The sequence below is a fragment of the Mandrillus leucophaeus genome, unplaced genomic scaffold (genome assembly GCF_000951045.1).
Source record: "Mandrillus leucophaeus isolate KB7577 unplaced genomic scaffold, Mleu.le_1.0 Scaffold1097, whole genome shotgun sequence".
Classification (NCBI taxonomy): Eukaryota; Metazoa; Chordata; class Mammalia; order Primates; family Cercopithecidae; genus Mandrillus; species Mandrillus leucophaeus.
The window spans coordinates 407230-462610 of NW_012099176.1; the positions used below are offsets into that span (position 1 = coordinate 407230).

A 55381-nucleotide genomic window follows, 5' to 3' on the forward strand; every position below is an offset into this window, starting at 1 on the left:
GAGGTCAGGAGATCGAGACCATCCTGGCTGACACGGTGAAACCCCGTCTCTACTAAAAAATACAAAAAACTAGCCGGGCGAGGTGGCGGGCACCTGTAGTCCCCACTACTCGGGAGGCTGAGGCAGGAGAATGGCGTAAACCTGGGAGGCGGAGCTTGCAGTGAGCCGAGATCTGGCCACTGCACTCCCGCCTGGGCGGCAGAGCGAGACTCCGTCTCAAAAAAAAAAAAAGAAAAAAAAAGAAAGAATCACAGGAATATATAAAAAACAATCTCTTTAAAAAAGGAAGCTCTTTATATATGAATATAGAAATATCTCTGGTATATATGTTAAGTAAAAATAAACAACAAGAAAGTGCAGAAAAGAAAGCCAGGTGCCGTGGCTCATGCCTGTAACCCCAGCGCTTTGGGAGGCTGAGGTGGGTGGATCACTTACCCAGGCGTTTGAGATCAGCCTGGGTAACATGGCAAAACCCCACCTCTACAAAAGATACAAAAATTAGCCAGGCGTGGTGGTGCATGTATAGTCCCACTACTTGGCGGGCTGAGGCAGGAGGACTGCTTGAGCCGGAGAGGTTGAGGTTGTAGTCAAACCTGGTTGTGCCACTGCACTCCAGCCTGGATGACGGAGTTAGACCTTGTCTCAAAATAATAATAATAAAAAAAGACAGAAATGAGAGTTTATAAAGCCAAAATTTATGTTACAAAAAGGACAAGATAATTTTATCCATGAATTTCTGTGAATCTCCAAAAAATATAAACTGACTACATTGGTTGCTTCTGATGAAGAGACTGGCTGGCTGAAGAACAGAGGGGCAGGGAGACTTTTTCATGTATATTGATAGTAACTTTTGAGTTCTGAATCATATGAATACGTGTACAACCATATTTAAAAACAGAATTGTATTTATAGAAAAGGTAAGCCAACAGACAATAGAATTGTATTTACAGAAAAGGTAAGCCAACAGACAATCTCTTACCAGATCGTGGGTATCTTAGAGGGGGTCGACATAAGCTGATTGCAAGATCTTCACTCACCGCTAATACAGGAAGAGAAAACATTTAAAAATATATAAAATGTGAAACACACTAGCTTTATTATATGATAATCTCTTATTTATTCAACAAAGGTTTACAGAGCTTTTATTTATGCTAGAGGAGCAGAGACAAGTTTTCTAAGTGACAACTATTGTGAACTAGTGATGACAATGAACGAGAGACAAGTTTCCTGCCATATAAAATTTATAGTCTTGACGGAGAAATTTGCAATTTTTCTCAGCAAACTGTAGCTGTAGAAAGGAAAGAAATACTAAATAAAAATATTCTAAATTGCTCAGTTAAGAATCAAAATCTGTATTATGGCACCAACTCAATTACCTATTCCATTTGTGATGGACCCTCATTGTGGATTATTTATGGAATATTTTAATTTTAGGCTTAACATCTTGAGACTTAATACACTCATTCTAACTATTTAACCTTGTATTGAAGAAATGCAAGTTAATTTTAAATAAAAACGTTAATGTGGGCCAGGGTTCATTTCAGACCCTCTCTAGTTCCATAGCATTGGGTTAGTGGAAAAGCCGATCCTATTAAAATGTTAATTTTAGTCTAGAAAACCACCTATAAAGGTATATTTTCTCCAAGTACCTCAATAACATATTCTAAAACCAAATATTTACCAAAATTTGGATTATATTTTGTTTCATTCATCTGCATAAAAAAGCTTTATGTCTTATCTCTGAGTTGCAAAAACCACATTCTGGAACTTTGACGTTCCCCTTAAATATTCCAGCTCTAAGATTCTATGAAATATCTATCTCAGTATTTCACATATCAAGTATTTAGAACTTATATCAATATTTTAAAAATAAATCTTTCCAGCCTAGGCAACATACTGAGACCCTGTCTCCACATAAAATAAAAAAATTAACCAGACATAGCGGTGTGTGCCTGTAATTCCAGCTATTTGGGAGGTGAAGGCAGGAGGATGATAGCTTGAGTCCAGGAGTTTGTGGCTGCAGTATAACTGCACTGCACTCCAGCCTGGGTGACAGTGAGACCTTGTCTCTTTAAAACAAAAACGAAAACAAAAACCCTGCACACGTGATAATAAAGGCAAATTTTAGTTCCTGTTACTCCACATATTACAACTACCTTTCTCTTTTTCTTCTCTGTACTTCTAGCCTTTTCAGGTTGAACTAAAAACTAAATCTCAAAATCTGTTTTTGGTTTGTTTGCTTTTACTAAGCTACATTTAATCAAACTTACTCTACAGACATTAATCACTACTTCAGTTCCCATCTTTTCATTTAAGAAGCATTTCCTGTATATGCTACTATATACATAGCCCACGTAAAGTACTTGAATAGGGTACCAGACAGAGGTATGAGAGAATAAAATATTAAGTACCCTTCTGTGATAGGAGGCTCCCTCACTTGTCTGCTTTTGTTCACCACTGCACCCTCAAATCAAAGCATGGAGACTGGCACAAAGTAGGTGCTCAATAAGTATCTGGAGAATGAATGCTCTAACTATAGTAGCTAGAGAAGCAAATGTTCATGATAAAATAGTAAGCATTTAAGAACAACTATTTATGATTACTCAGCTAGAAACCACACTAGTAGAACAAAAATACCCAGTTAACTTTTGGAAAAATAAATAAAATTTGTCCTAATATATTTTTGGATTACAAAATTAGTGTCATAATTTCCAGAAAGGAATGAATCTGGCCATAGGAGAATAACTGTTATGTAGGTATATATGACCTGAATTGATAAACAACCTAACGGCTATTTTAAGTGAAAACAACTCAATTATGGAATTTCAAACAATGAGAAGATTTCAAACTATATTCCTGTTCTGAATTAATCAACATTTTTCAAGTTTTTCAATAACAAGATGACCAAATGATGTATTTTTACTACGTTTTTTTATAAGGTGGTCCTTTGGTTTAGGTCTTTATTCTTTTTTTTTTTTTACACAGACTCAGGCTCCACCACCCAGGCTGGAGTGCAGTGGCAGGATCTTGGTTCACTGTAACCTCCGCCTCCCAGGTTCAAGCGATTCTCTTGCCTCAGCCTCCTGGGTAGCTGTGGTTACAGGCGCCCACCACCACACCTGGCTAGTTTTTGTATTTTTAGTAGAGACGGGGTTTTCACCATATTGGCCAGGCTGGTCTCGAACTCCTGACCTCATGATCCGCCCATCTTGGCCTCCCAAAGTGCTGGGCTTATAGGTGTGAGCCACTGCACCCGGCCTAGGTCTTTATTCTTAAGGGCATCTTTGCATAATTTTCTCTCAGACCACACCGGTAGCCTTACATACAATTATAGCACTGTTTTGAATATCAAAGCTAAACTGAATGTCTATCATTCTATGAGGAAGAAGGGCTTATCTTTACCTTAAACTTAAAGCAGTCCTCCATCAAAGAGTGACTCCATCTAAATAATTTCTCTTAGACTTTATAAGCATTTAATAATTCCCTAAACTCTCCTTTCATTAAGAGGCATGGGATGGGAATATGCTAAGTATTAGATGTAGTATAAAAGCACCTTTTAGAGGAAGAAAACCCTGAGTATCTCAAACCTCTCAAAGACAGACATATTCTTATTTCTAGTAATAGTGAATGCACAGTATGCTATTGATACAGTCCAAGTAATCTACGTACAGATTCCATTTAATCTGTCACTTACATTGGTAAACATTTTCAATTTCCATTTATAGCATAAGCTTCTTGAGAAGAAGGATACACTTAAGCAAAATGTATGTTTATTGTGGCACTTTTCACAATAGCAAAAACTTGGAACCAACCCAAATGCCCATCAATGATAGACCGGATTAAGAAAATGTGGCACATACACTATGGAATACTATGCAGCCATAAAAATGGATGAATTCATGTCCTTTGTAGGGCCATGGATGAAGCTGGAAACCATCATTCTTAGCAAACTATCGCAAACTATCGCAAGGACAGAAAACGAAACACCGCATGTTCTCATTCATAGGTGGGAATTGAACAATGAGAACCCTTGGACACAGGATGGGGAACATCACACACGGGGGCCTGTCATGGGGTGGGGGCACGGGGGAGGGTAGCATTAGGAGATATACCTAATGTAAATGATGAGTTAACGGGTGCAGCACACCAACATGGCAGATGTATACATATGTAACAAATCTGCACATTGTGCACATGTACGCTAGAACTTAAAAGTATAATAATAAAAACTTAATCCATTTTAAACAGAGGACAGTATGACATATTCATTCAGTTGACATTTAACAAACTTTACTGAGTAGCTAGTTATGACATGAGAGAATGATAGTGAGGCACTTGGAAGATGAAAGGGCTCTGGAGAAGACAAACCTGGGTCTGAATTTTGGTTCAGTCACATACGTGACCTTACAGAACTGTCTTAGCTTCTCTGTGCTTCAGTTTTCTCTTCTTTGAAATTGGTATAGTATCTATCTTACAAGGTTATATGGGTGGCTGGTACTCTTGAGTACTCACATGTCTGCCCTTGTCTTTTCTTTACACATACTTACATTGCTTACTTCAATGAACATTTAAAAAGTTGGTAGGTAAGGAGATAAACAAAAAGTCAACTCTTCTTACCTGGAGCCTCTTGTATGCTCCTGACAGTTTTCTTTGAAATCGTTTGGCTTAAATCAGTTTCGGAAGATGGTTCATCCTCTAAAAAACAGACGTAACTAGAGTTAAAATTCAGAATATATGACCTGGGAGATAATGGCACAGATTATGCATTTTTGTAACAATACATATGCAAAAATGCAAGAAATTCATTTCTTTAGAAACAGGTGGTTAGGTTTACCAAAACTTAGGAATTAAACTAGTCAGAACTCCTCTTGGGACAGAATACAACTAATTCGTTAGAATGTAATAATATTTGCCACTGTTGTTTTACAAAAATATATTACTTCAGAAAATCAGAAAGATGGGGTAGAGAGTCACAAACGATGTGGAACAATGCAGAAGAGTGAAAATGTTTAGATCCTTAAAGATTTAATAAAATAGGGGTAAATTCTTTACTTGTTAAAAAAATGTTAGCCTATATAACTGCACTAGGCTCTGTGGGACTCAATACAATGTAACATATTTATTGCCTGCCTTGTGCAAAGCATTCTTCCAGGTTCTGAAAGATACTGAATTAAACCAAGTACTTAAATTACTATCAAATATATATGATAGGCTCCTTGTCTGCAAAAACTTTGTAATCTTAAAAGAGATAAAACACACATATATATGGGCTAAACTGTCTTGAGTTGCTACACCCAAAAGTAACTGACACAACTTTAACATAAAGTTGCCAAAATCAAGTCTTCGAATCTGTCAGTACCTTCACGAGTCAGCAGGTAAACTTGCAGCCTATCATCGTGCTGTAAGCTGAAAACCCACTCCTCCGCATATCAATAGTCTACCACAAACTATGTCATCCCATTGTGACTCAGGTCCGCTGATTTTTACCTCACAGGTGCCTTACGTGGGACTAACATGAAACTTCATCTGTGACTCAGTGTTGGGTCCCAAAATGGGGGGGCAGGGTGGGAGAGGATAGGTTAAGGAAACTGATTCACCTATGACTTACCTAACACTATACATTCACTCTGTCAGCATCCCTTTTGTCCATTTAGACGAAAACTAATTAATAGTCTTGTTTTTCAGGTTGCTTTGTCAGCCTGATTTGCCAGACTACTTGAGGTTACAGTGACGGCCACCAAAGTGGCAGATTTTTGGCAGGGACCACCACACTGGAGAAAGAGCAATCAGCTCAAGTTTATCAGACACTGGGGAACATGAGTTCAGGAAAAATGAGTTACCCCATTAGGGTGTAAGTATTGGGTGAGGTCTCAAATCAATTAACTAAACTCAGCAATCCCTCGAAATGCCCACTCACAAAATTTCTCCTTTCTCTCTCCCCACCTGGGTGGGGAGGGAAAACGACTGAAAGGTTAGATCCTCAGCTGGAGACTCTGGCCTGCCAGCGTTAAAAAAGGAAATGGAAGTGGTTTCCGTAGAAACATCCGCAGGGTAGACGAAACCAAAATGAAACCGAACCTGGAGTAATTCGCTGTCCCCTCGTGAAGGCCTGCAGAAAAAGGCAGCCCTGACTCCCCTAAATTGATGCCCGATGTTGGGCAGAGCGCCCCACCCCTGCCCGGGTCGCTCCATACGACCATCTTTCCACTCCTTGGGTCGGCGCTTCCTTCCCCGCTGCGGGTCAGGGTGGCCCTTGCACGGCGACACACGTCCAGAGGGGGCTGAGGAGTACCCAGTACCCAATCCCAGTACTTAGTGCCCAGGCGGGGATGAGCTCCACGGAGGCGCGCGCCCGCCCCCGCGCGTTCCCTGGCTCGCGGCTGGGACTGTTACCTCCCCGGTCCTCACCTTCAGAGGAATGACAGTCCCGCAGCCCTCTCCTGGTCGTAACGGGAGACGGCTGTAGCGGAGGCTGCTGTGAATAGTGCTGCTGAAGGCGGGTAGCCCTTCGCGTCTGCATCTCTTCGGCTTCCTGGAGTCGCGGCAGCCTCCGCCGCTGCCTAGACCGAAGGTAGTACGCGCTTTCTCTCACTTCCTCTTTCGCAGAATCGGGCCGGAACTCTTCTAGCCGGCTTCGTTTTCCCACCGGGGACCTTTCTTTGGCCACCAGGGGCTCGAAGTCTCCGTACACTTCTGGCGGCTCCTCCGAGAACCTCACTTCCCGCCGGCCCTGGCGCGACAGAGGAGTTCCGTACGCAGGCGCGTCGCTGCTGCCGCCATTTTGAGGGGCGAGCCGGCCCCTTCCTTCTCGGATGGGGGCCCTGGGAGTGACGTACACACCCCATCCTTCCCGCACCGCCTCCGCCCGCGGTCCCTCGCCCGCCATAGTTGTTGACGTAGCTTTAGTTGATCGCGAGGATGGCTTTCTGGACCCTAGGTTCTCCTGCCGGTGGCGGCGATGGCTTCTCGGGTGTGTTAGGCGGTGGTCGCTGTGGTCAGGGAGGCAGTTGCGAGTCGCCGGGGCCGCCGCCTGCGTCGTCGCTGCTGTGTAGCAAACCTGCCTCTGGGCCCATGGTGTGTCTTGAGGGCTGTGGAAGAGGCAGTGCCTGAGCTGGGTCAGCTGCTGTGGGTCGCTCCCGCCTCCTGGCTGGAGACACCAAAGAGGAGGAGAAGGGGGAGGAGGACGTCTCTGCCTTCGGCCTTCAGTAAAGGAGGGGTGGGGGCGACGGAAGGGTGGCAGGGCAAATTGCCTGTCCCAAGTCGAGCCGCTCGTGGCAAGTTTTGCCTGCATATAGGAGACGCCCGTCCTATCTCCCACTACCAAGTCTGCGGGAAAAGGAGTGAGACGAGGGTGAAGAAGACCAGGTTTCGCTTCTCGGCCCCAGGCTGTTGCGCAGTTTCCCTGGAATCTTGATCCACTGCTACGTTGAGCATGTCCTTCCCAGTGTCCTTAGGAGCGATGGCCAGAGAGATAACTTTTGCACATGTCATGTTTTCGTGGCAAAAATTTTAGTTTCAAGTTCCTAATGAAGGCGGTTACCTAGTTTTAAATTTTGTCACCTGTTGAGATTGTGCAAAATCCTGTCTACAGTCATATTCTTTGAATGTATTTTCTTTTCCGAAATGTACCCATAGGAAACATGACCTTATTCCTGGTCTTTAATATTTCTTGGTTTTATACCAAGCAGCACTGTTCGGAAGACCATGTTAGTGCTACATTGTGCACAGTGAGGAACACGTTTTTTTATTAAAGACAGCACTGTAATTTTAAGTTGTGATCCATTATTTTTACTTTTATTCTGGATATGACGTGATACTCTACATTTGATTTAGAATGCTTTCTGGACTTTCTGGAATAAGCATGGTAAAAGCTATTTGTTTCACCTCCATATACCATGTTTACAGATGTGGCTAATCTGCAAATACCTAACCAAATTTAGACACACTCAGAGAAGGTCGATTAAGTTCGTGTAAAGTCTGAATAATTATTGAAAAAAAGCTCAAATCACCTTCAAATATACAACTTCTTGTGGGACTTGCTATGATTGGAGTGAACAGATTTTAAAAATTGTAATTTGGATACCAGTTACAATGAGTGATTCTGAAAAGTTTGAAGGTGTTTGTTTATTCTTCCAAGTAATCACCTTAAAATGCTTCTGAGCAACTCATTTGTTGCTCAGACTTGGCACAAATTTCAACTACTTAGGTCGTAATGTGTACTATGTTTTTAGTTTTTATTTTATTTTATTTTGAGACGGAGTTTGCTCTGTCAGCCAGGCTGGAGTGCAGTGGCACGATCTTGGCTCACTGCAAGCTCCGCCTCCAGGGTTCACGCCTTTCTCCTGCCTCAGCCTCCCCAGCAGCTGGGACTACAGGTGCCAGCCGCCACGTCCGGCTAGTTTTTTGTATTTTTAGTAGTGACGGGGTTTCACCGTGTTAGCCAGGATGGTCTGGATCTCTTGACCTCGTGATTCGCCCGCCTCGGCCTCCCAAAGTGCTGAGATTACAGGCATAAGCCACTGCGCCTGGCAGTGTACTATGTTTTTACTAATATTGTCCATAAATGTGGCCACAGGCACGAGGAATTAGAGTTTTAGAGTGAGATAGGGTTTGGCCTGGTAGGAGCTTAGTTTACTGTAGCTTTATATACAATATAGCTTTTAAAAACTGCAGGAAAGTAACAAAAGAGACTTCTTTATCCCTGTCTCTTTCTTTTTCTTTCTTCTTGTCTTTTAAGGAAAAATGAAAAGGTACTCTCCCTTGTCAGCCTGGATTAGATGGTATATTTCGGAAATTTGCTAGATTTTTCCAACAAAATACTGATAAGTATTGATATGGTAATATGTGGCTTTTATTTATGTTTTAAGTAGGGCTTTCCCTTTAAGGTGGCTATTACATGACTCATTAGTAACACAATAGTGTAAGTTCCTTGATTTAATTATTAAATATAAATTTTACGGTAATATATTGAGTTCATGTTATGAACATTAAAGTCTCCTTGAAACATTTTACCAAGACAGATGACTATATAGAAACTGGGATACTAGCTTATAAAACTTGGATACAGGCTTGTAAAACTTAGGGTTGAGGGACAAGTTAAAAAAGAGAAGAGATTCTACATACTGAACAATCAGAGAAGATGAGAGGTTCTACATATTATTGAATAATCAGAATATGCATATTTTGTAATTAAAACTGCTTGTAAAGGCTTAGGAATGGCCTTTCAACTAATTAATGAGACACTGTAAAATTAGAGGCATGGTAACTTTAATGGTAATATACATACATATATATATATGCATAGGATTTTCCCTCTCTTGTCTAGGTTGTAAGCATACAGAAACCTACCTCTACTGTGACTGCCTCCTTCACCTAGAAACCTTGCAGATACCACACTGACTCACTCTGAGGCAAAGCTAAACTGTTATAAAACTAGATACTCTGCTGTAGCTATTATCCAGACTATAAGAGTTGCTCAAAAGAGGTGACATTACAGTGACAGTAGACTCATAGCCAATATTATAAGGGATGCGCTGGGCCACTAAAAAAGGAGGCCTCAGCTCTGGATGTTAAAGTTACTTTGGGAATTTGAGAAATCTGGAGGAATTCAGCGACTCATAAAAGAAGACCAGTAAGAAAAGAAATGATTAGGCCGGGCGCGGTGGCTCAAGCCTGTAATCCCAGCGCTTTGGGAGGCCGAGACGGGCAGATCACGAGGTCAAGAGATCAAGACCATCCTGGCTAACACGGTGAAACCCCCGTCTCTGCTACAAAAATACGAAAAAACTAGCCGGGCGAGGTGGCGGGCGCCTGTAGTCCCAGCTACTCAGGAGGCTGAGGCAGGAGAATGGCATAAACCCGGGAAGCGGAGCTTGCAGTGAGCCGAGATCCGGCCACTGCACTCCAGCCTGGGGGACAGAGCGAGACTCTGTCTCAAAAAAAAAAAAAAAAGAAAGAAAGAAAAGAAATGATTAAAACAAAGAATACACTAAATAATTCATTTACTTACCAAACATGTATTTTGTGCCAGCAATGAGGAAGATTGCTTTACCTTTAGGGAATTTGCCATTTATTGGGAAAGAGAAACACGAAAAATTACAATTCAGATTAAATGACTAGCATTAATTCACACACTTAACTATTAGGGCTAGGTCTAGAAATCCTGTGCTCTTGAGACTGGGTTCCTAAATCAGTTATTTTGTTTCATTTTTAATTTATTTATTTAGAGACGGAGTCTCGCTCTTTCGCCTAGGCCGGAGTGCAGTGGCGCGATCTCAGCTCACTGCAGCTTCCCGCCACCCCGGGTTCAAGTGATCTCATGCCTCAGCCTCCCGAGTAGCTGGGATTACAGGTGTCTGCCACCGCGCCCAGCTAATTTTTGTATTTTTAGTAGAGACAGAGTTTTGCCATGTTGTCGAGGCTGGTCTTGAACTCCTGACCTCAGGTGATCCACCCGCCTTGGCCTCCCAAAGTGCTGGGATTACAGGCATGAGCCACCACGCCTGGTCAAAATAAATTATTTTAAATGAAACATTTGAGAACAAATTTTGTACAGGAACTTTTTGCTTAGGGTAAGCAGAAATTCATTTATTTAAAGAGAAATCATCTATCTGTTGTGACTTAGTAGTAGAAATGAAGTGGGCAACACTTAATTTTAATAAGGAAAATATGATTAAAATATTAAACAGGAGGAAGTTAATTAAAGATATAGTAGCTGGCTCCATTTATTCCCCAGTCTTACAAATGATAGAAAAAATATTTTAATGACTTAATACAAATGAAAATAGCTGGAAATGTTATACTGAAATTAAACACAATGAAGTGGATGGAATATAGTATTCTACTTTTTGTTGAATTAGGAATTGCAGTTAATTATTAAACACCATCCAAGAGTGTTACCATATCCTGTCACTTCTGCCAAAAGAGGATGGTTGAGAAGTGAAGGCACCAAAAAATCACATTAAATGAGGAATTATTAATTCAATAAATACCTGAGCTACTATGTAGTAGGCAGTCCCTGTTCTCTATGCTGGGGATACAGCATGAACAAAATTGATTTAAAAAAAAATGTTTCCTGCCTTCTTGGAGATTATATTCTATGGGAGGAGTCAGGCAAAAATCAAAATAAGTAAAATAGTGTGTTGGTCAGGACTGTTACGGATAAAACTGAGGAAAGGGGAAGGGAGTTTTACATGAGTAGATTTCTTCTTGAAATTGGTTTAGATTTGTCTTGAATTGGTATAGGTCAAGAACAGGAATTTTAGACTTACTCGATTTTGCCCCCAACAAATTGTATGTTCTTGGGTAAATTGCTCGCCATCTCTTAATTTTCACATTTATAAAATTAATAGATCAAAACAATAGCTATTTTTTTGTCACTACTGTCATTTAGCAGACATACTACATATGTCATCTAATTTACTCATAACCATCTTATGAGGTAAGTAACGTTGTCCCCATTTGACACACGAGCAAACTGAGGTTTAGATTAGGCAATTCGTTTGAGTACATGCTCCTCTTAATGGCACAGAGGGTGTGTTCCAGGACTTGGTGCTTGCCATTATCATTTGGTACTGCTCACTGTGTTGGTCCTATGAGTTTCTTCAGTCTATGAATGTCAGGTCATATGGGTCAGGGTGGTCGACGTCTTACAGAGATGCCTGTAATCCTGTCAGATAGCATGAGAACTCGGGGACCTCCGCGGTTTGGTCGCGCATTTACCGCCTGTCGCTGGGTCAGACGACCTGGCAGTAGAGGGTGAAGGATGGAGAAGGCAGAAGGCAGGGCGCGGAGACTACTAGTCCCAGCATTCCACAGGCGCCTTCCGGCGGAAAGTGTTTGTCATATGGGCGGGGACCCTGGACGACATTCGGGCCGCAGCGGCCGCTGGGTGCAGCCGAGCGGTGTGGAGCGGAAAGACCACTCGAAGGGCTCTCCTGATACTAACAGTTCTACGATTTGAAACCCCGCCAGAATTTGTAAGTAAACAAAATGACTATGCAACTTTTCCATGTTTTAGTATTGGAATTAATGTCTTGAATTTTTCAAAAGGACTTCCAGAAACGGCCCCTCCCCACCCCCACCTCCCTACCGCACAAATGGTATTTTAATTTTTATTGTTTTTGAGACAGGTACTTGTCCTGTCACTCAGGCTAGAGTACAGTGGCGTGATTGTAGCTCACAACAGCCTCATACTTCTGGGCTCAAGCGATCCTCCCGCCTCAGCCTCCCAAGTAGCTCGAAGTACAGGCCCGCACCACCATGCCCCACTAATAACTTTATTTTTTATTTTTGTAGAGACAGGGTCTCACTGTATTGCCCAGGCGGGTCTCGAACTCCTGGCTTCAAGCGATCCCCCCGCCTCAGCCTCCCAAAGTGCTGGGATTACAGGCGTGAGCCACCACGCCTGGCCTCACTCAAACAGTAAACGAGGTAGGTTGGGGATATATTTTTGTTTTAGGATAAAAAGAAACTGAATCTTATAAATATTAAATGGGGTAAGATGTGAGTAAATTTTGGGGTTTAGACTTTAATATGAGAAGCAGAATTATTTTAGGGTTCGAAATGTAAGTGGGAAATTTGCCTACTAGTGTAGGTGGCGATTACTCCATGCCCAGCATGCCTAGGATCTCGACATTCTTAATCTTAATCCTGAAAAGATAGTACTTAAAAAAAAAATGGTGCTAAAAAGGGCAAAGTTGAAGTTTCAGTAAGACCTCCTACCATTTTGCTTACATATTATATATGTACATTCTCCCAATTGTATTTAATACCTGATGAAAAAGTTTGTGCCTTTTCCTTCTTTTAACAAAGTTCATAGTACTCTCTACTTTATGAGTAATGCTTAATTATCAGACTTTATACTGTTACACAGATCCAGAAATGAGTTACATAGATTAAACATACTGGTTTTGTTTTACCTGTCTTTAGGTTGTAACACATTTTCTTTTGGATCTGTATGAGAGATCCTTTCTTTAAGCTGTGGCAGTTATCCATGTTTTTTGAGCTCTATTTTTTGAGCACAAGGTGAGTATATAAAGGGCCAGTGGAAACATTTAATAAAAAAAGGAACTTCATGGTAGAGTAACTACAGATGTTCTTGGAAGGCTTTGTGTGGATTAGAACAGTTTGAAAAACTAACATTTGCTATGAAAATTGAGTGCCTGTCTTCAATAATGTTTATTATGCTGAATGTGCAGTCCACAACTTGATTACCTGTTTTTCTGCAGGTTTGTTACGCAACCTTTCGTGACTCATTTAAGAACTATTTTATCTAGTTTCTTTCCTAATATAGAGGTAATGCTAGCTTGAGAGCTTCAATAATTCACGAGTAAATTAACTTCAGAATGTAGCTAATTATTTGAGGATTATTGGGTGTTTTAACAATGCATTGTATCTTGTATATAACTTATTTTTGCCTAAGAAGTCATTTCTGTGTTTCATTCATTTCCATGGAACACAGAAGTCAAAACTCTATTCCAGGAAAGTCCACACTTCTTTGAAATGCCACTTGAATTTCCTGAAGGAAAGTTTGCTTCAAGAAGCCTTGTCTGCTTTATCACTTTGAGGTTGTTCACTAAGTTAACTGCGAAGGCCCATAAACTTGGAGATCTGACAACCTCCCAAAAAATTTGAAGAATGAAGAATTGGCTGTTTTGTTTACCATTTAGAATTTTAATTGTGTTAAAATTTCATTAATATTTCTACATCATATGAACTACTGGATTAAACTGTGTCCCACAAGAAGGAATTCGTAGGGCGATCATACATTACCATAAATTTTGCACAGAAATCAAACATTTGGGAATAAGGAAGGGTGTCCCTAACATTGGTAATGAGCATAGACTTTGGAGTCATAGCTGGGTTTGAATTCCTATTTTGTCACTGTGTGGGCTGTTTCCCTTTTTACTAGTATTTAAAGGAGCTGACACATGAATTTTTTTTTTTTTTTTTTTTTGGTGCCATGACTCAGTTATGAACTGTGCACATAATTTTGGTAATCAAAATTTCTGGGAAGCAAATTCACCTATAATTCCACTACCTCAACAAATCAAATTGTTTGGTTTTTGGAGATTTTCCTTCAGCCCTTGACCATGAGTATATATCATGTAAATGTAATGACATTTTTGGAAAAAGTCAAATTTTAAAACATTGGTGTCTTCTGGGATTTTGTTTTAATTAAATGAAGCTGTTTGGTTTTGCCTGTAGTAGTTCAAATAATAACAATTTACAGTTTTTGAGGACTTCTTTTCTGCCCCTGTGGTTGTCAGTATTGCTCATTATCTCATTTAATCTTCACATTGCCTCTTTCATCTAAGTACTGTTATTCCATTTTATAATTAAGAAAACCAAGGAAAAAGTTAGCCAGGGGCTGGGCACAGTGGCTCATGCCTATAGTCCCAGACTTTGGGAGGCCAAGGTGGGTGGATCACTTGAGGTCAGGAGTTTGAGACCAGCCTGGCCAACATGGTGAGACCCCATCTCTACTAAAAATACAAAGAAATTAACTGGGCATGGTGGCGGGCACCTGTAATCCCAGCTTCTCGGGAGGCTCGAGGCAGGAGAATCGTTTGACCCTGGGAGGCGGAGGTTACTGTGAGCTGAGATCACGCCATTGCACTCCAGCCTGGGGGACAGAGTGAGACTCCGTCTCAAAAACAAAACAAAAAACAAAGAAAGCCAAGGGCAGAGAGAGAAAGAGAAACACCAAGTCAGAAGCTGGAGCAGTCATACAGGCCTAGACAGTCTGACCTTAGAGGATAGTGCTATATTGGGTTTTATGTTTGGTAGATTTGCTTTATGGATGTTAGGTCATATTTGTAGATAGGAGTTGATCCTGGAGGCTGACTTATAACATTCTTTGTATGAAAGTTTTTTGTTTCTTTCTTTTTTGAAACAAGATGTCTCTCTCTTATCCAGGCTGGAGTGCAGTGGCACAATCACGGCTCACTGCATCCTTGACCTCCCAGTCTCAAGTAATCCTCCCACCTCAGCCTTCCAAGTAGCTGAGACTACAGGCACAGACCACCATACCTGACTAATTTTTGTATTTTTGGTATAGACAAGATCTTGATATGTTGTCTAGGCTGGTCTCTGAACCCTTGAGCTCAAGCAGTCTTCTCCTGCTTGAACTTCCTAGGATTATAGGCATGAGCCACAATACCTGACTATGGTATTTTTTAAAGTACTGTATATAACTATTTTTTTCTTTTCTTTTCTTTTCTTTTTGAGACAAGGGCTTGCTCTGTTTCCCAGGCTGGAGTATAGTGGCACTATCATGGCTTACTGCAAACTTGAACTCCTGAGCTCAAGTGATCCTCCCACCTCAGTCTCCCAAGTAACTGAGATGATAGGCACACACTGCCATACCCAGCTATGTTTTGTATTTTTGTAGAGATAGGGTCTCACTGTGTTGACCAGGCTGGTCTCAAACTCCTGGCCTGACATGATTCTCTCACCTTGGCTCCCAGAAGGCTGGGATTAAAGGCATGAGCCACTGCGCCTCCCGCCCCTACCCCCCTTTATAACTACTTTGACCACTAGATTTTTAACAAATGTTGTAGGAAAATAAAGAAGATAAGGGAAATGTTTAGTTCCTTAACAGATGAGGCCATTCACCTATAGTTTTATTAGTTGTAGTAAAAATATAATTTATATACAAGGCAAATTATTAGGTCTAAGTTTTCCTTTTTTTTTTTTTTTTGAGATGGAGTCTCGCTCTGTCACCCAGGCTGGAGTGCAGTGGCATGATCTCGGCTCACTGCAAGCTCTGCCTCCCAAGTTCATGCCATTCTCCTGCCTCAGCCTCCTGAGTAGCTGGGACTACAGGCACCTGCCACCATGCCCGGCTAATTTTTTGGTATTTTTAGTAGAGATGGGGTTTCACCGTATTAGCCAGGATGGTCTCGATCTCCTGACCTCGTGATATGCCCGTCTCAGCCTCCCAAAGTGCTGGGATTACAGGCGTGAGTCACTGCGCCCGGCAAGCTTTCCTTTTTTAAAATTAAAAATATAAGATTTATAATGAAGGAAAACTAACTTTAAAGCAATGCTCCTTAAACTTTATAGTGAACACCAGAGTCATCTGGCAAATCTGTTAAAGCATAAACTCCTGCCAGAGGCTGTTAGAGATTCTGGTCTAGTGGGTCTAGGTTGGGGCCTGAATTTGTTCTTTTAGCAAGTTCCTAGGTAATGCTAATGATTCCTAGCTAATGAGTTGAATATAGTAAGGAAACAAACACACTTGTTGTCCATATTGTTGGCTTGATAGTTATACCCCAGTAGCACTGAGCATTCAGATCTTGGTTTGTAAAGGCACTAGGACTTTTTAGAGAAGTGGCTGATTTCAGTGCAGAGGCAGAGAAAATACAAGATGAGCCTGAAACATCCTGTGGTGCCTGAAAGTAAGGAAATGCTAGAAAAAGTTAGGGACCTTGTCAAAAGGAGCCAACTTGAAGGAGTTCCTGGTATCCAGGTTGGAGCGATTTGAGCAGTAAAATGAATAGTGATAGTATTGGACTTTAACCCATAAAATAAAATGAGTTCATAGTGATATTGCTGAATAAATAAGTAGGGGAGAAGGGACAACTCCTTCTAACAGAAGAATTCCAATTAGTAAACATTGAAGGAAAGAAGGAAATACAAAACCACCATTAGGGAAACAGTACCGTTAGTAGTTGCAGACAAAATCCAGTTAGACGACAATCAGAATATTTACATAGTTTCAAAGTATCTCTCCCAGGATAATTATTAACTACAAAGAAAAAATAGTAATCTGACAGTGGAGATACTATGTTAAAAAAGTGATTAAGGTTAACATCACCAGTAATAAGACAAGGACATCATGAACCCAAAGATATGCCGTGAGAAGGACACAGTGGCATTTCTGTGGTGTTTGTTATTGCCAAAAATGCGTAATCTTTTTATCTTTCCAATCATGATAAAATATAAAAATCTAAACTGAGGAACATTCTACAAAATAACTGGCCAGGCCAGGTGCTGAGGCTCGTGCCTGTAATCCCAGCACTTTGGGAAGCCAAGGCAAGAGGATCACTTGAGCCCAGGAGTTCGAGACCAGCCTAGGCAACGTAGCAAGACCACATCTCTATTTTTAAAAATTAAAAACAAAAAACACTAAACCCAAAATACTGACCAGTATTCTTCAAAAGTGTGAAGGTCACAAAGACAACAAAGGGCCGCAAATGACAGGTAAACACTGAGGAACTGTCACAGACTGAAGACTAAGGAAAAATAACAACTAAAAGAAATGGTGAAATTTGAACATAGCCTCTGGTTTAGTTAACTGAATTGTATCAATGTTGATTTCTTGTTTTTGATAACTATAATTATATAAGATGCTAGATGAAGGATATAACGGAACTCTGTGCTATTTTTGCAACTTTTCTGTAAGTCTAAAATTAGTTCAAAATAAAAAGTTTAATAAAAATATGTTGACTTGAAGTAGATACTAAAAGTGATTAGGGAAGTTGAACTAAACCTGGCAGCCAGTTGTGCCACCCACTATCGGAAATCTTAGCAAACTCTTAGATCCTTCGTGCATAGCTTAATACCTCTGCGTGCTCAACTGAAACTAGAGAGAGAAGTCAAAGGAGTTGGGAGGGAGTAGGAAGAAGGGTAAGTAGGAAAGGAAGACTTTCTGTACTCAGAATATCTACAGAATTTCAACTTCGCCAGGCATTCAGTTCCTGTGTAAAAAACAGTTGCCTAGGGAAGTAGAGTGCTTTTTGTTCCTAGGCTAGTACTTTTTCAAACTCCCTTTCAAAAATCTAAAATAAGTCACCAGTTAGTGAAAATACAGAGAAACGAACATTTGTGAAAATAATGCTGGGATGCTATGACAGTGGATATGGTACAGAGGAGTGGACAAGACTTAGAAATTTAGTTTTAGACAAACAATAAATAGCTAGCACAGGTTATAGAAATACCTAAGTTTGGCACCAGATCTGACTGTTGAAAGTTGTGTATTAGCCTTAAAGGTTTGGCTGCTGGTGTTTTGAAGTGAAATTGTAGACAGAATTTGGACTGTGGACTTTTGGAGCATTAGAGCAACATAGATAGAAATGTACCAGTAAATTTCTAAACCAGTTGTTCTCCTTTATGGCCATCCCCCTCAAAAAGTATGCTAGCAATGCATACACACCTGTTTTGCTTGTCAGTTCCTGGGGCAAGAGAGAGGAGAACATTCTGCAGCTATTTTCTAACCTTGGATCATATTTTTTATTTGGCTTATCTGTTCTAAAGAGGGAACAGTGTGTGTACTACATAGTACTGAAGATTGTCATCCATATGCCTTCTCTCAGTGATCTCAAGATTGCCAAATTCCAAGTAGTTTCTCACAAAACAAGTTGACTTTTTTCCAGGAGCATTTTATTTTCAACACAAAATTATTTTAGATTATATGAATTCAAAAAGAAGAATAATTCCTTTTCTCATACTCCTTCATCTCTCATTATCTAAATTCAGAAGGTAGTTGTGAAATAGGAAACTCTTAAGATTTCACTTTGTGTATGAAACTTATTGGAGAAACTATCTCATACAAACAAAGTTATGATTATTGATTAGCCTTGACTGTAGTACCCCCTAGAAGAAAATATTTAAAATGGGAATTCAAGAGAGTTTAAAGCATTTTTACTTTTTCTATGTGCCTATCTTGATTTTATATATCATATGAGGAATTGGTTGAGGCTAAAGTCTAAGGGATAAATTGCCTGGAAAGGTCATTCCAATCCTGACTCAGTCTGAAACTTAATTATTATGCTATGACAAAAAAGAATAAGGGAATTTTTATCTATTGAAGGCGGATTTGAACTTACTAACATACATTCAGGAAATAGCAAAGAACAAGGTAGACTATTTAGAGAAGTTGATTAAAAAGTTGCCATGGTTAGTTGATGTAAATTTCAGTGGATTAAACAGAACTACATTTTCTGTTTCAGTGTGAAAGTACTGTTTTCTTTTCTAAATTTTCTTTTAATAAAGTTTCAGGAAGGATCTTAAACTTATTTTAGTTCACATACACAAAACCCCTGATTTGTATTTTCTTTTGTATAGCATTTGTGCAGCAGAGAAGCTCCTCAAATTTTGTTGTTTTGCCCACTGTTTTTAGTGAAGGAGGTTTGAAAATACAGGCATCCCAGCTTCTGCTGTGGGCCTCCCTAAATTTCCAGTGATCTCTACAGGGGATCTTTTTTTATCCCTCTAAGAGCCCTTAGCCTTCACCTAAATCAGTGGTTCCAGTCTGGATTCCCTAGACATCTAGAAGTCCTGAATGATTGTTCTTTCTGTATCCATAGTACTTGGCATTGGGCCTAGCACATGGTGCGCTCCTCAAATAACAATTATGTTTAATAATCATAGACTAATGGTAGTCATCAAGGTATTTTCAGCATTTCTAAAAACCTAATGATAGTCATATACTTACCTTAAATCAGCTGCTTAAGTCCTGCTTAAATCAGGACTTAAGCTAATGGAGTTGAGAAAGGAAGCCAGTTTTAGGATATCCAGATCTTTCTAACTCTGTTATAGAGGGATGTAACGTATTTTGTCTAATTTAAAATGTTGGGGCCGGGCGCGGTGGCTCAAGCCTGTAATCCCAGCACTTTGGGAGGCCGAGACGGGCGGATCACGAGGTCAGGAGATCAAGACCATCCTGGCTAACATGGTGAAACCCCATCTCTACTAAAAAAATACAAAAAAAAAAAACTAGCCGGACGTGGTGGTGGGCGCCTGTAGTCCCAGCTACTCGGGAGGCTGAGGCAGGAGAATGGCGGAAACCCGGAAGGCGGAGCTTGCAGTGAGCTGAGATCCGGCCACCACACTCCAGCCCGGGCACAGAGCGAGAGTCCGTCTCAAAAAAAAAAAAAAAAAAAAAAAGTTGAAAGTTTTTAAACCAAGACTGGTAGCATTAGTTTTTTGTTTTATTAGAAATTCTGTTTGGCAGATCTACTTATCTGATTACTAAAAATTAGAAAACGAAATTATTACAAGACTGCAGATTGTTTGGACATCTTTCCAAAATGGGGGAGGAGGGGTGGGGTTGGAAAAAAGTTACCTTTGATAGCAAAATGGTTAGGAACCATAGTGCCTAATGGTCCTGAATCATTTCAGATTCCTCTGGGAGTTTAAAAGGATGTACCATCTTTTTGGGAAAAAATGCACCTATGTATTAAAGATTTCTTTTTTTTTTTTTTTATTTTTGAGATGGAGTCTTGCTCTGTCGCCCAGGCTGGAGTGCAGTGGCGTGATCTCGGCTCACCACAAGCTCCACCTCCCGGGTTCACGCCATTCTCCTGACTCAGCCTCCAGAGTAACTGGGACTACAGGCACCCGCCACCAGAGCTGGCTAATTTTTTTGTATTTTTAGTAGAGGTAGGGTTTCACCGTATGTTAGCCAGGATGGCCTCCATCTCCTGATCTCGTGATCCACCCACCTCGGCCTCCCAAAGTGCTGGGATTACAGGCATAAGCCACTGCGCCCAGCCGTAAAGATTTTTATATGTAATTCCAGAGGATTCGGGACTCCTGGAAGTTTATCCTGTATTTTTTGGTGTGGAAGTGAAAAATTATGAGAGGTGATTTCTCCCACCACCAATATTTATTCATGGTGGAAGAGTATCCTTTGGCTTTGTGAACAGATTAAATGAGTTAATACGAATAAAGTGTTTAGAACAGAAAATAGCACTCCATAAGTGTTAGCTACTAAATGTTATTATCTAATAGACAGAGGGTTACTGTATAGTGTTTATTCTGCCGAATAAAGTTTTCTGAGTTGTATATTGCTTGGAGGAACTGTGCCTTTTTCTAATTTGTATAAAGGCGTCATGTGAAATAGCAACTTCCCTACACACAAATTCATGCCTTCAGAGAATATGCTAAGATAAACCCTCTTTTGTACAATCATTAGGTAGGCTTCTTTTTACCTCATTTCTATGAAGAGATGGCTTAAAATTTTGTGAGGAAACCAAAGATCCGTATCCTTCTATTTCGCTCTTCTTTATCCCAATGTAAGTTGCCTGCTTTGCCTCTGAGCAAATGAACTGCTGCTGGTCTTCTTGTCCACAGTGTGAAAGTTTGGTTTTGCTTATTAACCTCTCTCTCTTTTTAAACATTATAAAATATTGAATAGAGGTGCTGTAAGCTATTAGGATTTATGATACAGTGGGTATTCTTGTACTTTCACCCAGTTAAAGAAAACAAAATTAGAATTATCTTTGAAATTCTTTGAATGCCCTTCATCTCCCACTCTTCCCTCTCCCATCAGAGGTAATAATTATCCTCGAGTTTGGACTTAACTTCTTTTTTGTTTTTAAAGCTTTATTGCAGCCGGGCGCGGTGGCTTACGCCTGTAATCCCAGCACTGTGGGAGGCTGAGGCGGGTGGATCACCTGAGGTCGGGAGTTCGAGACCAGCCTGACCAACATGGAGAAACCCCGTCTCTACTAAAAATACACAATTGGGCCGGGCATGGTGGCTCATGCCTATAATCCCAGCACTTTAGAAGTCTGAGGCGGGCAGACACCTGAGGTTGGGAGTTCGAGACCAGCCTGACCAACACGGAGAAACCCCGTCTCTACTAAAAATACAAAATTAGCCGGACATGATGGTGCATGCCTGTAATCCCAGCTACTCAGGAGGCTGAGGCAAGAGAATCGCTTGAATTCAGGAGGCAGAGGTTGCGGTGAGCGAAGATTGCGCCATTGCACTCCAGCCTGAGCAACAAGAGCAAAACTCCATATCAAAAAAAGAAAAAAGCTTTATTGCATATTTCTCCCTAAACGATACATTAATTTTATATCCTTTTGAAACTTTATGTAAGTGGAAAGTTTATATAAGAATGTGTGCATGTGTTTATTTTTTTGCTTGTGCTACTTACATTTTTTTTAAGCTCAACATTCTTGAGTTTCATCTGTGTTTATAATGATAGTATCCTATTGTACAGCAGTACCTCAATTTATTCATTCTCCTGTTTGTAGCCATTGTGGCTGTTATTTTGCTATTACACAGTGCTACCATGAATATTTTTATTCATGTTTTTAAATGTACAGGTACAATTTCTCTAGGGTATGTGCCTAAGAGTGGAATTACTGAGTTATAGGAAATGCACATCTTCAGCTTTACTAGGTAATGCCAATTCCAAAAGTGATTGTACAGATTTGTAGTCCTGTCATTAGAATATAAGAATTCAAGTTACATTTTATTTTTGTCATTTATTCATTCCAGAAATATTTATAGGACACTATAGCAGTAAATAAAAAGGTAAAATGCCCTGCTCTCAGGGAGTTTATATTTTAGTGGAGAAAAATAGCCAAAATAAATAATGTAGCAAAATGGTACCTGTTTTATGTGAAAAAAAATAAAGCAAGCGTAGTACTTGTTATTGCATTACTAATAGAGCCATATGTGGGGGGGATTTGAGGCCAAGGGGATGGGATATAACCAAGAAGTCCTGTGTTTCAGGTGGTGATTGAGATGAACAGAGATGTAGGTGTGAGATTGATCCTGATGCTTTCAAGCAGATAATGGTAGTGAAGCTGTGAGTGTTGGGGTGGGGATGAGGGTTAGGAATCTTGCCAGGAGCATTTTCCCAGGCCCCTCTCTTCACTTCTACTCATCCAGTAGCTCTAAGGCTAAAGAATGAGTGAGGAAGCTGGTACTGGGTGGTATTATTCTGAGCATTTGGAGTTCTGGGACCCCCTATTGGCTCTTACCTACAGAGGTTTAAAGGACCAGGAGAGGAGGGAAGACTTGTCTGGAACATATGGAACAGTGGAGTTCTCTTGATACAGGAATACTTGGAATTCTAGTGCTTGTTTGATTACTGAAGTTGGAAAACTGAAGGTTGGTGAATGGATGGAATTATTCTGAGCACTTGGAGCTTTAGGGCTTTCTCTTGACTCCTAGTGGAGTCCTCTGGGAGGAGTGGTTTTTCCTATAGTATGTGGAACCCCCTTTGTCAAACTTGTTAGTTTTTGTAGTGTGATAGATAGGAAATAGTATCTTGCTGATACTACAGTGGTATCTTGTTGGATTTACTTGATTTCACTCTAAAAATCCAAAATCTGATCAATTAAATGTCAGACTTTTTATATTTTATCTTACGTGTTTATTGGGCTCCACCAGTGTGGGAGTTTTATTTGTCATCTCTCTGTATCATGACTAGAGACCCAAAATTTAATTCAGTAGCCGAAGCTTTTACTCTGGTAGCTCTTGTCAACAGACCCTCACAGAAATCTATTATGCCCTGTGCTATCATCACCAAGTATGTAGTCATTGAGTTGGAAACCCAACCTTTTGTCTGCTCTGCCTGAGGAACTGAATTAGTAGCCTTCACCCGTACATTGCTACCTAACCTCAGAAAACACATCAGTATATCTACATTGACTCTATTTCACCCGTTCTGGGGCTCCCATCAAAATATGGGCCCCATGTTGTTGGAGCACTATCAGAGGCTCTTCATTTGCCTTTTAAATTTACCATTTTAAAATCTGAGAATCACAGCTATTACTTCTGTAAGGAAAGTGCTTTGGCTTACCACAACTAAGGCTGTAATTCCTTCTGTTTTTCAGGCCAAATGTTTATATTTTAACTCATGCGCTCCCCAGTGTATCTTATTACTCTCACAGGATCAAGTCTCAGAATTTACAAAAAGAACATTGGAGAAAGGCATGGTATATATAGTACCCTGATAATCTGTGACACTCTCTAGGTGGCCTTCTAGTTGCTCCATACATCGTACTGTCTTACCTTATTTACATGCTACATTCGGTGTCATGAAGGAGTGCAAAGATGATGATAACATCTGCAAATTCCAACTGATTTACTCTATGCATTTTCCAAGAATAGCTCAGGACTATTGCTCAAGGCTATGCCTTACTTGCCTTCTCAGACTGACACTGTGTATAAACCAATAAAACTAGATGGTGAGCAGCTGGGCATGGTGGCTCACTCCTGTAGTCCCAGCACTTTGGGAGGCCAAGGTGGGCGGATCACCTGAGGTTGGAAGTTCGAGACCAGCCTGACCAACATGGAGAAACCCTGTCTCTACTAAAAATACAAAATTAGCCGGGTGTGGTGGCGCATGCCTGTAATTGCAGCTACTCGGGAGGGAGGCTGAAGCAGGAGAATCGCTTGAACCCAGGAGGCGGAGGTTGCGGTGAGCCAAGATTTTGCCATTGCACTCCAACCTGGGCAACAAGAATGAAACTCTGTCTCAAAAAGAAAAAAAAAAACCTAACAACAACAACAACAAGAAACCAACTAGATGGTGAGCAATGAGACCTACCCCTCTTGATTTTTGACTTTTTTTTTTTTTAAGCCTTCAAAAGGATTTCATCCAACTTCCTATGGTTAGCTTTTAAGAATATTATCTAAAAACTGTGTACACTTTTTTCTTTTTTTTTTGGATGGATTGAAACCTATTATCGAAAGGCTGTCATTGTTAATGTTATCCCATACATTATGGAGATACCATAAGTGGCACCCATTTCACAGAAGAGATGTGTAAGTAAGAGATTGCTAAGTTTTACCAGGTTAGATATGATTATACAGACCTTATTATTCCCAAGGTACACATGGAGTAAAGAAGAAATACAGTCCTAAAAAATTAAGCTAGTCCTAGTATAAATGATCCAGAATTCTTCCTAGTGCCAACATATCAGTTGGTTTGAACCCATGTTAAAATAGTCATGGGAAAACCCATGAGACATTTCTTATCTGCCTTAACTAACCTGAGTAATTTCCAAATGCATGTTTCTAATAATAATGTGAACAACTGCAAAACCTGTGAGTCGTCTGAAGTTTTATCATTTACAGGTATGTGACGCATTCCCAGACTCTCCAGCCAACTGAGCATCAGCTCCTTCACGGCAACTGGGTCCTGATTAATGTCCTCCCGAGACAGACTTCATTGGATCCACACTCAAGAGGACTCTGCCAGGTTTTTCTGACCCCCCTACATTGCTATAAAGTGCCAAGGCCTTAAGACTTGGGTACGTGTATTACAACAGCAAGAGTGCCAGCGCCAACAAAAGACCCATTGGACCTGTCAGCTCCTCTGTTTCACCAACCAGACACAGTAACCTTACCAACAAAGAGTAAGCCAAGTGCCTCTGTATGACACCACCAGCAGCTGATAACGCATACGAAAAATATAACTAATTTAGACTAGAGCCCTATCTCTTCTTGAGAAGCTGGGATTTGAAGGAGCTATCCTGAGATCTGTACTGCTAGTAAGTGACTGATAACATTATAAACTGGATCGGTCCCTGAGTTCAGAGACTGAGTTGCAATTGAGTGAAAAATAGACAACGAAATCTTGAAGAATTGCACTGAGGTGCAAGCCAAGCTTATTTGGCTCTCCAAATAATATTGGTTGAACTAAGAAATTGGTAATCCAAACCTGTAATAGGACTGGTGTTTGGGTGTCTCTCTTTGTCATTGTTGCCTCTTGCTGTTACATTGCTGTCTGTGTTGTCTTTCTAGGTCCAGATGTTTTCAGATAATTCACATTGCCCTGATTGTGGACAACAGTGGTTCCCTAGTTTAGAACTAGGCCACTGGTTGTACCAAACTGAACTTGTTGAAAATGAATGTTACCAGGTATTCTTAGACCGTATTAACAGAGCTGATTATTGCCCTGAGTGTTATCCCGATAATCCTGCTAATAGAAGCCTTGTTCTTCCTTGGTCTTTCCCACTTGAGTGGGCTCCCCAGAATCTCACCAGATGGACCTTTGAGAAGGCTTGCCACCCATTTCTTCTGGGTCCTCCACTGGTTAGAAAAAGAATACATGACTCTCGAGTAGCTGGTTTTAACCCTGCATTACAGTTAATCTTGACCAGAACAGATAAAACCTTAAACAAAAAACTGGGTCAAAACAAATAGCTTCTATAATAGTCAAAATTGTCAACTCTAGAGGCTTTTGTGTAGGTAGCCCAAGGAAGATGGAAAAATAATTAATTTCTAAGTCTGACCCAGATTGTCACTAGTTTGGGAACTGCTTAAATTGTTGGATCTGCTTCTGTGGCCTATACATATTTTATTCACTATGAATTTAGTTAGTATTCTAGCCAGGCTGTTCATCTAGACTGAGACACACACACACACACACACACACACACACACACACACACAAAATAATTCATATTTCCTATAAACTGTTTTGGAACTAACTTACCACTCCTAAAAAAATTTCTGCAGCCTAATGAGTGACATATGATGAAGTAGTCCTAGAGGGGAAGTCCCATACTGTGTGCTTCTTAATGGTATTTCTAATGATAACTTTTGTAGGAAAGCAGCCTCATTATAGCCGGATCCTAGATTAGTCCAGTGAATTTTAATAAGAAATTATGCTGTTGTAAACTCACCTCTTACGCATTGGTCAGCGATGATACATATATAGATAACATTTATCCATATATAGCCATTTATTCATCATTGGCCCTGTCTGGCCCATCCTCAGTGTGGCTGTGACATTATTGATAACTGGTCACTCAGATAAATCACGTTCTATTAGGAAACACCTACATAGGTGATGCAGAAACATGCAGAAATGCCCCGTCTATACTTACGTGGCTTTACATGAACAAAAGACTGTCTCGTCTTTGTGGTGACTGAATTTACAATGTCCTCCCCTAGAAATGGAAAAGTACCTATCTAGGAGATGTATGACAAAAGAAATTATCAAGCCTGACTTCATATATATTATGAACAGTCTAGGGGAAGCATCTTTCTTAGAACTAAGGTCTGCTGAACATTGGCCACATTCTGGACTTCTATTGTTCATTAAAATCATAGACCCAGAGTTGGGGTTAAGCCACTTAGAAAAAGCTGTTGAAAACATCTCAAAGGCCACTGAACAATTTTTAAATTACACTTAACATGCCAGGTATCTAGGTATCTAGTGCTTTTGTACCACCTCAGTAATATTATCAAGGTCCCAGCTTCTTTCTGTCCTTCCCCCTTGGGATCCTCTTTTTTTTTTTTTTTTTAAATTGCTTTTTTAAAAGTAGTGACCGAGTCTTGCTATATGGCCCAGGCTGGTTTCCAACTCCTAGGCTCAAGCCGTCCTCCTACCTCGGTCTCCCAAGGTGCTGGGATTACAGGCGTGAGCCACCCCACCCGGCCTAGGATCCATGTTTGCTTTTTATCGTTAGGATTTTTTTTTTTCCAATGAGTACAATATGACTTCTTGTTGTAACAGACATTTTAATCCCTAGGAAAGGCTGGAAGTAGAGAGCAAAAGTCTTTCAAGTCTGTCTTTTATTTGGAAATCAAGTCTTTCCAAAAAATCTCTAGCAGATTTCTTCTTATATCTCATTATAAAGTATCAGTTTACAAGGGAGCCAGCCTGGGAAAGCTTGGCAAAGGGGAATAGGGTTATCATTTCCTGGGTAGGGCACATTGCCTCCATTGAAAAAATCAGGGCTCTTTTTTTTGTTTGTTTTTTTGACAGAGTCTCGCTGTCTCGCCCAGGATGGAGTGCAGTGGCATGATCTCGGCTTACTGCAACCTTCGCCTCCTAGGTTCAAGCGATTCTCCTGCCTCAGCCTCCCGAGTAGCGGGGATTACAGGTGCCCGCCACCACACCTGGCTAATTTTTGTGTTTTTAGTACAGACGGGGTTTCACCATGTTGGCCAGGCTGGTCTTGAACTCCTGACCTCAGATGATCTGCCTGCCCTGGTTTCCGACAGTGCTGGGATTACAGGTGTAGCCACTGTGCCCGACCAGGGCTCTTTTAGCAAGGAAAACGTGAGGAATGAATGGCTATTGGTGTGCAGCAAATCATACTTGCTACGTGTTGTGAAACCTGAAGTTATTTGTTAGTCTGTATGAAGAATGTACCCCAGAGATGTACCCTGTATCTGCCTTATGTCTCTTACAGTGGAGGTTCTCTCCTGTTATATTGCTGAATAAACTACGTGAACTGCTAAATTGACTGAAGACTAGTTAGTTTATCACTAACTCTTTAATGAAGAATTTCACTATCCTACAGTTCTTCCTAAAAAGTGAAAATTTACTTTAAGTGCTTTTAAGAATAGTATTATGATCAGTATTATTGCCCCTAAATTTTTTAATTATTAGAGAATGCTTATGTTGTAAGGACATATACAAAGAAACATTCTACAAATATGAAAATTTAAATATCAGCAAAATAGAGAAAAGGTCTTTGTTTTTGTTTTAGTCAATCTCTCCATTAAATAGTAAGATCAGATTAAAAGGATTTATACCATTGATTTCTCAAATCAATACCTAAACAGTATCTGTGAGAGCTTGTTTAAAAATGGAGATTTCTTGGTCTGCTTTAGAAATTTTGATTCCTCAGGTTGCTTGTAGGGCCCAGGAATCTGCATATTATAAAAAACACCTCATGCTGAGTGCAGTGGCGTGTACCTGTTACCACGGCTACTTTAGAGGTTGAGGCAGCAGGATCACTTGAGCCCAGGAGCTCAAGACCAGCCTGAGCAAGATAGTGAGACCCCTGTCTTTTTCAAAAAGAACAACAAAAAGATATAAATAGTGCCTTTGGAGATTCTGACGCAGGTGCTCTCTAGACCATACTTTGAGAAATGCTGTAGTAATACGTCCATAGTGTTTACTTATCTGGCTTAAAAGGGTGGGAGCAGAATACTCATAATACTGCAAGATAGTACCATTTATTTGGTAATACTGGTAATGTAAAAAGAGGTTTCATGTCAGACTGAAGATTACTCTTGATAATTTAGGTCATAACTGAGCCACATTTTTCTCATTAATTAATCAGGAATGTTTCTGTCCTCTTCACAAACAGTTTTGTTTGGTGTCATTATAAACTATGTGAATATATGGGCCAGAAAAATGAATAAAAAATATTAATTTTAATATTAAGAGGGTTACTTTGCCTTCAAACATTATCACATACCTGTTATATGGTAAGCTGTCAGAAATCAACATCATGTAGTAGAGCTCATAAAATTGAGCAAAGGAGAAAATTGAGGAAGCCTTTGAACAAAGCTTTTCACCTTAGGTCTTTCTAGTATGTCTTCATATGGCTTAAAATATTGCAGGTTATTCTAAAATACTCTATAGTTGATATGAATAATGAATTTTATTAAAACACAAATGCTGTGTTGGTAAAATTAATTGTAATGACAAATGATCTGGAGGGTTATCCAGTGTTTTAAATAGTGTGAGCTACACTCGTCTCTATTTTTATAGCGTGGAAGAGTTGGTAATATTGCTTATATGTTATGGTAGCATTTCTAAAATCACCATTATAACTAGTTCCTGTTATTTTATGGCAGACCTGGTAGTGGAAAGGTTAATGGAAACATGCAAGGGCAGACTGGAAAGAAAATATATCCACCAAAGAGGTAGCTGTCGGGAGATGTGAGTGAGTGAGGTAAGATTCGTCTCTGAGTCACAGGTGAAGGAAGCCCAGGCAAACAAGAAGGCGGAAATGAGTCCATGGCATCCAAAGAATATGTTGCAGTCCACGTGTCATAGCTGTCTGTAAAAGTGAGATGAGCTGTAGCCCTTTCATCTCTCCAGTCTCCCTGGCAACCCTGAGTCTCCATGGAATTTTGGGGACACAGCTTGAAAACTGCTTTTTATAGAGGCAAAATAATGGCCTTGCAGCCAGCTGGGTTTGTATTCTAATTCTGACACTATTAAATGACCTTAGGCATTTTAACCTCTCTGTACCTAGTTTCTTCATCTGTGAAAAAGGTTGTGTAATAATACCCACCTCATACTGTTGTGAGGTGTAAGTGCAATAACATATACCGAACATATGGCACATACTAAATCTTCAGGACGAGGAAAGATGTAGGGCAAGAAAGCAAAAGCAGAAGTCATAACTGGGGAATAATGTAGAGTCTTACTTGTTTTGTTTTGTTTTTGAGAGAGTCTCGTTTTGTCACCTAGGCTGGAGTGCAGTAGCGCCTTCATGGCTCACTGCAGCCTTGACCTTCTGGGGTCAAGTGATCCTCCCACTTCAGCCCCCTAAGTAGCTGTGACTACAGGTTTGCACCACCACACCCAGCTAATTTTTGTATTTTTGTAGAGATGGAGTATCGCCATGTTGCCCAGACTGGTCTTGAACTCCTGGCTTCAAGCAGTTCGCTCACCTCGGCCTCCCGAAGTGCTGGGATTATAGGCATGAACCACCATGTCCACCGAGTCTTAGTTTTAGAACAAGGATTAAAGCCAATTGTTTGAACTGATGCTGAATTATTATAAACTTATTGGCTGGTGGCTCACACATGTAATCCCAGCACTTTGGGAGGCTGAGGCAGGAGGATGGCTTGAGTCCAGGAGTTCAAAACAAGCCTGAGCTATAGTGAGACCCTCCAACTCTACAAAAAAGTTTTAAAAATAAAAAAAAATTAGCTGGATGTGGTGGCATGTGCCTGTAGTCCCAGCAACTCAGTAGGCTGAGTTGGGAGGATCATTTGAGCCTCAGTGAGCTATGAGTTTGAGGCTGCAGTGAGCTATGATGGTACTACTGCCCGCCAGCCTGGGCAACAGAGTGAGGCCCTGTATCTAAAAACAAAAACAAAAAACTTCTTAAATCTCTCCTGATGAAGGACAAGATTGGTTTTGGGATGAGGTTGAGCCTGTGGCATAAGTCAAATGGTCTTAGGTGTAAAGATTAAAAGGCCTGGAGGGGTGGATGACGCAAGGCAGATTTTTGTCACAATGTTTAGGCCCATTTTATAATCTTAATTATGGTAGATATAATTGCTATATGTTTTATATCACCTGAGACTTTCCAAAACACTGAAATAAATTCCTGAAGTGGCAGGTCCCTGAAAAGGAAAAAGAAAAGAAATAGAGAAAAGTTGAAGGATATATACAAATTCACTCAGTTCATATGTGCTAGAGTCACAATTCAAACCTAGATTTAAGTATTCCAGAGTCAAGGTGCTTGTGGTATGCTTAATACAAGTTTTTTAAAGTGTCATGGTTAGGTCCCACAGCTAGACTACCTGAGTTCAAATCCTGACTGCCCTCAGTAGTCACGTGTTCTTGGGTAAGGTTCTTAACTTTTCTGTATCTCAGTTTCCTCATCTCTAAAATAGTAGGAATATTAGTAGTCTACACCTCATAAGATTGTTGTGAAGATTAAATGAGTTAATAAAGTGCTTTGAATGATGCCTGGCACAAAGAAGGCACTCAATAAATAATACTTCTTATAGTTGTTGTCTATGCTTTATATGTTACTCGTTTTCATAGCAGGATTGTAACTACTTGTTTCAGGGCCAAGATATCGATTTCTTTTTATTCCTAGAGCCTAAAATGGCATCATTCACTAAAATAAAATTGTGTTTAAAAATAAAGATATATACTCAATTCTACCCCAACTGTCATACATTTGTCATGATGGCATTTATATCTAAACTACCATCCTGGAATGGCTGATTATTTTGTGCTCTTCTTGGCTGCTAAACTTCTAATTTCCTTCTCCATTTAAAAAATGGTCTTAGTACTTTCTGATACCTACCCTGCCTCCCCTCCCCAGGTTTTCCCCAGGTCACCATCCCCTCCCCTCTTTTTCACTGGTCCTCATGGCAATGCTAGCAGTTTGCAGGATGGAGTGGAGGATGGGTAAGGTCCTTTTGCTCTCCCAGCTCTGATTTTGTTCTCAAAGGCAGCTTTTCCGTGTCCTGTCTCTTCCCAGCTGGTTGTGACAAAATGTCTAGGAGGCCGTGGTAGAAGCGTACTCTGTAATGTAAGGTCATTGCATGTAGGCTCAAAGAGTTTCCATTACAGGTCTTTCCTTTTGATACTTAATTTTTTTACGGAGACTAATTTATTTTATTACTCATTTAAAAAGGCAGTAACTACATCAAACATATAGAAAAGTGCAGAGAATAATATAACAAGATCTGTGCCCAGATCTCAAATATATGAACATTTTATCACATTTACCTCAGTTTTTATTTTTTTTAAGGAAACTTTATGTGTACAGTTGACACCCTCTTATTCCTTGCAGAAGCAAGCCCTAAATGGAAGTTGATGTGTATCCTTTCCATTTATGTATTTATGTTTTGTTATAAATTTATATATGTAAATAATGCTGTACATTATTTTCTGTACATGTACATGCTGTACATATCACTCTGTAATGACAAAAAATGGAATACTTTCAAACCTTCATTAGTATCAAATATATATACATACACATACATATATATGTATGTACATATATTTATTTTGTTTGTTTTTTTCCCCCGAGACAGGGTCACTCAGGCTGGATTGTAGTGGCGTGATCTTAGCTCCCTGCAGCCTTGAACTCCTGGGCTCAAGGGATCATCCTCCTTAGTCTCCTGAGTAGCTGGGATTACAGGCATGTGACACCATGCCTGGCTAATTTTTAAATTTTTTTTGTAGAGACATCATCTCATTATGTTGCCCAGGCTGATCTTGAACTTCTAGACTCAAGCAATCCTCCCGCCTTGGCCTCCCAAAGTGTTGTGAAGATTAAATGAGTTAATACATAAAGTGATTTAAATGCTGCCTGACACAAAGAAGGCACTCAATAAATAGTAACTTTTATAGTTGTGTGTGCCTTATATGTTACTTGTTTTCGTAGCAGAATTGTAACATCCTGGCTTACATGTGTGAGCCATCATACCTGGCCCAAATTTAGAAACGTGTAATATGTACTGAATCGTAGTTAGCCTTATAGCACTTAATATTGTATGTTGGAACCTTCTAAACTTGGTTATGTAACTTCAACGCAAAAGTCATCTGGTATACCACACAATGTCACCTACCGGGTAGTCAAAGCGTTTACCATTTTACAGTGAGTGAGATGAAGCAGAAAGGGTACATCTTAGAAGACAGAGCACAAGGCAGCCACATTTACAGAGGAAGCAGTGAGGTAAATGTGTCCCTCTTAGAGAAGTACCAAGAAATAAAAATTAAGCAAGGCATCCCTCAGCCGGCCATCTAGTATGTTCTCCATAAATGGAGAATAAAACCTTACAGCCTTAACCTGTTACAAGCCTTGATGGAGACAACTAAAGCAAAATGATGCAAGTTTTGCTGCAGATTTCAGGGTCACAGGGAGGTGGAAATGACTGTCAGTGATGAGGCTACATTTTATTTAAGTAGAAATCTGAATCACTATAACCGCCATGGATAGAGCACTGAACACCAATATTTCGTAATTGAACTTGCAAGGGATTCACTCAAAGTGAATGTCTTCCGTTGCCATGTGAAGCACACAGGTCTCATCAGTTCCTTGTAGGAGATACTATCAAAAGCATCTATTTTGGGACATGCTTATGGAGTGTTTTTCCCTACAGCTAAAGAAAGCTCCAACTACCCCATTTTCCTTCAGGATGAGGCTCTGCCTCACTTCCATTATGCAGTCCTGAGGTTCCTAATGAACGCATATCCTGATAGGGATCAGACACTGTTCAAAAGATTGACCTGCCTGGCTGAGCGCGTTGTCTCATGACTGTAATCCCAGCACTTCGTGAGGCTGTGGCGGGCAGATCACTTGAGGCCAGGAGTTTGAGACCAGCCTGGGCAACATGGTGAGACCCTGTGTATACTAAAAACACAAAAATTAGCTAGGCATGGTGGTACGCACCTGTAGTCCCAGCTACGAAGGCTGAGGCATGAGAATTGCTTGAACTTGGGAGTTGGAGGTTGCAGTGAGCCGAGATTACACCACTGCACTCCAGTCTATGTCATAGAGCAAGATTCTATCTTGGAGAAAAAAAAAAAAGAAAGATTGACTTGCCTCTGGAACAGTGGCCTCCAGATCTCTCAGATACCCTGCCATGTGATCTTATCTGAGGATTTGTCAATAACTCTTGTTTGTCCCACTTCTTGCACTGTGAGGGAAATGCCATTTCAACTATAAACAGTGATGATATATTACAGAAGGTCTGAATGAAGTGGGCTATAGGATCTACGTGTGCTTTGTGACAGGAAAAGTGTATGTTAAGCATTTGTAAGATTATAGAAATATCTGTGATGGCACCTTTGCAGATTCTTTTGGACTGCAACTTAGTAACCAAGTAATATATTTTTGAAAGCCCTCAGTTCTGTTTGTTTGCCATAAAGTTTATTGAGGATAATCTATGTCACATACAATTAACGTACAGATTTTAAGTTTGATAACAAATGGAACCACCACCTCAGTAAAGATATTAAACATTTTTTTTTTCTTTTTTGAGACGGAGTTTCGCTCTGTCGCCCAGGCTGGAGTGCAGTGGCGTGATCTTGGCTCACTGCAACCTCTGCCTCCTGGGCTCAAGTGATCCTCCCACCTCAGCAGCTGGGACTACAGGTATGCACCACCACGCCCGGCTAGTTTTTGTTATTTTTTTTTGTAGAGATGGGGTTTCACCATGTCCAGGCTGGTCTTGCACTCCTAAGCTCAATTAATCTGTCTGCCTTGACCTCTGAAAGTGCTGATATTACAGGTGTGAGCCATTGTACCTGGTCATCAGTACTTCAGTGCTGTAATTTTACAACTTTTAAAGATAATCTAATTTATTTGAATTGCTATGTATAATATTACATTGTAAGAATATGACAATTTTTCAAACCCACTTTCTTATTAATGAACATACAGATTTTCTCATTTTTCCTCATTTTAAACAATACAGCAGTGGATATTTTGGGGCATATGAATGAGTTTCTCTGTTATATGTCTAAAAATGGAGTTGCTGATTTGTAGAATATGTTTGCCTTAATTTTCTTTGCCATATTTCTCTCTGAAGTTGTAATAACAGTTTACTTGTCATTGGGGTTGTATTTCCTTAACTAGTCTTTTTTCATATTCATTATGTTTTCGTATTTCCTCTTTGTTGAACTGCTTGTTCATCCCTTTACCCACTTTTTCATAGCATTATTTGTCTTGTACTGATTTGTGGAATTCTTTATGTGTTCTCGATATTAACTCCTTACTGGTTTTATATGTTGCAGATGTTTTTCTAGTCAGAGACTTATCTTTTAATTTTGATACCTTGTGTAGAAATTAAAAATTTTTTAATGGGGTCACGTTTGTCAAATTTTACTTTCTGGTTTGTGTATTGTATATCTTATTTAAGAAACCCTTGCAATTATAAAGATATTTGATATTCTCAAAGTTTAAAAGTTTTACTTTTTACATTTAGGTCTTTAATATGGACTTGATTTTTATCTGAAGTAGGAGACAGAAATCTAATTTTCCCCCCATTTGAATAGTCAGTTGTCCCCAAACTATTTATTCACTAATTCATTATTTCCCTTTGCTGAATTAGCCAATTTCCTTATGTATGTATGCTGCGTATACTTCTTTACTCTCTATTCTGTATATTGTTTGTCTATTCCTGTGCCAGTGTTCCATTGCTTTTATTACTTTAAGTTTTTTTTTTTTTTTTTTGGTGACGGAGTCTTGCTTTGTCACCCAGGCTGGAATGCAGTGGTGCAATCTGGGCTCACTGCAACCTCTGCCTCCTGGGTTCAAATGATTCTCCTGCCTCAGCCTCCTGAGTAGCTGGGATTACAGGCATGCACCACCATGCCTGGCTGATTTTTGTATTTTTAATAGAGATGGGGTTTCACCATATTGGCCAGGCTGGTCTCGAACTCCTGACCCTTGGGTGATCTGCCTTTCTCAGCCTCCCAAAGTGCAGGAATTACAGGCATGAGCCACCATGCCCAGCCTACTTTTAAGTTTAAAGAAGGTTTGATATCTGGTAAAGATTGCCCCCTTCTTCTTCAGAATTATGCTGACTCTTCTTGATCCTTTGCTGCTCTTTTTGAATTTTAGGATCAGCTTTTCCATTTCACTAGAAACCAACAATTATCAAAAAACTTGAGATTTTGTTTCAAATTGCATTAAGTTTGTAGATTAATTTGGAGAAAATTGGCATCAATGGTTTTGAGTCTTATTGGCTACTCATGATATATTTTTCTGTTTACTTATGTCTTTTTTATATACTTCAATAAAGTTCTGTATTTTTCTCTCTAAAGTTGTGTTTTAAAGAAACAGCTTTATTGAGGTATAATTTACATACCATAAAATTCACCACTGTCTAAAGATCTTGCATATCTCTTGTTGGATTTAATACTAGGTATGTTTTAGTTTTTATTCTAGGTTCCTTATGGTTATTGTGAGTAGCATCTTTGCTTTTGAAAATTTTTGTTATTGGTACATAGGAAACTTTTAACCTATTTTCTTGGTTTTGGCTGGCAGGAAAAATTTTTTTAAAGAAACTTGAAAAGGACTGGGGACTTTTTATTTTCTGTCATGAGCTAGGATAGGAGAGAAAACTTCATTGCAACATATGATGGCTTGAAAGCCCAGTCCCAGGAGCTTGAAGAAGATAAAAGCAGTGATAAGGAACCCTCCAAACACTTATGCTAAGTGTTCACAGTGGCAGAAAGAAGAGTCTGTCCCTAACTCTTCTCTTCCCTTCCAGTTTATCTATGGCATCACTCTTTATTTATACATTCATTTATTTTTTCATATGCTTTTAAGTTAAAATACGGAGTTCTTACTATACACTAGGCACCGTGTAGGCATTGGGGATGAAAGTTTTTAATGTGTAAAATTAAATTTTACAAAAGAGTACTGAGAAAAATATAAAGACGGCAAGTTGGCTAGCCTCCCAGCTAGGCTGTCAAAAAACTATAACACTTCACACAGGTTTTTCTTATATATTTTTGTATTTAAGCCTCATAGGTATCATTATTCTCATTTTTATAGGGAATGAATGTTAAGTAACTTTACTGATCAATTTGTTTTTGACAAAAAATAAATTAACTACAAAATATGATTTTTAATTGCTTATAAAGTGCCTTTGATTTTGATTCCTTTTGTGTAAATCTTAATAATTTTCTTTGTCTTTGAGCATTGCATAAAAAGGCATTGTATAAAAGGATATCTGTCTCCATATTTTACGAAAGAATACTTCAAGAGAACCACTTCAAAGTCAGTCCACATGTGTAGTGGTACACCTCACAGCAGCCATCTCAGTTTGTGGGAACCTCCTGTGCCTTGTTACTTTTTAATATAAGTGAAAGCTTCTGATAGGCAGACTGTGAGAAAATCATCTGGGACAGAAATTGAAGACATGCAGGAAATCTGCAGTGATTGTTTCAGCAATGACTTAAATTTCTACGCTTAGATTTATTTTTTAATTCAAGCTATTCTCTTGAAGATTCTGGTCACTTGATCTTACTTTTTATACTCTTTCAACTATTCTGGAATGTATTAGGAGATTATGAAATTCATGAAAGATTAACAATCGAACTTTTTTCAATAGTCTAGGATTTGGAGTATGATTCTCATGAAAGGAACTTTTCTTCACGCAAAAAAGTTTCAGAGAGGAATGTTACTCAAACTAAACATATTTAATAAAGCTGATACTTGCATTTCTCCCTTGTATGGATAAAAAGTCATTTAATTTTTTTCATTTTGTTTTAGTCACTGTATATATGGCTTATTTCCTGGGTCCACGGGAAGCATGAGTCTGTTGGGACTTGGGGCAAGAAGAAGACAAGACATCTTAACAAGGAAAACCAAGCACTAAAAAAAGTATCCCCCCAACTCTGAAGAGATAGAGCATAAACATGGCCGACAGTGGACTTAGGGAACCTCAAGAGGGTAAGACTGATTTGTCTAGCACTGAGGGTGCTGCTGTAGGAAACCAGGGCTGTGCAGAGAGAGAAAATCTCTGACTAAAATCTGAGGTTTTGAAGTAAAAAAGCTAATTCAGTGGATTCATTTGTTTTTATTATACTTATTCTTTCAAATTTACTGAATTTACTATAATGTGAACCCTAATTATAATATAAGGAAGATAAATGTTTTAGAGACTCTAATAGTAGGGACTTACAGTAATAGAAAAATGCAATGCTCTATTTAGAAGGGATCTTTCTTTCCTTTTCTTTTTTTTTTTTTTTAATGTCACCCAGGCTGGAGTGCAGTGGCGTGATCTCAGCTCACTGCAACCTCCGCCTCCCGGGCTCAAGTGATTCTCATGCTTCAGCCTCCAGAGTAGCTGGGATTACAGGCACCTGCCACCACACCCAGCTAATTTTTGTGTTTTTAATGAGACGGGGTTTTGCCATGTTGGCCTGGCTGGTCTCGAACTTCTGACCTCAAGTGATCTACCCGCCTTGGCCTCCCAAAGTGCTGGGATTACAGGCATGAACTACCACTCCTGGCCTTAGATCTTTCAGTTATGGGTAAGAATTAAATTTTAGTTCATCCTGCTTATATTTTATATAGGAGATAAAGGCAAAATATGAAATAGATTTTCCAGAAGAGAAAGAGGACATTTATTTAAAATCTTTGTTATGGGAGTTAAAAAATATATTAAAGTAGAGGCCAGGTGCGGTGGCTCACGCCTGTAATTCCAGCCCTTTGGGAGACCGAGGCAGGTGAATCACATGAGGTCAGGAGTTCGAGACCAGCCTGACGAACATGGAGAAACTCCGTCTCTACTAAAAATACAAAATTAGCTGGTTGTGGTGGTGCATGCCTGTAATCCCAGCTACTTGGGAGGCCGAGGCAGGAGAATCGCTTGAACCCGTGAGGTGGAGGCTGCAGTTAGCTGAGATCGGGCCATTGTACTCCATCTAGCCTGGGCAACGAGAGCGAAACTCTGTCTCAAAAAATAAATATAAGAGTAGAATAGTATAATGAACCCCTATGCACTCAACATCCAGCTTCAACTGTTACCAACATAATGCTGATCTTGTTGCCTGCCCTGGATTATTTTAATGTACATCCATGATATTACATCATTTTATTTGTAAATAGTTTACATCTCCTAAAGATAGATTCTTCGTAGATTATTTTTTTTTAAATAACCAAAATATCATCACACCTAAAAAAATAGACTAACAATTATTCCTTCATGTCATCTCATATCCTGTCATTATTCATATTTCTCAAAGTGTCTCATAATTTGTTTTTTCTTGACAGTTGGGCCACACATTACATTTGATTTCTTATAGCTTCTAGGTTGTTCTTTTTTAAAGTTGTATTATAGAAAATTTCAGGGCCAGGCTGGGTGGCTCACGCCTGTAATCCTAGCACTTTGGGAGGCTGAAGCAGGTGGATCTCAGGTCAGGAGATCGAGACCATCCTGGCTAAGACGGTGAAACCCCGTCTCTACTAAAAATACAAAAAATTAGCCGGGCGTGGTGGTGGGCACCTGCTACTCAGGAGGCTGAGGCAGGAGAATGGTGTGAACCTGGGAGATGGAGCTTGCAGTGAGCCGGATCGCGCCACTGCACTGCAGCCTGGGAGACAGAGCAAAACTCCGTCTCTAAAAAAAAAAAAAAAAAAATTAAAACGCATAGAAAAGTAGACAGAGATAAAGCGAACCTCTGTGTACCCATTAAACAGCTTCATATGCTATCAACATATAGCTAACATATAGTGGAGTAAAGAAAAAAACACGAAAACATATGGCTAATATGGTTTCATCCATATGCCCTCATTTCTCCCTTCCCCTATGTTGTTTAGTTGAAGCAAATCCTGGCTATCCATAATTTTAGTAATAAATACTTGAATATATCTCTGAAAGAGGATTCTTTTTAAAAAATGTAATTACAATACCTTTATCACACCTAAAAAGATGAATCATAAATCCTTCATGTCATCAAATATCTGGCATTCAGATATTCCTGATTGTGTCATAAATATTTCTTTAATGATTGGCTTTTTCGAAACTGGATCTAGACATCGTAGTCCACATATTGTATTTGGTTGATGTGTCTCTTAAGTCTCTTAATCAATAAGTTAAGAGACTCCTGTTTTCCCCTTTTCTTGCCATTTATTTTAATTTCTTACTGTTTTTTATTTTTATTTTTATTTTTTCATTTTTTTTGAGATGGAGTTTCGCTCTTGTCGCCCAGGCTGGAGTAAAATGGCGTGATCTTGGCTCACTGCAACCTCCACCTCCCGGATTCAAGCGGTTCTCCTGCCTTAACCTCCCGAGTAACTGGGATTACAGGCACCCGCCACCACGCCTGGCTAATTTTTTATATTTTTAGTAGAGATGGGGTTTCACCATGTTGGCCAGGTTAGTCTTGAACTCCTGACCTCAGGTGATTCACCTGCCTCAGCCTCCCAAAGTGCTGGGATTACATGCATGAGCCACCATGTCTGGCCATTCTCACTTTTATTAAAGAAACAAAGTCTTTTGGAATTTCCCACCTGCTGGGTTTTACTGATTATATTCTTGAGGCATAATTTAGTGTATTCCTCTATCCCTGTATTTCTTGGAAACTGGTAGCTCTAGAAGCTTATCAGATTTAAGTTCAGTTGTTTGGCAAGAATACTTCCTAAGTGGTCTAGAGTACTTCTTACTGCATTGTATTAGGAGGTTAATGACATCTGTTTGGGTTTCGCTGTTTTCATGATGTGAATTCAGATTGGTCACTGGGTTCAGCAGTTGTCAGTCTGGCTCATCCACCATAAAAGTCCCCATCAGCCTTTTGCATAAGGTTTTGCTACCATTGATGAGCATTACCTTTCATTAGGGAAGAGGATATATTTAATATAACCAAAAGTTGGTTCTGTCATATAAATTGTTTTATATTAGTGTCATTTTGTATTTATTAACGTAAGTTTTTTGTTGCTGTTTTAATCACCTTTAGTGGGAGCCAAGAGAAATAATGTTTAGGAAGAGTGTCTTGTAAACCATGAAAATCTATGTAAATATTATTAAACAGGGAGCTTTTTAAAATATAAATTTATGGAGAATTTTTTCCAATAAAAATTATAAATTTTTGTCTCAATAGACTCTCAAAAGGATTTGGAAAATGATCCATCAATAAATTCTCAGGCACAGGAGACCACAATCATGGCAAGTAATGCTGAGGAAGCTCAGACCCTACACTCTGCCTGTGATCTTAGCAAAGACCACCAAAGGGTGGAGACAGTGGGTCCGGAAAGTGCAGATACAGGTGATAAATCCGAAAGTCCAGATGAAGCAAATGTGGGGAAACATCCAAAGGATAAAATAGAAGATGAGAACAACCAGAGTTTTCTGGATGGTGAAAAAGGGCATCACCTCCCTTCAGAAAATCTGGGTGAAGAACCCTTGGATCCAGATCCCAGCCCTTCTCCAAGTGACAAGGTAGGAAGAGCAGATGCACACTTAGGGAGCAGCTCTGTGGCCCTCCCTAATGAAGCAAGTGACGGAACTGGAGCATCTCAGGAACCACCTACTACAGACTCCCAGGAGGCCCAGAGTCCTGGTCATTCCATTACAGGGCAAGAGGGCGAGGATACACTGAGGAGGCGACTGCCGGCCCCAGGTAAGAGAACCCCTGAACTACTCTCCTGTTTTGTATTGCTCTGTTAACTGAGAAAACAGCAGAAGTCAGAGGCCGTCTTTCCAGAGAACTTTTGTCTATCTTTCATAGGATTAAGGCCTTTGGGCCTTGCCCAAGCTCACACAGAGCCATATGACTGAGTTGATTTTAGAATGAGTTTTCTCATCTAGGCTAGCTCATTCCACTGTATTAAGTTGCTTCCTACACATAAACTGCATTTCTAAGCAATGTTTTTATTAACTGTTTATATTGATGTGATATGACAAAAAGGGGCATGACTTTTAAAAAATTCGCTTCTAGTTTTTTATTTCTTATGAGAATATTTTGACATAATTTTAAAAATCTTTTACTTTTTGGTAAACTAACTGTTACATAAAGCAAGACATGGGTATAGTTAAAAATGAGCATTAATGGGACAGTGTCCTTAACTCAGTCATGTTTCAGTTTTATAGGACTTTGAGTAAGTCAGTTAGTTTCTCTATACCTGGTTTTTTCTGCCTATATGTTAAGAGGAACGAGCATGTCTTCCCTGATGAAGGTAAGCGTTGCAGGGTGCTAAATCCTTAACAGGAACTCAAGAGGTGTGAATTCTGGTTGTGGCCCTACCACTTGCTAACTTGGGTGACCTTGGGAAAGTCTCTTCCCTTCCTGGTGCTTCAATTTCCTATTTGTAAAATGAAGAAGTTGGATAAGATGATATCCAGGGATTCTTCTAGGTGTCACCTTCTGTGATTGTGTGTGGATTTGTATTTTATAAGCGCTCTGAAGAGCTCAGTCTGAAATGCCCATTTGCCAGTGCAAAAGAATATAAAATATAAGACACTCTGTTCATCAGGGACTTCAGCAAGGGCTAGTAATTCATGTTTCACTGCAAATCAATGACTAATCTCAAATATATGTTTTATTTATTAATCATTAGAATAATCTGTAACTTCAGTGAAGGCAAGGACTGTGTCACTGTCATTCATTGTGTATCTCTGGCACCTGGCACATAGAAACACCTTTATAAATTTTGTCAAATGAATGAATGTGATTTGTATGGACCATGACCTGTGTCAGAATTTCACTGTTATGAGCTAGGTGCAATTACTTATGCCTCTAGTCCCAGTTACTTGGGAAGCTGAGTTGGAAGGATTGCTTGAGCCCAGGAGTTTGAGCCTGCAGTGTGCTGTGATCACCCCTGTGAATAGCCACTGCATTCTAGCTAGCCTGGGCAATGTAGTGAGACCCCATCTCTTTAAAAAAATTCACTGTTAGGCAGGTTCACTGTGAGTAGAAAAAAATATTGTTTAAAAAAATCCAGTTTAGGCCAAGAGCAGTGGCTCACTCCTGTGATCCTAGCACCTTGGGAGGCCAAGGCTGGTGGATCACTTGAGGCTAGGAGTTCAAGACCAGCCTGGGCAAAATGACAAAAACCCATCTCTCCAGTAAACACAAAAACAGCTGCGTGCACTTGTAGTCCTCAGGAGGCTGAGGTGGGAGGATTGCTTGAGCCCGGGAGGTTGAAGCTGTGGTGAGCCGAAATTTCACCACCATACTGCAGCCTTGGTGACAGAGTGAGACCCTGTCTTTTAAAACAAAAATGCAGTTTATGTATGGAAAGCAACTTACTATAGTTGAATGAAGTTATCTGTACTCTAAGAGATGAGAAACCTTGTTTTCATCTCAACTTAGCTACATCTCCTTATGTGACCTTGGGTAAGATCTTCCCTGTACCTTTTTTCATGATAGGTTAAGTAGTGCAGCCGGGGTATGTGTCCATTATAGATCCTTTCAGTTCTGAAATTCCATGATATGATATTTTAAGAACCTACTTTTTGGGGTGATATGAGCAATCCTTTATAAGTGAAGATGATCCTACTTATCTGTGCTAATAGAAGTACCTGGCTGGGGTTAAGCACAAATTTAGAGTCTAGTGTGATTTAGCTTAGAGTGCTAAAAATTGTTGCCCGTCTTTTCACCCACATATTTTAAGCTTGGCGTGCCCACCCTACACCTGGATTTTTACATATTTTGTGAATTTTCTTCACCTTATATTCCTTGCTTTGTATATCTCCTTCACTAAGAGTTTCAAATTTGCTTTTATAAGCTATTTTGCAACTGTACAGTAATCTCTCCTATCTCAGAACTTAGTGCTTCTGTTATTTTTATATTTGGGGTCTTGAGGGACCATGTGAAACTCGAACACTGGAATTAGAGCACAATTACCCTGTGAAGTTGAATCTCGTGTATAGTCAACATTTCTTAAATCCCTTCTTAATTTTATACATTTTGCTGAATCACATTTTAGGTAAGTTTGGCCGCAGTATTTAAATGTCTTTGTCTTTGATATAAGAGGCAGTGAGGAATTGTGAATATAGCAACATTATCCTTGAATGAATTTCACAGCATTTCATTTTATTCTTCTAAGTAAAATAAGAGTAATAGTCTTAAAGAAAAGACAGGAAAAATGTTAACTTTGGTTTTTTTTGAGGTAGAGTCTTGCTCTGTCCCCCAGACTGGAGTGCAGTGGTGTGATGTCGGCTCACTGCAACCTCTGTCTCCCGGATTCAAACGATTCTCCTGCCTCAGCCTCCCGCGTAGCTGGGATTACAGGCACCCACCATCATGCCTGGATAATTTTTGTATTTTTAGTAGAGAAAGGGTTTCACATTTTTGGCCAGACTGGTCTTGAACTTCTGACCCCAAGTGAGCCACCTGTCTCAGCCTCGCAAAGTGCTGGGATTATAGGTGCGAGCCACCGTACCTGGCTAAGGTACAGAAATCCTTTTAGTCAAATCATTGTTTGGTTTGGTGAGAGATATAAAGGTATACATACTGTCATTAGTGTACTGCCTAAAAATAATATTGATTCTTTTCCTCTCCAGAGGCTGGAAGTCATCCACAACAAACACAAAAATTGGAAGAAATTAAAGAGAATGCACAGGACACCATGAGACAGATTAATAAAAAGGGTTTTTGGAGCTATGGTGAGAACAAACCTGGTTTTACTGCAGTGTTGATTCACATTCAGAAATCCTCAGTGAAAATGCCTAGAAAACTAGCAGATTTAAACAGTTTTAACATTGTGTTTACTACATACACTTATTTAATGATTGGTAGTAAGTCATAGTAAAATAGAAAAATAGAGTTTTAGGGATTTTTCCCTTAAGGGTACTGGCTGATATTTTGCTGTGATTAACAAAATGGAATTTCTCACAGTAGGAAAAGCTTTTCCTAAATCAGAAACAAAAACTGCCTTTCTAATTAGAGAATATTAAATTTTCAAGTGCATTTTAAAGTTATGACTCCTAAAAAAAAATGGTCAGCTATAGGTAGTAGGTGCATTGAGAAGATAGAAGAAAATCTTGATCACTTACGTCTAAATTACATCATTATTTATAACAACAAATACATAGACTCAGCTTTTACCTTTTATTTTTTTAAATTTTTTACTGAGTACTTAACTCTTCCATGAAGGTTTTGTCTTTCAACAAAGATATCTTCAAATAATTAAATCTGAGAAGAGATTAGAGAAGAGGTACTTCTGGTGGATTAAAAGTTTAAACAATTTATGCAAAAGAAACTTATTGCTCCTAGTAAAACCTGATGGTATTTCTGCCTCATTTTAGTTTACCATAGGCTTTGTTTCTGGCTTGTGTTCTCTGTAATTTTCTGTTCTTTTCTCACTCTTTTGACAGGCCCTATCTTTCTTCTCTTCCTGGTTGTGGCTGTTGTGGCAAGGAATAGCTACTATTCCTCTCCAGCCCAGCAAGTGCCCAAAAATCCAGCTTTGGAGGCCTTTTTGGCCCAGTTTAGCCAATTGAAAGATAAATTTCCAGGCCAGAGTTCCTTCCTGTGGCAGAGAGGACGGAAGTTTCTCCAGAAGCACCTCAATGCTTCCAACCCCACTGAGCCAGCCACCATCATATTTACAGCAGCTCAGGAGGGAAGAGAGACCCTGAAGTGCCTGAGCCACCATGTTGCAGATGCCTACACCTCTTCCCAGAATGTCTCTGCCATTCAGATTGATGGGGCTGGAAGGACCTGGCAGGACAGTGACACGGTCAAGCTGTTGGTTGACCTGGAGCTGAGCTATGGGTTTGAGAATGGCCAGAAGGCTGCTGTGGTACACCACTTCGAATCCTTTCCTGCCGGCTCCACTTTAATCTTCTACAAGTATTGTGATCATGAGAATGCTGCCTTTAAAGATGTGGCCCTGGTCCTGACTGTTCTGCTAGAGGAGGAAACATTAGAAGCAAGTGTAGGCCCAAGGGAAACTGAAGAAAAAGTGAGAGACTTACTCTGGGCCAAGTTTACCAACTCTGACACTCCCAGCTCCTTCAACCACATGGACTCAGACAAGTTGAGTGGGCTGTGGAGCCGAATTTCACACCTGGTACTGCCAGTCCAGCCAGTGAGGAGCATTGAAGAACAGGGGTGCCTTTTCTAAAGCTAAGCACAAAGTTGGTTATAGAGGGTGTATGTTTATGAAAAAGTTTGTTTAAAGGCCTTTCATTTATATGGAAGGAGGTTGATAAAATAGGTTGAGGAAATAGCCTGAAAAACAAAAATGAGCTTATTTTAGAAACAAGTTTTTATTTTTTACTTCTTGTAAAATCTTTCTAATCTAAGCCTTGACAAAACTAAAAATTAACTGACTTTTTTTCTTTGCCTTTTGGACCAAATCAGGTTTGAAGTATGGATGATATATATGAGAATTTTTTTAAAATTCTAAAATATAGCAACATTGCACAGGAAGATACTCTTACTTCTTAGAGTAACTACAGAGTGATTTTTTTTTCTTGAGTGAGCCTCTGAAGAGCCTTTTGGATGCTGTTTGGACTTGGATGAAAGCAATTAGAATTATGAAGCAATGATCACTTTTAGAAAATTTTTCTATCACATGTTGAATATTTTCAAAACCTCACTTTAATAATCTAAAGTTATGGGATTATATCTTATATTAATTTTACAGTTTTGAGGAGTATGATAAAAGAAATAAGAATTCAAACCATTAAGTACCTACCTATACTACATGTAAGGCACTGTGCTTTTATTCCATTCAGCTGAGGTATAAGTGTACCTCAGTACAGAATAAGCAGCTGTACTCAAACATTCTTAAAAATGAGAACCAATGGGGAAATTGTTTATAATCATTGGAAATGAAGAAATTCCAATTGGCTATATCTTTACTTCAGCTTTTCTTGAATGATTTACAGCAGTAATTTTCAAACTGTGTCTACTGGCACCCTTCCCCTTTGTATCAGAGCAGTTCTGCTTTTAACTGTTTTATATGTCAGGCTCTATGAGATTTCATTGGAACAAAGAGTTTCACTGATACTCAAGTTTGAAAACCATTAAGTGAAAAAACATCTTAGAAGATAGGAAATATGTAAAAAAATTGAATGTATTAAATCTTATGAGTAGGAAGATGAAATACAGGTTTATCATATAGATATATTGTTTATGAACACTAAAGATCTATACATGAACAGCAGAATGTATAAGCTAGCATTTACTAGCATGTCTCTGATGCTTTTGTTCATTTCTGTTAGTCATCATTTTTGTCCCCTCTGCATGGAATTTTATACTTGTCTAGGGTGAGAGTTTGTAGACTTTCAGCAGAACATATTTTAATAACCAATTTATTTGTTTTATTTTAAAAAATTATTTTTGAATAACCAATTTAATAGTAAATTTTATATGAACACTTGGCATAACTTTACCAAACAGTTTATTTCTATGCAGTGATGGAACATTATGTAATACAGCTCATTTCTTGACCACCTAGTTATAGAAGTACCATTAAGTTAAAAATTAGAGAAATCCAAGAGATGTTATACTTAATGAGAGGAAGCAGAAATGGTGGGTAGATTCTCAGAGGTTTTGATGTTCAGTAGTGACTGTTGGACCATGTTCTGTGATTGTAAGAAATATTGAAAACAGTTTGTATGGAGACAGTAGGTGATTAGCATTTGAGCTCTGAAAGCAGAACTCTAGTAAAATGATCTCGACCTAACAAAGGGTCTGTTCTATTATATAGACTATTCCCATAATCCTGGAATGTTTCAACTAGGTTTTGGCCTCTCCATTATATGAGCTCATGTATATATTTAAGAAGTCTGATTAAAGTATGGAAAGATTTTAGGAAACACTAAGACAATACAGGCATCTTTATTGATACCTAAAAAGTTTACAATTGAGTAATTGCTTAATTGAGTGTAGGGGCATACCTGAAGGAAGAATTTGCATTTGGGACTTTGAAGGAATCTTCCAAGAGATTTGGGAAAAGACCTGAACAAAAAGTTAAAGCATAGTGAATGTAATATAAATGTCAATCCAGTATAAAAGCAGAGGAAACGAAGGAAAATATATACCATATGCACATTTTTTCTGTCTTTTTAGATCTTAGATGCTAACATTACATCCACAAAACCAGTGTTGCCTTGTACAACTATTATATTGGCCTGCTGACCTGTGCTACCTCAGATCTGTAAAGGAACCAGTATGACGCATATTCTTGTTTCGTCATTCGGTCGAATATGGTTTTTCATCATTTCCTTTCAAAATAATTTAGAAAAATAAATTTCTAAAGTCACAATGGCTTTTATTTAGCCTTTTTAAAAACACTTTTCCTTCCATGTGTAGTGCAATCAATTGAGAGTGTTGTCAGTTTTCTGTCCACTATTTCAAAAGTCGTTTTTTTTTTTAGATGGAGTCTCACTCTGACTCCCAGGCTGGAGTGCAGTGGCTTGATTATAGCTCACTGTAGCTTTAAACTCCTGGGCTCAAGCAATCCTCCCACCTTAGCCTCCTGAGTAGCTGGGACTACAAGTGCATACTACCACACCACTCTACCACTCTGTTTTGTATAGAGACAGGGTCTCACTGTGTTGCCCAGGCTGGTCTTGAACTCCTGGCCTCAAGTGACCCTCCCACCTCGGCCTCCCAAAGTGTTTGGATTACAGATGTGACCCAATGCATCCAACCTCAAACTTTTTTTTTTTTCTTTTTTTTTTTTTAGAGAAGGTCTTGCTCTGTCACCCAGGCTGAAATGCAGTGGCGCAATTTCACCTCACTGTAACCTATGCCTCCTGGGTTCCAGTGATTCTTGTGCCTCAGCCTCCCGAGTAGCTGGGATTACAGGCACACACCACAATGCCCAGCTAATTTTTGTATTTTTATTAGAGATGAGATTTTGCTGTGTTCTCCAGGCTGGTCTCGAACTCCTGGCCTCAATTGATCTGCCCACCTTGGCCTTTCAAAGTGCTAGGATTATAGGCATGAGCCACCACACCTGGCCTCAAAAATCATTTTTAAAAGAAGCAGTATATTAGCTCTGGGTCTTCTCATTACTAAAATGACTTTTTAAACATGATACTATATTTTATAAATGTACAGATAATTCAAATCTATTATCTAATGTGTTCTCTTAGGTTAATTTCTATTTGTTTCTATTCTTTGTGTGTGTGTGTGTGTGTGTGTTGAGACGGAGTCTTGCTCTGTCACCCAGGCTGGAGTGCAGTGGCGCAATCTCGGCTCACTGCAAGCTCCGCCTCCCGGGTTCACGCCATTCTCCTGCCTCAGCTTCCTGAGTAGCTGGGACTACAGGTGCCTGCCACGACATCTGGCTAATTTTGTGTGTGTGTGTTTTTAGTAGAGACAGGTTTTCACTGTGTTAGCCAGGATTGTCTCCATCTCCTGACCTCGTGATCCGCCCGCCTCAGCCTCCCAAAGTGCTGGGATTACAGGCGTGAGCCACCGTGCCTGGCCTATTCTTTACATTTTTTAAGGTTTCAGATTTTCTTTTGTGTGTCTAGTGATTCATCTTTTATTGGCATAGATAATTTGCTTATTTGACTTAGAAAAATGATTTGTAGGCATACAATATCGTACATGATACCTAAACATTGCCATTTAGTTACTCTCCTAGAACAACTTTCATTACGCTGTCTATTAATATAAATTACCTCTTGAGTAATCCCAGAATCATAGAACCAATTGGTGGAATCAGAAACTGTCTTTGGACTTGAGGTTTTTCTTCCCTTAGGGTAAATTTTAGGTTTTCTGGTTAGTTTCCAGGGTTGGCAGAGAAGTTCATATCACTAAAGGGGTTCATATCACTAAAATAGTAATGCTAATTTGTTTCATATTTCTATTTTAAAAATCAATAAATTTCAATACATTTCATTTGAAGCCCCCAAGTTTATGGTGGTTAGTGAGGCTCAGCATGCCGGTAATCCACCATTCTCTCAGCTAATGACTCCACTAAATAGTGCCAGCCACTGAGATGGTTTTGACCTTTTAAACAACTTTTTTTTTTTTTTTTTTTTTTGAGACAGAGTTTCTCTCTTGTCCATGCTGGAATGCAATGGTGCGAACTTGGCTCACTGCAACCACCACCTCCCAGGTTCAAGCCATTCTCCTGCCTCAGGCTCCCAAGTAGCTGGATTACAGGCATGTGCCATCACGCCCAGCTAATTTTTGTATTTTTGGTAGAGACAGGGTTTCCCCACGTTGGCCAGGCTGGTCTCGAACTCCTGACCTCAAGTGATCTACCCGCCTCGGCCTCCCAAAGTGCTGGGATTACAGGTGTGAGCCACCGCACCCAGCCTAAACAGCTTTTAATTACTTGATTTATACTTTATTAAAGACAGGAAGCACAATGAGCAGTGATATTAAAATATAACAAATATAGCATGGGAAAGTGATAATTATTCAGATGATCTTCACCAGCACGGCATTTGTGTATATCTGTCCAAACTCTACGCCACATAGCAGGTCTCTGGCACTTCAAAAATGGATGTTAAATAGAAAATAATAAATAATAGCTGATTAGGGTAATCATTTATTTAATCGGAATAAAGATTATATCCATAAAATTTACTTGCAGAGAAATACTTTGTTTGAAAGACAGGGTCTCGCTCTGTCACCCAAGCTATGGTGCAGTTGGCACAATCACGGCTCACTGCAACCTGGACCTCCTGGCCTCAAGGGGTTGATCCTCCTACTTCAGGGATTACAGGCACACGCCACCATGCTCGGCTAGTTGAGAAGTACTTTCAAATAGCAACATGAAGCCTTTCTTTTATCATTTGAAAATAAAACATAGTTGTAAACATAAACCAGTATGTCTTTGTAAAGCCAGTAATATATCATTTTATAGGAGCATTGTCTTCTTGTGTTTTTCAAGTTGACTATGTAGTTCTATGTCAGTCTCCATTTTAATATCTCGTTTGTCAAGCTGAGCATATTTCATTTTGAAATGTAGTTGTTGAGAAGTCATGGTGGTTTTTTGTTTTTCACAATTCAAGTAGCTTGAACACTTGTCCAATGGGAAAGCTGATGCTTATCTTTGTGGCAAATGCTTGGTTGAATAATATATTTGCAAAGATGTTAATTCTAGAGAGAGCAAAATAAAGTTGAGATGTCTGTAAAACAGTTTCTCCAGATGACTTTAAGCCTTATTTTTGTAAATTTATGTTAAATTTTAGGTGTTAAGTTGTGAAATACCTAATGATATGGGCCTAAATTTGCCTCATTCGGACCAGACGGGGCTATTAAAATTCATTTCGAGCTAATAAACTGTGCTATAACTTCTTTGTATTATTATTATTATACTTTAAGTTCTAGGGTATATGTGCACAACGTGCAGGTTTGTTGCATAGGTATACATGTGCCATGTTGGTTTGCTGCACCCATCAACCCGTCATCTACATTAGGTATTTCTCCTAATGCTGTCCCTCCCCCAGCAGGCCCCGGTGTGTGATGTTCCCTGCCCTGTGTCCAAGTATTTTCTTTGTGCAGTTCCCACTTGCGAGTGAGAACATGCCATGTTGGTGAACTGTGCTATAACCTCTGTATCTCTATAGGCCAATCCAAATGGCCTGAGAACACAATCAGTATCCCCTAATCTGCAAAGAGGTAAATACCTTAGTCTTCAGTACCTTTCCTTCCAGTATTATCTGCGTTATCTGTGTCCTCTTGCTTTGATGTCTTGAAAAGCCCATAAATTGGTGCTTATTTGGCAAATGGTCTCCTGCTTTTCCTCACTGAGGCTTATAAACTAAATTTGCCTTTGGCTAAGAGCAGTTACATGAACCAAAAAGAACATTTTAGACTTGGGAAGCAACAGGCTGAGTCACATTGCAAGGGGCAGAGTTGGCCAGGCCCCCAGGCAGTCACAGCCCTACTCCCTGTGTTGCTTCTAGGCCTAAGGACGCATCAACACAAAGCTCTGGGCAGTTCCTCCTGGTTCATCAGAGAGCACAGGAAATTTAAACCCATTTGCCTTTCCTGTCATAGAAGAAACAGCACATTGACTTTCAAACCCAATTGCATTTGGCTTATTTGTACTTAAAAAATTTGGGCTTTGTCAGTATTAATGTCCCATTTCTTGGCACCCCCTTTCTTTATAACAGGGATTGCTTTTGTATTTGTTTCTTACAGGTGCTGATGAATGTGCCGTATTCAGATTAGTTGTCTGGTCATTACCAGAATAAAGAATAAATCTCCTCAATTTTTTTCAGTTGACTGATTCTTGATTAAACTTCCCAAAATAGCAGGTTTATAGAAATGGGCATGTGGTGATTAATGGTGGGAAAGGAAACTGCCCTCATATGGCAGTAAGATGAGAAGCTAGAGAATCCTGTGAGGGTTGTCAGGTGGCATTTGTGGCCATCAGTGAAATGGTACAGGGCAGACCCTGCCTAGAATCTGTTGCAGCTCTTGGTAGCATTCTTCGAGTGCTGTTCCTACTTAACGAGGCTTTCCTGACTATGGGAGAAACATTGGGGTTGTAAGCAGATCCCTGGGAATTGCTGCTACCCCAGCATGTGCTGTTGTGAGTGTGTGTGTGTGTTTTGAGACAAGGTCTTGCTCTGTTGCCCAGGCTAGAGTACAGAGGCGCCATCTCCCCTCACTACAGCCTCTGCCTCCCAGGCTCAGGCAATTCTCCTGTCTCAGCCTCCCAAGTAGCTGGGATTACAGACGCACACCACCATGCTGCGCTATATTTTTGTATTTTTAGTAGAGAAAGGGTTTCACCATGTTGTCCACCCTGGTCTCAAACCCCTGAGCTCATATGGATCTGCCTGCCTCAGCCTCCCAAAGTGCTGGGATTACAGGCGTGAACCACTGCGCCCAGCCTGTGAATGTGTTTTTTAAGTGTGGACATCCCTTACCTTGTGTGTTGGCAATGGGGGAGGTCGGGGTGTGTTCAGAGTTTCTCCCTTAAGATGTTGCCAAACCAGAATTACAGAGTAGAAGCACCTGAGTACCCATCTCAGCCCCTCACCCACCTTCTCCCAGCTTCCTGCCCCCCCACCCCCATCCATACCCAACTAAAACCAAAGATCTTATTAACACATTATATAGAATCGTTTTCTAACAAATCTGAATTGAGTTTTGAAAATCTGAAAGACTTGTTTTTGCAGTTTAGGAAAATAGGAACTTTGGGAGTTAGCATATCTTAACTTTAGCATATCTTAGCTTTCAGTGAAAGGAGCTAAAGTCAGGCGATAAGATGAGCCTGAAGGCAAAGAGCCTAGGATTTCCTAATACCATTCCACAAACATCAACAGGATCAGCAGCAACGAGATTTTCTTAATGCATAAACTCACCACTAGAGGGTATTACATACTAGTGTTCTGCTGTACACTAGAACAGACAGGCCTCAATACTAATAAGGGAGTGAGTGGCTCTGAATTATTTAGTTGCTGTAGGAATTGTGATTTTAAACAGGACACAATAAAAATGATTTCAAGTCTGAAGTTGCAGTTTGAGTCATAGAATGTTTGGTGCAGAAGCAGCTCCATCAAGCTAAACTGAGAAAAAATCTTGCTATTGGTCCAAGGTATTATCTACTTTAAGAAAAGGAAATGAGTAGGCAGATCCTATTATGTATATGTTCAGGGCACTCATTACTGTGGAATCTGCCCACATGGCTTTAGGGCTCACAGAAGGCCCCCATACACACACTAAAAATGAGGCACTAGCCGGGTGTGGTGGCTCACGCCAGTAATCCCAGCACTTTGGGAGGCTGAGGTTTGTGGATCCTTTGAGTCCAGGAGTTTGACACCAGCCTGGCCAACATGGTAAAACCCTGTCTCTACAACAAATGCAAAAAATTCGCTGGATGTGGTGGCACATGCCTGTAAGTCTCAGCTACTCAGGAGGCTGAGGTGGGAGGATCACCCGACCCTGGGAGGTAGAGGCTGCAGTGAGCCATGATTGCACCACTGCACTCCAGCCTGGGTGACCAAGTGAGACCCTGTCTTTTAAAAAAAGGCCAGGCACGGTGGCTCACGCCTATAATCCCAGCGCTTTGGGAGGCCGATGCGGACTGATCACGAGGTCAGGAGTTCAAGACCAGCCTGGCCAACATGGTGAAACCCCCGTCTCTACTAAAAATACAAAAATTAGCCAGGCATGGTGGCGGGTGCCTGTAATCCCAGCTACTCTGGAGGCTGAGGCAGGAGAATTGCTTCAACCCAGGAGGTGGAGGTTGCAGTGAGCTGAGATCACACCACTGCACCCCATCCTGGGCAACAGAGCAAGACTCCGTCTCAGGAAAAAAATAAAAAATAAAAGGCACTTTGTCCTTTTGACCTATATCTGACACTTTCTGGGATCACTAATTCTTAAGTATACAAATCAATATTTAAGATAAACCATTAATTCAGTAACATGTTTTATTATCGTATTACCTGAGATGCCATTTGAAGCTCTCACCTGGAGTCGGCACACCTCTGTAACTTCAAACATATAACAATAATAGGTAAAATATTTCAAGGAAAATTTTAGAAGACAGAGGCAGGCTCAAAACAAGATGCATCTTTGAGGGTCAGAAACAGAATAAAAACTCCAAGTGGTGAGCAGGGCTGAAGGCGCAGGCCTGTTGGACCTTGCATTTGAAGTCAGGCAGGCTGCTGGGGGCTTGGAGTTCTCACGTGAGGCTCACCAGGTTATGTAAACAGATTGCTTGTTAGAAGCCTGGCAATATTGGTATTGTTATCCGCAAATATTCAGTAATTAGTTTATTTCACACAGCCTTTAAAAAAACATCTTGTTTGAATGTCTTATATAAAGTATGCTACAAGTTAGTTTCTTTTTTTTTTTTTTTTTTTTTAAGAGATGACCTCTGTATTGTTCAGGCTGGACTTGAATTCCTGGGCTCAAGTGATCCTCCTGCCTCAGCGTCCTGAGTAGCTAGGACTATAGGAGCACAGCCCTCTGCCTAAGTTTTTTTTTATTTGAGACGGAGTCTCGCTCTGTTGCCCAACTAGAGTGCAGTGGTGCCATCTCTGCTCACTGCAACCTCCGCCTCCTGGGTTCAAGCGATTCTCCTGCCTCAGCCTCCCGAGTAGCTGGGACTACAAATGCATGACACCACGGCCGGCTAATTTTTTGTATTTTTAGTAGAGACGGGGTTTCACTGTGTTAACCAGGATGGTCTCGATTTCCTGACCTTGTGATGCACCCGTCTTGGCCTCCCAAAGTACTGGGATTACAGGCCTGGGGCTCTGCATCTGGACAAAGTTGACACTTTTAATACATCTTTACAAAATGTGAAGAATTCCTAATAGGACTTTTTGTTTAAATTTTTTTTTAAGACTCATAGCCTAAACAAAGTTAAATATAGTTTTTAAAGACTATTCTGTTAAGAGTACCCTAAATAATCATCTGAAGATGAGAATTATGTGTAATTTTTTATCTGCTTTGTATTATTTACATTTTAACGTATTAAAATGGCATTTGTTTGAAAAAGAATCTAATGTTTTTCTAAAGATATCTCAATGTTAACGACTGTCAGTTTATTTCCCTATTTTCAGGTTCATAATAATTTTTGTACATAAACTTTCTTGATCATAAATTATTGCAGCATTTTATTCTTGCAGTAATAACTGTTTATTACATTGAATGGTAGATTTTTATCTAATGCACACAAGGTGATTTCCACTTCAAGTTACATTATAGACTGCATATATATATTTGAAAGTGAATATTCAAATTTAACAAATCAATGACATGCTTCATTTGAATTGCTATAACTGAATATTCAAATTTAACAAATCAATGACATGCTTCATTTGA

The 55381-nt window shown here is 39.8% G+C and overlaps 2 protein-coding genes across 3 annotated transcripts in view; one reads left to right on the forward strand and one right to left on the reverse strand.

The window, feature by feature from the left end:
• The window catches only part of TOR1AIP1 (torsin A interacting protein 1), a 40408-nt gene extending 32645 nt beyond the window's left edge, over positions 1-7763 (reverse strand). Inside the window, exons 1-3 of the mRNA XM_011989630.1 lie at positions 6409-7763; positions 4618-4695; positions 980-1039 (exon numbers count right to left, since the gene is read on the reverse strand). Coding sequence (XP_011845020.1) covers positions 980-1039; positions 4618-4695; positions 6409-7291 — 1021 coding nt within the window. The 5' untranslated portion in view covers positions 7292-7763. The remainder of the gene's footprint in view (positions 1-979; positions 1040-4617; positions 4696-6408) is intronic.
• A 4099-nt stretch (positions 7764-11862) lies between these two features.
• On the forward strand, positions 11863-50890 carry TOR1AIP2 (torsin A interacting protein 2). 2 transcript variants are annotated; one of them, XM_011989580.1, is made up of 7 exons: positions 11863-11978; positions 12298-12432; positions 24832-25247; positions 37437-37616; positions 40769-41287; positions 44173-44274; positions 44986-50890. In XM_011989580.1, exons 4-7 carry the CDS (start codon positions 37583-37585, stop codon positions 45735-45737), a joined length of 1407 nt encoding a protein of 468 aa, XP_011844970.1. In that variant the 5' UTR covers positions 11863-11978; positions 12298-12432; positions 24832-25247; positions 37437-37582; the 3' UTR covers positions 45738-50890. The 2 variants fall into 2 exon arrangements, with proteins under 2 accessions (XP_011844970.1, XP_011844977.1); XM_011989587.1 differs by lacking the exon at positions 24832-25247 and having other exon boundaries at positions 11865-11978.
• Positions 50891-55381: the final 4491 nt, after the last annotated feature.

Excerpts from the sequence above, each read along its gene's own strand:
- TOR1AIP2 (XM_011989580.1), top strand. The coding sequence starts at position 37,583 with ATGGCCGACAGTGGACTTAGGGAACCTCAAGAGG. Across the intron at positions 37,617-40,768 it reads ACTTAGGGAACCTCAAGAGG|ACTCTCAAAAGGATTTGGAA; the intron begins GTAAGACTGATT and ends TTGTCTCAATAG. Across the intron at positions 41,288-44,172 it reads GAGGCGACTGCCGGCCCCAG|AGGCTGGAAGTCATCCACAA; the intron begins GTAAGAGAACCC and ends TTTCCTCTCCAG.